Source organism: Peromyscus maniculatus, chromosome 7 (assembly GCF_049852395.1).
Source record: "Peromyscus maniculatus bairdii isolate BWxNUB_F1_BW_parent chromosome 7, HU_Pman_BW_mat_3.1, whole genome shotgun sequence".
Taxonomy (NCBI): Eukaryota; Metazoa; Chordata; class Mammalia; order Rodentia; family Cricetidae; genus Peromyscus; species Peromyscus maniculatus.
Window position 1 is genome coordinate 91746258 of NC_134858.1, and position 61146 is coordinate 91807403.

The 61146-nt window shown below is 38.8% G+C and overlaps 1 non-coding gene across 1 annotated transcript; it reads left to right on the forward strand.

Annotated features, from left to right (window-relative positions):
* The first annotated feature begins 36103 nt into the window (after positions 1–36103).
* On the forward strand, positions 36104–36267 carry LOC121831258 (U1 spliceosomal RNA). The gene has a single exon (XR_006074632.1). It is a non-coding gene; the product is annotated as a U1 spliceosomal RNA (small nuclear RNA).
* Positions 36268–61146: the final 24879 nt, after the last annotated feature.

Genomic DNA, 61146 nt, shown 5'->3' on the forward strand with positions numbered 1-61146 from the left:
GTTGCAATAGTACTATAAAGATTAAGCACAGAGCTGGACCTCAGTGACATCTCATAAAATTGAAAGTTCAGCTACAGAAAACTGCCTTCAAGGCCAACAGCAGCTATAACAGCAACTGTGCCAGTTGGCTATTGGCTCCTGTGATCCAGATTACAAGGTACCACAGAAATCAGTGATTGTTGGAGTGCTATATGGTTTTAAAACATGTTTGATCTCCTAGGGAATTCCAGAAAGATATTCGTGTCCTCAACTTACAATGATTTACCTTGTAACTTTTCAACTTATGATGGAATGAAGGTGACTCTCATCCAGTACAAACTAGACTTCAGGTATTAGTTTTGGTATCCCCTCAGGCTAGGGACAGGTAGCATGATACTGTCTTGCAAGATGAGCAGCAGGGGACCCCCTGCAGCCCTGCTCAGTCACATAGTCATAAGGACAGATCTACATTGTCTACATTGTAGATCTCTACAATGTTCTTTGTGTTCATAGCTACAATGCTCTATAGCTTAGGTGTGTTGAACACAGACCCCACTTGGGATGGGTTTATTAGGAAGTAACTCCATTGAAAGTTGGTAAAAAGCTGTGTATTCTTTTATATCCAGTGTGTAAAGATCTGTGAACACTGGCAGTAACTTTAAAGCATGAGCTACAGTGGAAATTGATGGAAGGCAAAGTGGTTAGCCATAATCTAAGTATTTTAAGCCTACAATGCACACAAGATATTTCTTGTGGTCTGGCTCAAGAGTAAGCTGAAATATGGAGATCATGAGATCATGTAGTTCAAATAATTAGTAGTTTTTAAACTAATATTCATTACTAGTTTGTGTGGGTGTACATCAAAATAGAGAAATTTATTTTAAAAAAAAGCAAATCCCTTAATTTTCCTTCTATCTGTAATTCTAACCCCCCATTATTCCTTTAGAGTTTCTCACACAAATCCATGAGAAGAAGGTGCATCTGCTTTGTTAAGTATCTACACATGATTCTAGCTTCATACTGCCTCTCCTAATTGCTCTCAAAATGCCAGTCGCTTCAGCCTAGATTTTTACTGAAATTTACATATAAATCAGAATCAGAACTGAGCAATGACACCTAAGTTGGCTGGAAATAATAGAAAACTAAATTGAAGGTACTATAAAATCAAAGGATATTAACTTTCAAAAACAGAAACAAATCTGAACCCAGGGATACTCTAAGCCAGCATGTTCAAGAAATGACTCTCCTCCTTCTCCCTGTATATTATCCAAAACCTCATATTTACCATTTCAAGACTGCTGTAAACTGTAGATACCACATGCAGATGTAGTGTTATCTAGAGGAAGAAAACTGTTTCTTCCTGTGAAGTTTTTTTTTAATAAGTCAATTAAGAAAATCTTGCAACAAATTTGTCAAGTTTGCCAGTCAGCATTAGATCACAAGCATGGCCCTGGTTGAAAGTCTCATCCAGTCCTGGCTTCTGCCAGCATCACCAGGAAGCCATCATGACCAAGAGATCCTGATTTAATTACAAGAGCATGGGACCTGACACTAGACATCTTTATGCTCCCTAAAAGTCCCACATTGTAGTGAAGGCTTCAGGAATCATGATTCAACTTGAGAGCAGATTGAAGCTTGCAATACCAGGAACATCTGATCACACAGAAGTCGAATGAAAGCAACAGTGCTAAATAAATGTAGTAGGGAAAGTTGGTATTCAGTGGGCCACACACAAGGACTCTCAGTGCTCTCCTTAAAGAGTACCTATGGTGGAGGTGAGCGGTTACCCTTTTCATCTATAATTCCAGAGAACCTCAAAAGTCTTTTCACTCACATTCTAGTCATATATATTTACCTAAATATTACACACGTATATATGTACATATATATGTATGTAATATATGTAAAACTGGAATATTTTACATAGAATATATATGTGTCTATATATTTCTGATGACTGGAAGGTTAAGAATCTTAAAATGACAAGACTCTACTCCTATTGTCTTTTTCCAGTTAAAAATATTCCAGCTTCCCATTCCTCAAACTAAAATCAGACCTTCAAATATCTAGTGATAAATTTGATATCTCTGAGCAGTATCTGATGACCAGTGGCTGCCATTTTGGTGACCTCTCTGGCGAACTAGTTTCCTCTTCAATCTCCTTGCATTGACCAGGGATGGCTAATGGTTAAAAAATGGTGTGAAATTGGAGGGTGGGTGAAGGGCTTGGAGCTTGTGGTGGGAATGGGAAATGGGAGAACTCTAGACCTATTAGGAGGCAGTTACCATCTGAGCTTTATTCTTTGGACAATAAGACAGAGGTAGATAGGAACAATAGACTATGTTGTAACAAGGATTAATTTCCATCAGTCATTTCCAAACTGAATCCACCTAAGAAATTTCTGGAGAGACTGCTGCAATACTAATGGCTCTGTGTCAGCTCTAGGGGTGCTCAGGTTAGCACTCTCTGGAGAGCTCTAAGTTTGAATCTCTAACAAGCTCCCAGGCAACACTGAGCCTGCTCTAGAAACCACTTTTGGGAACCAATGACTAAGATAATGTAAGAAAGGTACATAGCCAGCTCTGGAAAAGAGTGAGCAGGCAGCCAGTGTGGTTCATAGGGTACACTTTAACTTCTCATTTCACTCATTTCAATGTCCCTCCTCCCCTGCCTCCCCTGGCCTGAGGGTCCTTCATGTTGAACTGTGGTTCAGGGCTCCAACTGGCCTACTTATTTTTAATGACATTTTAGCATCTGTTCTGTCTTCTCTAATTCTGGCAGTTTGTCCAGCCATCATCCAGTTATCATCATAATGTCAAACTCATGTCAAGGTATGTAAGAATTTGGGGACAGGAGTGTTCTACTGCAGTGTGCTTATTCAACACTATGTGGGTGAGTAAGTAAATCACCCCTAGAAGCTCTAACTTGATTCCATCTTCACTCTATTTTTGTGTTAGTAAATCTCCCATTTCACTGAATGCTTAGTCAACACTGACAGCTTGTTAGCACCAGCTCTCTTTACTATTCACCACCCATTAACATCGGCTCCCTTTACTATCTAATAAACATTGATAGCAGATCGTGTCAGAAGAAGCCTAGGAATCAAGGATTATGTATAGAATGAGTTTCAAAACCAGAGTCTTTTAGACTTTTCTTGACTCTTCAATGATAATATATCCTTTTCTTCATCAGGATTAAGTAAATTGTTCTTATAAACACATTCAAAATTGTGCTTGTACTATCGTTTTTTAAAATGTATTTTATAATTTAATTTACTTTTACATATCAGCCATGGATTCCCCTGTCCTCCCTCCTCCAGCACCCCCCTCCGGCCTCCCCCCAACCCACCCCCCATTCCCATCTTCTCTAGGGCAAGGACTCCCTTCGGGATTCAGCTCAGCCTGGTAGATTCCAATGAGGCATGTCCCCTCCTCCACTATCTTCAAATCACTTCCATGTGTATTTTTCTGTGCTACCCATACAGCTTCATAGAGGTAGGTTTGGCATCAAAGTAGCCACCTCACAGATAAGAAAACAAAAATGAAGACTGAACGCAGACAACTATGTAATAGTCACCTTGACCAGTTTATTGTATAGACATTTCTTTCCTAACGGTTAAAATCTACATAGTGTTTACTCAGAAAAAAATGTTGTATGACTTCTAAAAAGTGATCATAATATTTGAGCACATGAGCATTTCACCTGAAGTTCCTTTAATACTGAAAAGTAATAATTGTTGAGTACTGAAAATCAGAATATATAGGAAAAAAAGAAAAATATAAAACAGTGGTTCTCAACCATCCTGATGTTGTAACCCTTAATACAGTTCCTTATGCTGTGCTGACCTCCAACCAAAAAATTATTTTCATTGCTATTTTATAACTGCAATTTTGCTAATGTTATGAATTGTAATATAAATATCTGTGTTTTCCGATGGTCTGACGTGACCCCTGTGAAATCACTTGACTGTCAAAGGGGTCAGGACCCACAGGTTGAGAACACTCATCTAAAACCAGACCCAAAATGACCACCTAAAAAAGAACCAACCACCAAACTCAAACAACCAAGAGATAGAGCAGTATCCAAGCTGCCTCTCACCACTCTCTGTGCAAACCATTCATGAGTTCAAAGCTATTATTTTAACTACCCTATATATAATTGATAATTTCCCATAGTAATAAGTACATTTTTTCCAGCAAGTGCTCTATTGTTAAAACACTCTACACTTTGCTTAACCAATTGGTATTGCTTGTGTTTTTCGGATGAGCACTATCATGGATATTCTTGGAGCACTGCCATGTCTTCCCACATCATTATACAAGTACTCCTTGGAATAATTCTCCCAAATGGGATGGCAGTATTAAAACACACATATATTTTCAATAATTTGTTTTATTTTGCCAAGTTGACCTTCAGCAAGGTTGGTCTAAGTTAGTTGCTGGTTCCAACTCATAAGCATACAACTTCCCCTTTAATCATGCACTTCATCTTCTTGGTTACTTGTAGATCTTTTTCTGGCCGAAGTATCTAGTATCCTTATACTTCACACACACACACACACACACACACACACACACACACACACACACACACACACACACGATGAGAGGACTGTGCAAACAAAATTGATAAAGCTTTTTGAAAAGCCATTGTCTCAAAACTCCGCCAGTATTGTCTACCCCCCATTCCAAACACCACCACTAATTTTCACAATGGGCTGCAGGTTATTCTGCATCATCCCTGTCCATCAAAGTGTCCCCACAAAAGCTCTCTAAGAAGAGGTGCCTGTACTACCTCTTGGGTAAGGATGTGATGGAAACATATCACACAAGAGGTAGCAGAATTGAGATTTGAACTCAGGAATTCCGTTTTTTTTTTTTTTTCAAAGTAAGTGGGAAAATGAGACAGCAAGAGAAAGAAGACAGAAAACAATGGAGGAAATAGTTAATGTATCCAAATGCTGAATGGACAATCCTCTTTGTATCAAATAAGACAAAAATGTAAGCATACTTTACAGCTAGTTTTTCTCCTAAAATATAAAAGAGCCTGAGCTCAAATACTCCAACTTAGAATTGGGAGCACTGCCCAACCACTTCTGGAAGCACCCTGCAAAAGCCCAGAAAGGAAGAAACTTAGACCTACTAGAACTCTGGGTCAGATGAATCATTGCAGAAGCGGCAGCCTGCAAACAAAGTTGTTCAAGCTCTCTTTCCACCAGTTTGAGACTAAAAGTAGGCAAACTGAATCATTAAAGCTTCCAAAGGACTTTCTTGACCATTTATATACTTTCTGAAAATAAAACGAAATCATGTGATTAAAATAAATCAGACAAGGATTATATCTACAGCCAAATTCCACAAGACTGCTCATTAATCCTGGTGTGAAAAGGACATACCATGTGCTGAGCAAAATGTCGCTAACCTTTGGGAAGTTGAGTATATTCCTAACGCAAGTCTTTCCTAGAAATCATAAGTGAGCAGTTATCCCCGTGCTGATATTTAATTGAACTCTATGATGCCTAAGATTTGAAATAAACTAATAACATGAGTCATTAGAACAATTTAGAGTATTATCTAAGTTAAAGGAGACTTCCGTCTAGAAACAACAGATGCTATGTCTTCTTATCATGGTTTGTTCCTCCTGTCCTTTGCACAACTAAACACTGTTCTCCCTGAAGTAGTGTGTGTGTGTGTGTGTGTGTGTGTGTGTGTGTGTGTGTGTGTGTATGTGTGTAACAGAACTAGACTTTATAAATTGGAAATCATGTCTACTACTTCCTGGCATTATGAAATTTCAGCATTTATTTGCTTTGGGAAGGCAATGAGGTCAGATAAGGTAAGGAGATAAAAAGGAAATACATATCATATCACTTTTCTTGTTGATGATGTTTCTCTTTTGTGACTAGTTTAAATATACCTTGGGTTTCTCCAGAACTTCCTTTCTTCTTAGAGTTGATTATAGAAGGACGTGAGCACTTGACCAGAGTCTTTGCCTAGACAGAAGGTGTTTGTCCTTGTGGCTCCATCCTGATGCACGGGGGAAACTACTGTAGATCCCAGTTCCCATGGTCCTTATGGGCTAGTGTATGTATATGAGGGGTGTGTTTTTCTTATCTTCTTTGAAGGAGGTAGGTCATTCTAATTTTTGTTCTTGAAACAACCTTTTTCTTCTTCCTCAGTCTAATTCTTAAACAGATTTTTTTTAAACATTAGTAGTTTAATTTTCCTATCATGTTTTCAAGAGCTAGTAAAATTCTGAAGTACACAGAAAATGCAAACCAGATGTCTGTTTAAGGCCAAAAGCAAAAGCATACAATCACCTACATTTTCAGCTATAAATCCTTCGTTTCTCATTTGTTTGTTTGGATTTCCCTTTTTAGTACCCACAGATAATGAACTAACTTAGCAGCAGTGGAGATGAGGAAACAAAGAATGGGCAGTAGATTCTAACAAAGAATGGGCAGTAGACTCTAACACATGACTTCCTTTTGGATGGACAATTGCTCCAGCTGGTTTTACCATAAAGCTTTGTCCCAAAGGAGTAAACAAGAGCTAAACTTCATGTGAGCCTTTCTGGGGTATTTGGTAAATGGCTAAGAATGAAAAGAAAAAAAAAGGCACACTGAATTTTGTGGTGACTGTGTCCATCATCTACATCCAAAGTACAGCGTAAGCCAATCATTTCCAGGTTCCTATTACTTGTTTGTGGTTCTTGCCACAATTCGCCATGACAATGAAATGCACTGTTATTACTATTCAAGAATGAGTCTCAAAAATAACTCTGTAGTTAATACACCAGTCCCACTGGTGTTAGCTGGATGCCTCAGCCTCGCTGAGCTGTCTAAAAGCTAACTTAAGGAAATATCATAATATTTCACTAGTCTAGACAATGTTGGAGAAAGGATAACCTATTAAAGTCATACAGACATCACCAAAACTTGCTTTTGTAATGATAAGACTATGTGCATGAAACTTACACGTGTGTCCAAGTACCAGCAGCCTTCATAGGGACTATCTTTAATTATGCAATTATTGTGTTTCTTCAGAGTGTGCAAACCTTTTCATGGGTATTATTTTCATACAATGAATAAAAGGCGTATTTTATCCTGAGAAAACAGAGATATGGTTTTGTAAGTTAAAAAAAAAGTGTAAATCAATGTGATGTATCATCATAGCCTCCACCCAAAAGGACCAGCCCATGTATATTCTGTGATGTTACCTCCCCACTTGACACATGGAGGGTATGATTTGAGAACAAAAGCTGATATGATGGTTAGATGACCTATCTCTTCATGAAAAAGCTTTGAGAGTCAACAGGCACAGCCTCATATCACTGACATTATTATTAGACTGAGGGGGGTTGGAGATTGAAAGTATGAAGTTTCAGAATTCCAAAAGGCTGTGGTAGTCTCATGAAATAGTTAAAGGTGAATTCTAGTCAGCAGAATTTTGAGAAGAAGCATAATTATACAAGCCAAACTTAGGTGAAAATGATCACTTCCTTACAAAGCATGTTAAAGGAAGCCATATTATTTCATAGCCAGAGGTAGAGTTATAACTTTCTCACCTATCTTGTAAACTTACATGGCTACTTAAGTTCATTCAGATTGAAAAACAAACAAGACACATGACATTCTTCAGATCAACTCCTATAACACATGACCAGTAATAGAATACATATAGTGTCAATAATGAAATGCGTGTGATTTCTTACAAGCTCAACAAGAAATCCTCCTGGCCCAGGGCTCTTGTGTCCTTCAGCAGTTGTCTTTATATGAAGGTGCTGTATTAGCTGCATGTACTTAGAATTTCGAACTTCTCAGCAGTTTCTGAGCTCCCCGGGTTGGAAAATTGTTTATCAGTATTATTCCAGAGAAGGAAGACTTCATTTAAGACCCCTGGAAAAAGATGATACTATTACAAGGTAGATAGTGTGAGTTCTTCTTTGAACACACATTAAATTTCTATACATTGTTTACAAGGTGATTCTTGGTCAGAGTTTTCTAAAAACGTGTATTTTTGAAAGAGTTGTGTAAATCATAAAGGCATTGATATCTGTGGGGGGCCTAAAAGAAATCATTCCCTTAGCATTGATTAAGTTTTAAGAGAAGTCTTGCTATTCCCATTCCAAAAAGGAGCAGCCAGGTACCAAAGAACCAGATTTATCTATCAGGAAGGCAGCGTGCATTCTGGAACAGCTAAAAAGGAATTATATTCTGAAACCCTTTTATAGCTAAATAAAACTTTTTCAAACCTGATTCATATTATCTTTGCCATATTGCCTTAACTTGGTTTTCCCTTGTCACTGGCCAATCACTTATTGCCTTGAGAAGAATTTGGAACATGTAAGGAGTTCCATATTTGGAATAGAAATTGCATGGGAAAGAAAGTCAAAAGAAAAGTAATAGAGCTTGGCTTCCACCCCCTGGAACCACTTGACTTGTGACTTGGAAACCACAAAGCTATATGGAAAGGACTCACTGGCCCCATTGAAGCACAGCGTACCTTGCCTGGGACACAGCCCAAATCCGTTGTTTCCAAAGTTCTTAGCGCCAGAAAGCAAAACATTTTGAGGGAATGAGTTTACATAAAATCTGTACAAATTTTTGTCCTCCAGGAGATGTATTTTCTTCCATGAACAGCAGCCATGGGGTTTTATAACAAATCCTTATTTACTCAATGTCCAAAGGAAGCCTGCCATGATTCTCATAGGAGAATCCCACTGCAGTGAACACCAAGACTTTCATAGACAATTAAAAGTATTATATGTATTCTAACCTTTATAACACATATTTTGTTTTGTTTTGTTTGTTTCCAAGATTCTTTGCATCATCTTTTGTACAACTGTTATGTTCAAGGCTAATCATGAGTATAGTGTATATAGTATAGAGTATAGAGTATCATACACACTACCTGTCCTTGGAATGCCAGGTCACTGTTTCAAGGATGTGTGGCTGTATTTTAAGTCTTTTCCTCATCTTGTTTATCCAGGTTGGAATGTCTCCCTTGATATCTGAGTTCCTCCCTTGTTTCTGTTAGGCACTAAGGGAACTACCTATGTTCTAACCTGCTACTTCTGATGTGCTGTGGTCTCAGAAACAAGATTCCTACACACACCTGGGAACTCTTTTTTTTTTTAATTATTCACAATTATTTTCTACATCAACCAACATCCAACAGAGAAATGGTACATCTTTGTCATTTTAACTTGTATACAATGGGAAAACCCGCTCTCTGTCTCTGTCTCTGTCTCTCTGTCTCTCTGTCTCTCTCTGTCTCTGTCTCTCTCTCTGTCTCTCTCTGTCTCTGTCTCTCTCTCTCTCTCTCTCTCTCTCTCTCTCTCTCTCTGTGTGTGTGTGGTATTGTATTCCCCCAAATATTGTGCATGCTAATAAACTTATCTGGGATCAGAGACAGAACAGCCACAATATTAAACATAAAGGATAGGCAGTGGTAGCACACGCTTTTAATCCTAGCATTCCAGAGGCAGAATCCATGTGTTCAAGGACACAGACAGGCATGGTGACTCATCACGCCTTTAATCCCAGAAAGCAAGTCTTAAATCCCAGGGAGTGGTGGTAGAAAGCAGAAAGGTATATAAGGCGTGAGGACCAGAAACTAGAAGCATTTGGCTGGTTAAACATTTTGGATGGTTAAGCTTTCAGGCTTCTAGCAGCAGTTCAGCTGAGAGCCATTTGGATATGAGGACTCAGAGGCTTCCAGTCTGAGGTAACAAGACAAACTGAGGATCCTGTGAGGTGAGGTAGCTGTGGCTTGTTCTGCATCTGATCTTCCAGCTTCACCCCAATACCTGACTCACAGGTTTGATTTTATTGATAAGACTCTTTAAGATTTATGCTACGTGTGTGTGTGTGTGTGTGTGTGTGTGTGTGTGTGTGTGTGTGTGTTCACAAAATTGCACTAGTTGACATGCCAGAACAAGAGTTTAATTCTATAGATGAGAACATATATAATAATAAAATTAATCAGCATCTGCCAATGTGTTAGCCATTAATCTGATTAATTAAATTTGTTGCTGATCATGCTTCTGGTATAATTTCATATAACTATTCAAACTATAGCTTTGTTCCCATTTTAGCTCTTCACCACTGACACAGGAAACTATTGAACCTGGATATCCAGGTACAGACTGAGCTACATCTCTCCCTCAACTCTGATTCTTTCCTCCTTTCTAGAGATCTTTGGTACTCCCATTATGTACTGACACTACCTTGCTACCAAAGACATTCCAGAAATGCAGAGATTAGATGGATTAAAAGGGAGATGGGAAGCAATGCAAGGAATCCTGACAAGGAGAAAGGTAAAAGCAGTTGAAAACTAAAAAGAAACATTGAAGGCAAAAGATGGGGTGCTCCAATTGCTGGGGAACATATTTCAGTCTAAGGAAATGAATATTGGATAAAAGCTTTAAGAAAGAACTATCTGAGAGTTCCCTAAGAGATTTTGGTGAAGAGTAGGTGAATGTGCAGAATCACAGTGAGGAAATGAGGTAAGAACAAAGGAGTAGGAGAGCAAATTTAATACTTTTCCTGAAGGCAGCCCTAGCTCCTCACTCTACTGCTGAGTGTACAGCATCGTCAGGCAATTTCTTGGGTTTGTGTGCTTTATACTTAGTCAATGTTTGATGAGTGAGTGGAGCATTAGAGAAATTTGATATTCTCTAAATTTGGGGGTTAAACCTAATCTCTTAAGTTTAGTGTCTAAATCTTAGTCAAATGAGTAAATGAATGAAAGGATGGAGGGGAGGAGAGAGGGGTGAGTGAGGTAGCAATTACCCAGCATCTCAGTATCTGTATGAGGATGGCAGGTCTGTGCGGGCACACTACCAGCTCAAATCCACAGTAACGTCTAAATGACTCCCTGGGTTGGCTCTAAGTGCTACTCTATAAGTGTTCTAGAGTTTCAAAACACCCCCTCACCCCAGGTTCCTCAACCCCAGTGGAGATAACACTGCTTTCCTCAACTCAGGAAAAGTGACTATATGAAGTAAATGGGTGTCTCTTTCCAGTGGACAACAAACATGAGAGAGACAATGTCTTTACCCTGTGTGCCGAGAGAGTTGCTGATTAGACACAATATCCAGAAAACAGAACAAAGGTACATGTTTAATATATACTTGAAGGCCAATGGATGGGAGGGGCCCTGCTTGGACAGCAATTGCATTACAGTGAATGTTATTGGGAAACTCAGCCGTTAATGAAAGTATGTTTTCCCATTTTCTGGCTTAATGACAATGAGGAGTGTAAGCCTTCCAAGTTTCCTCAGAAGGATGTTGTCTAAAGTCACCCCTCTGCCTGAAACTGCTGCCAGCACTGGGGGGAAGCAAGGTTCCCTGACAGTTCACAAGATTAAAAACTAAATAACATAGGCTGAGGGTAGATCTCGATGGGTAGAGAGTTTGCCTATGATGCTAGCACTCAGAAGGTGGAGGGAGGAGAGTCAGAAGTTCAAGGTCACCCTCTGTAGCTAGAGTTTTCCTGCCTGGCCCACAGTTAGGACAAATCTCTCTCACCCACCAGTCCTACAGCCACTCAGACCCAACCAAGTAAACACACAGAGACTTTTATATTGCTTACAAACTGTACGGCCATGGCAGGCTTCTTGTTATCTACTTTTTCTATCTTAAATTAACCCATTTTTATTAATCTATAAGTTGCCACGTGACTCATGGCTTACCGGTACCTTACATCTTGCTTCTCATGGCGGTGGCTGGCAGGTCTCTCTGCCCCAGCCTTCTACTTCCCTCAATTCTCTTCTCTTTGTCCTGCCTATACTTCCTGCCTGGATACTGCCAATCAGTGTTTTATTTATTACCCAATCAAGCAACACACGTAACATACAGAACATCCCACAGCAATCCTCTGCTATATAGAATGTTCAAAGGGGTACAGTTTTAAACTATAAACATAATGCAAAAATTTCATGATAGATGGGAGAGAAAGAAGTTCAGGAAAACAGTCATTTATAAGAATAGAAGGGAAATGATGGTCAGAAATAGCACTTGATTTTTCTTAAAGCACATGCACACACACACACACACACACACACACACACACAGAGATTCTTATGTCTAAAACACTATTTTGCCAAAATGCTTTAGTGTCATTGACTTTTTTTTTTTTTGAGACAGGGTTTCTCTGTGTAGCTCTGGCTGTCCTGGTCTAACCAAGTTGGCCTTGAACTCACTGAGATCCACCTGCCTCTGCCTCCCTGAGTGCTGGGATTAAATGCATGTGCCAACATGCCTGGCAACATTGACTATTTTTTTAGTACCAGAAATCTTTTGCTTTTTCTAGAAACATTGAAGAAGAAGGCACACAGGATGTGGGGAGGGAAGAGAGTGGAACTTGAGAGTTTACTCAGGGTAGAAGAGAGAACTGGATTTGGTCACTAGAACAACAAACCCCACAGACTTCCATGCACTCACCTTGTACAAGAATGCCCACATTGGCTCTGATACAACCTGAACCAACACCTACTTTGGCTTGTCCTGTATGGGTGATGTCATTATTCCCTCCACGCTACACATGTTCTGTCTCAGATTCACTTAGTTATAATAAGTCACTGAGGTCAGAAACACTTGTGTGGCATAGTTAGAAAGGTCCGCTGATGAATTTACTCCCAACTAAAAATTATTAGCCTGATGGGATTCATTTTGAACAACAACAAAACCCAAAAACAGGTCACACATCTCACAGAAGCTTCCTTAGATGAAAGTTATTCAGGGCACATCTGCTCACCAATGGTAAAGAAGTGCACACAAACTTCCAAGCATCCCAAACACAGTGTCTGTGGCTGTGGCTGCCACATTCCTTACCGGGCATCTCCTTGTTCTTAGTTTCAGCTTATTTTAACATTTTGTCCCTTACAGTTTGCAAGTGGGAACTGCATTTTCCAACTCACCTCTAACACAAACACTGTTCGATTCTCAGTCCCTCCAGTGTATATAAGAATACCTCTTGAATATATGCAGGGAATAGGCAAATTAAGTTCTGGTGATTTCTTTTTTTTTTTTTTTTTTTTTTTTTTGGTTTTTCGAGACAGGGTTTCTCTGTGTAGCTTTGCGCCTTTCCTGGAGCTCACTTGGTAGCCCAGGCTGGCCTCGAACTCACAGAGATCCGCCTGCCTCTGCCTCCCAAGTGCTGGGATTAAAGGCGTGCGCCACCACGCCCGGCAAGTTCTGGTGATTTCTTAATGGCTTGAAAATCCATTGCTTGGGAAGAAATTTTGTCACATGTATTCATGCTTATTATAAAGAAGATAAAAGGCATGCTTCTAGTACTCATTTTGTAAATAGAAATCTAGAATGAAAGGAAACCGAACCCTCAGCCAGGGATTTTGATTGGTCTTCGGGGGTTCTATTTACATGAGACCACCACTCATTGTGTTATTGAATTCTTTATATTCCAACTCATTTGTAGTGACTACATTCCCTATTGCTATTTGTGTGTGTGGGGGGGGAGTAATTCTTGGAGTCTATTTTTGAGGGACACAGTTTCCTACCCTGAACCCAAATATGCATCAAATCAGGTCCTGCCTAGGCAGCCTTGGCCTCATGGTGATGGAGTTTTATTGATTGATGTTATTTCCCATCTCTAGCTTCCATTTCCTCAGATTGTAGAATTGTCCTGAGCCAGGAAGTTGCTGATGCAGCTAGCTCTCTTAAATCTCTCTAGAAACATGGAAATCAGAACCTTAAAAATAGAAGTGGTCAGGACTTGACATAATTTTGTACAGCTAACAGTCACCACAATGTCTATAAAGGACATTACCAGCAGACTCTTTAGCTCACCAGCCTTTTATTTCTCTAGGATGTTACCTCAGAACCTCAGGGAATGCTACATTGTGACATTTCCCTACTTCACATCTAAACACTTCTTCTTGGATGACATTGAGAAGAATCCTGCAAAAGAGCAAAGGTTATCTTGCCTCAACAAAACATTTGGGCCCCAGAAATAAATCTCTGAATATGACATTAAAGAAACTAAAGGTGTCAGCTCAGTGTAGCTGCAGAGTTTTCTCTCCGGGTCCCGCCGAGCCCCAGTAGTCCAACAACCCACTTATAAAATAAACACACAGACACTTATACTATCTACAAACTGTATGGCCGTGGCAGGCTTCTTGCTAACTGTTCTTATAGCTTAAATTAACCCATTTCTCTAAATCTATACCTTGCCACGTAGCTGGTGGCTTACCGGCATCTTCACATGCTACTTGTCATTGTGGTGGCTGGCAGTGTCTCCTTGACTCAGCCTTCCACTTCCCAGAATTCTCTTCTCTGCTTGTTATGCCTATACTTTCTGCCTGGCCATTGGCCAATCAGCATTTTATTTATACAGAGTGATATCCACAGCAGCTCAGTGTTTTAGGGGAATTGTCATCTTAATCTCCTGGAAAACTAGTTAACAGAAACATCTAGGCAGCCAGTGCACTGGCTCTCTGGGAACAGTACCAGTGAGAATTCATTCTACTGAATCCCAGGTCACTCTGCTTTATCAAAGTAAAGAGAGGGCAAAGCTACTTCCTTCTTCCTTCCCCTAAAATAAATAAACAAAATAATAAAAAAAATCACAAGTCCAAATATGAGGTCTTGACTTATCACTGAAGTCTGACATCATTTTCTCTCCCATGATTATTGATTCCAGGCACACATTAATGATATTTTTTCATTGATTACTAAAGAGGAAGAAATTTGGTCTCTTAAATTTCCCACATTATAAAATACTGCAGGAGAGTTTTAAGTGTTTCTTTAGTTCTAAAATCAGAAATCATTCTAATTTGAATGCAATGGCTGTTTCCTTCCACAGTAATTCCTTCTGTTTAAGTCTGCTTCTTCGTTCAGTATCATCATAAACATGACTAGGAATGCACTACTTCCGTTCCGTTGCTGCGGTAGAACGCTCTGACCAAAAGCAACCTGGGGAGGAAGGGGTTTGGCTTATACCGTCAGTATAATTATGGTGGACATCATCATAATCCATCAGTGAGAAAGTCAGAGCAGGAGGCGGGAAGAATGGAGGAACACAGCTTGCTTGCTTGCTTGCTTGCTCACTGGCTCATGTTCTGCTCTCTTTCTTATGCGGTCCAGGCCCACCTGCCAAAAGATGGTGCTGCCCGCCATGGGCTAGGGCCGCTCGCATCAGTCATCAAGGAAGACAGTCTATGGGAAATTCCTCAGTTGAGGTTTCATCTTCTCAAGTGACTGCAGGTTGTTATCAACTTGACAGTAAAAAATAAAACAAACAAAACAGCAAAAGGAATATCAGACAAAATAGATCCTAATCCTTCAGATAGGAAGCACACACCGAAGAGGGCAATATCCTCACTCTGCTACAGCTCTGAGTACCGCAGAGACATTCATTGCCAGAGAAGGAGAGTGAATTGATATGGCTAAATGAGCCCAGTCATACACCTCAGAGTATTTAATCAGCTGGATATTTAAGTATATTAATAATGAAAAGGAATCTGTAACAGCAAAGCTAAAGAAAAAAAATATTATCAGTAATGAATCAGAGTTTTGGAAGAATTTTTGGAAAATCAAAGTAAAGAGGATTCAAGACACTGGTGAGCTGGGACTTCTGTAGAGATGAGGGTGGCTGGAGAGGACATCTCAGACTGTGAAATCCTGTATTCAGGGACTATGAGAGGTGCCCTTGAGCAAATGCTGGAAATAAGAAGTGTTTTCAGAAGCAAATGTGGTGCCTGGCGACTCTCTCCTTCCGTGTTTGTTTTAAACAACTGCCAGCAAGGGCACTTACCCAGGAAAGCAGCAAGGGAGGGCGGGCCCCATGTCTGCCTAACACCCGCAAACAAACTTTGGGTGCACCCCACACTACCGCTTTGATTCACCGAAGACAGTCTCTGTCAACCAGTCACCTCCAGGGACAGTGGCGTGTGCGTGTGTCTGTCTGTGTGTGCGTGCGTGCATGCGTATGTGTGTGTGTGTGTGTGTGTGTCTGTGTCTGTGTGTGTCTGTGTCTGTGTCTATGTCTGTGTCTATGTGTGTGTCTGTGCACATGCTAAGTTTTCAAAAACTAAGAGGTACACAGAGCTAAGAATTATCATGTGTCTCAGAAAAACCATGATGAAAGGATAGGAAAACCAAACAAGAAGTAATAAACTCTTTCATACACACAAAATAATAATAATAATAACAATAATAATAATAATAATAATAATAATAATTGAGATTTTATAGCAACTACAAGAAACTTTTTAAATGGATACTTTCTTTCTAAGAAAATGACTGGTAAACCTTTAAAATATCAAAGGGAAACTTAGCAAGCATTCTGAATAGACTTGAGAGAACATGAACCAGGAGGCAAAGAAAGGGTAAGACTGAAAGCTGTGGATGAAATGAGAAAAGAGAGCAGCTGGATCGTTGTGGAGAGTAAAATCAGCAGACTCCAAAGGTGAACACAACATCCACTCTCTTAGGAAGAATCTAGATTTAAAAAAAAAAATCCCCCAAATAGGAGTGGGGTTATTTGGGGGAGAGAAAGGAGACTAAGTGGTTGGTGGTGGTAGGGGGGAAGTGGACAGGACAGGGCAGTGGGAGGATTATAATCAAAACACACAGTACATATGCATCAAGTAAGGAAACACAATAGTGGGTACAATTAGTATATGCTTATGAAATTTACAATACAGAAAGAGATGTGAGATTTAAAAATGTTTAACATTTTTGTTAAATGTCTGAAAGTAGAAGAGAAATAGAAATCTTTAGTTTTGAGTGGTCTGTAAAGTACAAATAGGATATTCTCCATGTAGCTGGCTTCCAGAGAGGAGGGGCAGTGCAGGGCAATGAGGAGAACTTGCTTCTCTGCTAATCTAAGCCAACGTGTTGTGCAGGCATAGCTTTACACTAACAAGATAGACAAGCTCAGCCAAATGGAGGTAGATAAAAATCTATCTTAGATATAAAGAAAAATATATTCTAAGGCAAAGAAGAAATCAATAGTTTAATTTGTATTCCAGGATTTTCAGTAATTGCTAATAATCTATTGTTATGTACATCAATGTCAGAAACCACAAATTACAATATATAAGTAAGTTAAATGTGAAAAAAAACTTATGATATATTCAGAGAATGTGGAACAACAAAGTAAACTATTGAAAACCCTGAACTGTTTATGGTTCTGCAATGGAAGAAAAAATATGCATAGAGAGAAAATTTACCCTTTCCAATCATCCCTGACAGGATGGTGCTCCATGCACCATGCTTTTGTTTCCTCCACCAAGATGGAACAATGCCACAGCACAAAACAAAGCTACACAGAAAGGGAATATCTGTGATGATGGAAGCCATTTAGAAAATTGCTAGGAAGCAGAGAGGCCCCGGGGAATGACAAATTCATCAGACAAGTGGGATCTGCAGTCACACAAGCAGCACCACCACTGCTCTAGATTCTTCCCCTGAGGCAGGATTGGAAGTGGTGAGATCTTATCAAAGTCCTAACTGTGAGAGTTTCGAACTGAAGCCAAAGGATATTAAAGGAGAAACTCACCAAAGCAGACTGGAACAAAGACCAAGACCCCAGCCTCCTTCTTGAGGCCACCTAGGAAGACACTGCATGGGGGTATGAGAGAAGCTCTTCTCTCTGGTGAGGTCTCCTCACACAACACATGTGTTAGTTGTAGATGAGGGAAGGTCTAAGCCTCAGTAAGTTAAAATAGAGATTATAGAAAGCATTCTAAAAATTTTTAATTTATTTTAATTTGTGATTTATATTTTTTAGCAATCATATTTGTTCATGACACATATACAAGTCTTGTTATATGATAGATACAGAGCACGCCATATAGAAATATTATATACACAACTTGTTTCAATTAACCTATAGAAATAACACGTAAGGGCCTGTTCACAAGTTCACGAGAAGCAACTCTAAAATGTGAAGTTTCATGAAGTGACTACAAGAATGTAGTCAGAAAAGAGAATGGGTGTGGAAAAGCCTTATCTTTGTGGGTGTAGTCTCTAAAGATATATCACGTAAGTTTAAGTATCAATCAGAAAGCAAGGAGAAAATGCCAATAAATACTAATAATGATGTGTTTTAAAAACAATTAAGCCCTTTAAGTGGAATCACCATAAAGCTCTTAGAATATTGTCAGAATTTCAAGCAAGAATTAAATACACATGCATAAAGGATCCTTAGTGGTGATTTCATCTACTTAAATTACAATAGAAAACATTACAAGTTTATGCTATGAGAAACATAAAGAATTCTAATTAATTTAGAGATCCATTGAAAAGAGAAACCACACAAAACACAGATTATGGAAAAGCATACAAGCTCCAAACTAAGTTTCCAAGAAGTCACAAAAACCAAACCTATTTCAACAAAAATAAACCCATAAGACAGAGGAATAATTGATGAGTCAGCATAGTAATACAATGAGAAATGACAGAAGCGAGTGACAAAATAACCAAAAATTAAGATGAGGCAAATAATAGATGCCTGGAGCTTAGCTATTAAAACTCAGTAGCGGGCCTGTTCTGGAATGCAGGATCAAGAGAATGATACTGCTGCACTGGGGAGGAGAGCCTGAGACAAAACAGATTGCTGTTGTAATTACAAGGTGAGATGCTGTCAGGAGAAGCATCTCAACGTCTGTTTCCAGCATGTGTCTTTCTCTTTCTTTCTTCCTGCAGCCATCTCAGTTCCACTTTTAAAACCCAGTGATGTATCATGACCTTCAATGACAGCTTTACCAGCAAGAAAAATCACTATCGTGTGTCCAGCCCTACAACTGGAGTCATTACTCTGGCCCACAACTAGAACAGAGCACACAGGCTGAGTGTGACCATTCTATAAGCAGTGTCCCTTCTCCCAAGTACATTATGTTCCTGTCTTCTTTCAATAAAAAATCAATTCTGTACGTAGACTGTCACCCATGGCCCTATCACAGGCAGCTAGATGATTCTCCTTACCCAACTTCACTTGTTCCTGGGATATATTCTAATCCCTATGACATGTTTGACAGATGATGTGCACACGTGTGTGTGTGTGTGTGTGTGTGTGTGTGTGTGTGTCCTGGAAAGTACAGCACACTTCTTGTCAGGCTTCCCACATTACTCCAAGTATAAGATTAGAACAATCAGCCGGGCGTTGGTGGCGCACGCCTTTAATCCCAGCACTCGGGAGGCAGAGCCAGGCGGATCTCTGTGAGTTCGAGGCCAGCCTGGGCTACCAAGTGAGCTCCAGGAAAGGCGCAAAGCTACACAGAGAAACCCTGTCTCGAAAAACCAAAAAAAAAAAAAAAGATTAGAACAATCAAATTTCCTTTTAAAAAGATATGAGCTAGGAATCGAATAGGAAGCAATGACCACAAAAACCTGTACTGTCCTCCTAGGAATCATACATCCCATTTCAGGAAACTCCACGCACTGATCACACAATCATGTCCACATGTAAGAATCTGAAGTTTGAGCACCCCAAACCAGCAAGCTAAATGCAAAAGGATGTAGTTTATTTATCAGAGTTGGAGTGTTTTGCTGTCTTTCCAAAGAAATTATCCACAATCATGGCAGTTGTCTTTCTTTTATTGCAGGGATAAGTCCTGAGATTTGAAATAAAACAAGAAGAAATGCTATGCCAAAGGGAAAAGAAGAAAGGAAACTGCAGAGGATAGTTACACATGGCAACCTCCCACTCAGCTTACACGGTTCCTCTTGTTTTCACCCAAACCCATTCATGTCTACAGAGCATGAGCGTGGCCTGGAGAAAAGAGATTATTAGTCAGGAATAACCTATCAAAATGTGGTGTTCTGCTTTCTCCAGGGGCCTTTGTTTCCAGGATGATCACCTGAGGTCAGGGGTCAGAAAGGACCCTCTCCCAAATCAGCTTCACCTGTGCCCAAAACACAGACAGATCAGCCACATTCTATTTTACTTGTATTTAGAAGAGAGATTCCCTTTGGAGCATCTCTTCACAAAAATGAACACATTTATCTCAAAGATGGCATGTGACATTTCTACACAATTCAAGAGATTTGAATATTATTTAAAGTAGAATTCATAATTAGAAGCCAGATTAATAAACCTGATCTTCAAATATTTCAGAAATCAGAGGGACAGAGACAGAGAATAAATATGGTTGATATTTGAGGGATATCAGCCTACAGCAACCTTTCTTTTTTTTCTCTGAGAACTATTTCATTCACATTAGAAAGGTCTCCCCTGGCTGCTTCTATAATGCCATGGATATATCTGAATATATACCACAGATAACTGAAATAAAGCAAGTTTTTTTTTTTTTTTTTTTTTTTTAATCTAAAGTGAATCAGTTAAGATACCTCTTCCCCTTGCCGGGCGGTGGTGGCGCACGCCTTTAATCCCAGCACTCGGGAGGCAGAGCCAGGCGGATCTCTGTGAGTTCGAGGCCAGCCTGGGCTACCAAGTGAGCTCCAGGAAAGGCACAAAGCTATGCAGAGAAACCCTGTCTCGAAAAACCAAAAAAAAAAAAAAAAAAAAGATACCTCTTCCCCAAGAATATGAACAGAGGTGACAGAAACTTAAAAATAGGCCAGTCACTTTTGTTCAATAAGCCACACTGAAGAAAAAAAGCAATCTGGATCCTAAGAAAGAATAAAGAAGACAAAGAGACCAAAGCAGACACTTGAAAAAGGGGTTGGAGAGATGGCTCAGTAGTTAAGAGCATTTGATACTCTTGCAAAGGACCTGGGTTCGGTTCCCAGCACCTACATGATAGTTCACATCTATAACTCTGATTCCAAAGCATCTGATGCCCTCTTCTAGCCTTCAGGCATGGATGTATATGCATACATATATGTAGGAGGCATGAAGGTCTTCGTGCTCACAGATAAGAACTAGGGGAACCTGGAATGTTAAACACACAGGGTTGTTCCTTCAAAGGAAGATGTGTATAACCTGTTATCTGACCAGAAGGCTGGAAGTAGACATGGTGAATATCCTGGTGACCTATGTGCTATCTGTGGAACTGGGACCACATGAGATCCTTCCCCAAACCTTTATCATAAGCTTTTTGTCCCCCTCAGTAAACCTAGAGAAACTATCTTTATGGAAGGTGCCACATATACTTTTGATGTAGTCACGTCTGATCTTTATTTAGCTTACTTTGTTTCTCAAGAAGATTTATATTTGCTTTTTTATTGTGCACCTGGGAATGAGTTAATTATCACCAGGAAAGTTTTCACCAAATTGTGTGGTACTTAAATATGCCTAAAATAAACTACTCAGGGTCAGACTCCCAAAGTTTTAACCAATACCAGCTGCTTAGTCATGTTAAACCAAATTGCAATCTTGCTTCACATGGATAGTTACTCTGCTGGCTGTGGTGGTTGCAGAGACCTCTGAGCATATATGCAAATACTCACACAAATAAAATAAATATGTAAATAAACACATACTTGAAAGAAATGTGCAGAGAATAAAGATCGTTGTTTAGATTCCTGCAGCACCCCATACATGAGCTTCAGACCCTAAATTATCTACCTGTGTTTGAATTCAGTAAAATGCCTCAATCCATTAGAATGCTTTAGATCAGAAATGATTTAAGCATGGTTCAAATTGGTTTAAGAAAACAAAGGTCTAGTTCATTTATTTAAAGGAAGCACATGATTGCCGTGTTATAGATCTGGAATGTTCAGCAATGTCCCTTGAGTTAAGAAGTTTGGTCTCAGCTAAGGGAAAGTGATAGAAACTTAAGAGCTAGGGCCTAGAGGTAGTTTTTCAGGGGACAGATGTGGGCTACCAAAGAAATCGTGAAGCTGTAACCCTCTCTTCTTTCACTGTGGCCATGGAGTGTGAACTATTTTTCCGGTATGTTTCTGTCATGTTGCACTACCTCACCACAATCTAAAGGGGAAGGGACCAATTGATTAACATAAAAACCTTTGAAACCGTGAGCCAAATAACATTTCATCTTTATAGGCTACTTGTCTCTGCTATTTTTTGTAGTAACTTATTAAATGGATGGCTATAGAGACAAAGGACTTGGAAGATTGAAATTTAGCACTCAGATATGGCAAAGATACCTTCTCTGTTTCTGTATTTATATCTTCCTGTTGACTGGTTCCTTTTAAATGATGGGTAAAACTGATGTTGGCTGGTTTATAAGGACATCCTCCTCACTGAGCAATCCCAGTGCTAAAGGAACCTCTTTCAACCTCTAAATTATCAGTCATGATGAGGATTGTGATTGACTTGTCAAGATCATTTGGCTCATATGAACTATTCATTATGGCCATGGGAAAAGCAGAGATTGAACGCTACTGAACTTCTTCACACCCAATGCTGTAAGCTGAGTGAGAGAGTGAGAAAGAGAGCCTTCAGTGAATGTCATGATGAAGAATAGAGCATGTCCAGTAGTCAGCCTAACACTACATCAACTATAGGACAATACTTCGACTTTCTTAGCAATTATAAGCTGGTCTTATTTAGGTCACCTCAGGTTAGTTTTGCTCACAGCCAAAAGGATTTTAATTAAAACATTTCTGGAAATCAAATGTCTTGAGTCATTGAAAATGAAACTTAGTAACAACTGGTCCTACTGTTTTTCAGTGGAAAAGTTGAAGGTGGATTTGCAGTCACATTGTCTTGGGCTTATTTATGAAATGTGGACATGGTTTATTAGGGAGCCTTCAGTCTTTCTTGGGAAAGTCAAGGCTGCTTATCCTCACATATATAAAATGAAAAATGGGAGCTGCTAGTTGGCTGCTATGTTCATGTCTAGTCTCACCTTTCTCTGAGTCTATAATTCTAAGAGCCTGTCCCTCCAGCCCAAATAAAGCATGATTATTTTTTTAAAATGCCATTAAATCTGTTGATTTCAAATCCTACTCTGATTTTTCAGTGCAGCATTTTACTTAGCAACAAATGAGAACTATAAAAGTAAGGAAATGACTTATTTAATTATGCCACATATTTATAAGATATTGTGAAGCTATTTTAAAATCAGGTCATGGCTTATAATAAAGTCAGAATTTAAAAGTCATGAATAAATTGAAATTCTCTGTATTCAGTTCATTTTTGTGTTTATCAGATTCTAAGTGCTTATCATGTGCTTGGCGCTATTCTTAAGAGTTAGAACACAATGATGCCCTCATTCCTAATTTGGAAATTAAACAGCAAGTAAGCAAAAAAGCATAGAAATAAATATATTATGAAGGAAATTAAGGAACTGTGTAACAAAAAGTAGAGGCTACTCACTGGTTCACTCAACAAATTATTTTAAGCATTGACTAACAGCTAGGTACCATTCCAAACACCATTGTAATTGGATCTCTTTGTAAAAGATCAATGGCCACAGGCAAGATAGGTCATTGATAATACCACCTTAACAAGGAATAAACTACCTACCATGACAGTTAAATACATTGTAGTCCAAATAGAAGCTATTGTGAAAGACATTTCCCCCCCTGAGGGGATAGAGCACCTTTTTGTCCTCAGACATTCATTTGGTGTGAAGGTTTCTTTATGTTGCTATCAGAAAGGAAGATCAGAAGCATGTATACGAAAGGGCAATAATATTTATTTCCTTTGGTATTGCAGACAATAGATTAATAACACTTGGGCCATTGTAATATCATAAACAACATTTTATTAATCCATTCTGTTGATGGAGTCATATTACTTGGAGTAATAGAAGTAGCAAGTAAGTTGGAGCCATTGGGAAGATAGCATTCTCTTAAAATACTGAAGATAATCTGCCTTATCCGTAAAATTTCTAACTCTCCTATGGCCTGGAATAGTTCAAGGAAAAATAAACATTATAACATTATTTTGTCCCTAAATTTTCACTCCGAATCAGTATCCAGAGTTTAAAATATCAGTACATTGATGTGTCATGAGCAATTGTGTTATGCTATCCAGAGCCCCCAATTCAGAACTGAAGGGCTCATTTCCCAGCTTCTGTGAGAGACAACAAAAGATTGCTCACAACCGCGTCTTTTTCTGAGTAGCGTCGTCGCAGACCAGTCGTGGGTCTATTCTGCAGGCGAATGCGGGGGGATAGCAGTAGAAGCAACATCAAGGAGTCTCTTACACCAATTGGAAGTTGGCAAACTGATGGAGTGCCAAACCCTCCCTGAAGGTCATAAGCTACAAAGATGGAATGGTGTCCTCCAAGTAAGAGTGGCCCTGGATGGCTGTCATCGGGCCATGTAACTTTAGTTTCTGTAGTTCTAGAATGTCTGTTCCACAGAAGTGGTGCTGTTTTAACCAGGCACACATTAAAGACATTAAAGCTTAAGTTATGGTTTTTGCTCCTGTTGCTCCAATTCGTTTCTTGTGGGGTGGTGGGGGAGAAATCATAAAAAAAAGGTAGGAAGAGAAAGCTGGAGCCGAGAAGGAGTAATTAACCCTGATAATTAAAAAGAGATAAAACAGCTACAAGTGGACCATAAAAACTAAACTTGGCTCACTGTGATTCACGGGGGAGTTTTGGGAAATAGAGATGTCTAACAACCATGTCCTGAAAGAAACGTACAGAGGCGAGGTTCTGCATTATCTCCACCAGTAAGAACCCACAAAGCAGCAGTGCTCACTCATAGTAGAAAAGGCAGGCAATGTGCCTGAAGCTCAATTCAACCTTTGCATAGGTTTTGTAGATTAAAAGAACAGTTGTACTCAGAACCTTTGCCATGTCGTCAGACCTAATGACCTGCAGAAAGAGTGTAACAGACAGACAAGTATGCTGCATTTTTTAAGCCCCACCCCAGAGCAGAAGGACAGACTCCCCAGCTAGTGGCAACCAGCAATAGAGTATAGCTAGCATCTCCTTTAGAGTTTCACTATGGCAGATGCCAGCCACTTTGTTAGCCATCATAGCCTCACCCCTCTGTCTATAGTCTGTACCTTGTGGATGTCAGGGTACAAAGGACTCAGTCCCATTATTCTAATTCAAGTAACCCTATAGGAAAACTCCCTCACATCCCTCCTGGCAAATAGAGCTTGTACTTGTACAGATGGCATTTGCTCACTGAAAGTTCTGCTTCCTTTATCTTCCACAGAGGTTGTACCAAATTTATTTCCCATTAAACATTCTGTCCATAATTCTCCACCTCAAAGCAGGTTGCTGTTTTTATATTCTTTATTTTGTGCTGGAGACTGAACACAGGCAAATGCTCTCCCAGTAAACTTATGATAAGAACGTATCTGGTGTAAATTCAAATATGGAATTCCAGACCTCCAGGTTTTTCTTAACCCACTGCTTACTGCAAAAAAAAAAAGAAAAAAAAAAAAAAAAAAAAAAAAAAACACAACCAAACAGGGATACTGAATATGACATATACCCTACATATATCAACTTAAAAGGGTATGTTTTCAAAGAGCAATAATCTTGATGCACTGGCATGCTGAAAATTATTCTAAATTGTTCAGAGTTCTATTCTACTGTGAATTGAAACCAGAACATTAATGAGAAGTGATGCTACATCAGATCTTCACTATCTGGTTAGCTTGGCCACATGATAAACACATTAGTGCTGTAAGAATGGCATCTAATGAACATTTCCCCCAACACTAGTCATGTATCTGTGAAAACATCCCATGAGAAAATATGAAATTCTTCCTGATTTCATAAACTATGAAAAAAAACAGCTTCCACTTTTTAAGGACGTTTTCTTTGTTCTCTTGGCAATCAGTCTTATCTGAATTCTAAGAGCTTAGAGAATTAACATATTTTTAATCCAAACTTTGAAAGCATCCATCTCAGTGATTATTGTGGCAGGAAATTCTTCTCTCCTTTCAAACACCCTTTGAACAACAGAAAAGAATCATTTAGGGGTGTACCAATCCCCATGCTGCTCAGCAAAATTAACACTCCTCATTTTATTACTAATAAGCTATCTTTAATAAGCCCTGAAGTGGACTAAGGATAGAAAGATCATTGGTCTCTTTGTAACTTCTTTCTTCTTGGGAGTGTAAAGAACTTTGAGCAGAATTAAATAAAACATTTGCTAAGCTACTAAAGCAGGTTTCCTTTCCTTCAGAGACAAAATGTATTTTAATATGCAATGCCTTGATATTGTTGATACCTTTGATAAGTGGCATTATGCTAGCAACCAGAAATAGCCTTTAAATGTTTTATTTTCTCTCTAGAACTTCATAGGAGCCAAGATATCTAACTGCCTTTAAAGTGATTATTCAACTATAGAAACTTAATTATTGTCTACTTTAAACAAACTTACCTCTAATGGCAGATCATTGGTCAACACATTTGTTTTCTTTAACAGCTGTGCAAAAACAACAGAATGCCCGCCGGGACAATATTGATGAGAATTTAATAGGGGTCATTACTTCAGTTCCTTGTATTTGAAATTGGTTGAAGCTAGGTATTATGAAAACACAAGTTGTAGATTACTCTGACATCTTAAAAGCCATTCTGTTTGGAAAAGATATTAATAAATAGGGCTCAATAATTGAAACACTGATGCATTTTTTGGCTTTTTAGCTGAAAGCCAAGCAATCATTGGTAGTGAAAGCTTTATCTCAGTGTCACCACTTTCTGGCCTCTGAGACTGGCTCTCTATAGATTTCAGAATAGGGGTCATTTCCATAGCTGCAGGCCCTTTAAACATCACTTTGGCAATCGGGGTCACCGCCACTGGCTCCCAGGCTGCCCTGTTCCTGTCTTCTCTCTCTTGTCTTTCTTTTCCCTAACATGCAGACATCTTCAAACCATTGACCTAGATCTTTGCTGTGGTTAAGGGAAGCACTGTTGTGTGCCAGATCAGGATGCTTTTCTGAGAATTCTTGCCACTATATGCCTGTTCCATCTGGCTTACTTATCCTAGGACTGAGCTTATATGTCAGTCTTTACCCTGATACTGCTTTGACCTGTACTTGATATCAGGCAGGAGCTTATAGTGATGATCAGGGCAGATAATATAAGGGATTCCCTCTGATCTGCACTGGCTATCCTTCAGCTCCCATAAGAGGAAGTCCCCTCTATATGACAAATCCCTAACATCACCCTGCAGATACACTTGCATGAATGAGGACACATCTCAAGGGAACTGACATTTGAACTCTTCCTTATGCATGCAAGTACCATGGCAACCCAGTTCATTTGAATCATAAGAATCATCTCCATTGCTCTAATGAAACACCAAAAGTCTAGCATAGCTTTCTTCCATTGAAACCACTTCTGAATTCTTTTTTGAGCAGAATGTTTTCATATCTGAAAAGTTATTGTTATATAAAAAGTATTCAAATTATTTTTACTGTAACTAGGCCATAATACAAAATGTCATTTAAATTTTCCCCATAAGATTACATAGAATAGCAGCTATTCGTTTTGATTTTACTCTCCCAAAGAGATTCCCAGACGTGCACACACATATACAAACACACACACATGAAAAAGCCAAAGAAAAGGGCATTTCATTCTTGCACATAACAAGATAAGATGGTGGGGATCAAACTGAAGGGGCCAAGTCCCACTCATGGGGCACTCGACTCAGGAAGCACTCTATTACTGGGTTACTTCCCCAGCCCCCATCACCAGCTTTGCTGATGTTTGTACCAAGCTGTAAATATTCTACTAAAAATTCAACTTTTCAAGCTCTACTTTTCTAAAAGAAAATTCTTCTTTTTCAGCTGTCACTGATCTTTACAATCTTAGAAATTGTCAACAACATTTAATTCAATTGAACACAGAAATTGTACCAGATTGTCGCTGATAAGAGGAACCAAACTGGCAAACTCTTCAGGAGTCCTGCAGACTCACACACAGACATTACAGGAAGCTTTGGACATTCCTTGGTTGTGTGGGTTGATTCTCTTCAAGGAAAGCAAAGGAAATGGTGTCTGCCAGAAGGAACTTCTTCCCTGTGGACCGAGAGAACAACACACTGCTTCTCTGTTTATCTATAATTTCACATTTCATTTCTTAGGTCAGATTCTCTCTCTTTTCTAATAGTTTTATTGACAATGGGTTTCAAACAATATTAAATGAGATAGAAAATATTTATGGTTCATATTTAAATTAAAATGCATGATAAGTCGTGTTTTAATTACATCATTTCTCCCTTCTCTTTCCTCCTTGCAAACATTCCCAAATCCCTCTTCCTGCCCTCCTTCAAATTCATGCTCCTTTTCTCATCCATTGTCAATACACACACACACACACACACACACATATATATATATATATATATATATATATTATATGTATATTATATATATATATATTATATGTATATTCCTAACTATAACCTATTGAGATTGAGTCCATACAATGCTACTTTTATGTATATTTTCAGGGCTTATCATTTGGCACTGAACAGACAATTGATGTGCTCTTCCAGCTTTTCTCGGTTGCCTGCAGTTTTCCGTGAAGGGTTGAAGCCTCATGGGCTTCCCTACAAGCAGTTTGGAATGTTCATTGATGTCCTCCTTGTTCAGCTCATGGGCAGTTATGTTTGGGAGACTTTACAGGTGTAGCTTCTGATGTTACTAGGAGACACAATCTCATGACAAAGTATCTGAGCCAATGGATCTTACAATATTTTTGCCCTCTGTTCTTCAATGTTCCCTGAGTCTCAGGTGCTAGAGTGTTTGTAATTTATCCACTGGGACTGGGCTCCATAGGCTCTGCATATTTATTGGTTATGATTTTCCATACTGGTCTCTATCTGTGGCAAAGAGAAGTTTCCTTGATGAGGGGTGAAGACTACACTTATTACTGGTATAAAGACAAGTGTTTACTAATTGTTATTAGGGTTATGCTGATTTAGTAAATTAGTAGTAATAGATTCTCCTACAACAACCATGATTTCACTAGCACTGATTAGCTCACTAAATTTCTTGTTCTAGGTACTATGACCCCCTTGTTGAGCGGGTCTTAAGTCCAATTAGAGAACCATTGGTTACTGTGAATCTATGTGTACTACTACTGCACCTTCAGGGTTATCATGTCATGCTGGTCATTGATGTAGTTCTTAGGCATCATACCCGAGTAAGGATTTTGGTCACCTCTCTCCCTTGGCACCTTGCTTGGCACCTTCTTGTACCATGAAAGTTAGTCCTCATAGAGGGGACATTCAGATCAATTCTGGCTCAGGAGGCTCTGGGCCCTGCTCCGGAAGTTCATGGTGTCTTCACCAATAGGAACCTACCTTCTACCTCTTGGGGATAGCAAAGGCACCATCAATAGGTTATATGTTTTAGCAGTTTCTTAGACAGTCCTGAGTAACAACTCACAATAGGGCTCCTCATGTCTGCTACTGGGGTTTTTGTAAGGTAGCCTTTGACTCTTGGAGGGAGTGTCAGTAGCTCAGATGATTAAAGTTTATTAAAACTATTTATGGATATTTATACACTGACTTACATGTGTTATAGTTTTTTTAGGTTAATAGTCGTAGTTTAATTCTTTGTGGATTTTAAAGCCACCTGTATTGTTATTTTAGCTACCTACCTCCTTGTCCTCTGTGTACTACCCCTCATCCGTAAGGAGTCCCCCTTTTAACATTTCTCCAATCAGATCAATTGTATCCTACTTTGTATTCCTCTTTACCCTCCTTGTACCCTCTACAGAACTAACCCCTCCCTTTTCCTAAGGAGCTTCCTTTTTTCCCATTTCCATAATCAGATTCTTGAACCCTGATATTGTGCTTCCTGTTGTTACCCAACCCCTACCCTGGCATTGGTCCCATTTTACTTTCCTGGTTTCTATAGTTACTACAGGCTGTGTACTCACATCTGAAGATTTAGAGCTAGGAGCCTCCAATAAAAAAGAACATGCAGTGTTTATCTTTCTGAGTCTGGGTTACTTCACTCAATGTGATCTTTTCCACTTTTAGCCATTTACCTGCAAAGTTTATGATTTCATCTTTCTTTATTGCTGAATAGTATTTCATGGTGTATATGTACCATATTTTCAATATTTATTTGTAGGTTGTAGGACATTTAAGTTGTTTCCATTTCCTAGCTATTGTGAACAGAGCAATAATGAGCATGACTGAACAAGTATCTACACAGTAGGATATTAAGTTCTTTGGAGATATGCCAAGTAGTGATATATCTGGGTCATATGTTAGATTTATCATTTTGATAATTTTCTACACTGATTTCAATCATGGCTGTACCAGTTTGCAATCTCAGTAATAGAGAATGAGGGTTCCCTTTTCCCCACATCCTTTCCAACATTCGTTGTTGGTTGTTCCATTCTGACTAGGGTAAGACGAAACCTCAAATTTGTTTTAACTTATATTTCCCTCATTGCTAGGAATGGTGATATATATATATATGCACATATATATAACATAATATATATATATATATATATTCCCATTATTTTTTCTTCTTTTTCAGTATTTAGTCATTTTTTGAATGGGCCATTTGTTTTGGTTTTTGGTTTTCTTTGTTGTTTTGATTCTTTGCTTTTTGAGTTCTTTGTTTACCCTGGATTTTAAACCTCTGTAGGATGGATACTATAAGTTTTGAGAATCCTTGATAATCCCCTTCTAAAGTGAATTACCTACGCACAGTACATCAGCTAGATGAGTTATACCAAATTCACTGGATTATCCATCAGAATTTGCATAAAATTAAAGCGTCAAGTGCAGGGGGATACTGTGGAGTTTGAGAAAGAAGAAAGAAAAAAGAATGTACAACAAGAAGATTGGACGCCATAGCCATCTGGATGAAGCTGGTGGAGTAAGCAGAGGTTAGGAATGTTCAAAAGGCATTTGGAAGAGTGATTAATTAATTGCTCTTGAATAACTTTCAAAACACAAAGGAAAAGCTGCTCATAAGTCTTGTGAGGATCATTATTTGAAGGTGGAACATTCTTGGCAGGATACAGTGTGGAGCAATGTTAAGCAACAAACAAACAAAATAAAACAACAAAAAAACAGAATGCCCTGAAGTTAAGATCACACACACACACACACACACACACACACACACACACGAAAGAAAGACTGATACTTTCAAGTCACCAAGGATCCTGTGAAATACAGAGATGCAAAAATAGTTTCTAGACATTTTCTAATGTCTCTTCGGGATATTTGCAAGCATTTTATTCAAGTCTAAATGACCACAGTCATCCCAGCAGTTGAGAGGACTTAGAACATGAGAGCAGCTAGCAACTGCAAGATGCAAATAAGAGGACCAGCTACTGCAAGGGGACAGATAAGGCTGTCAGCCTTTCCTTAACTGAGTGGATGAAATCAAAGCCTGGAAGTAGTTCCCAAGACTAAATAGATTATGATCATGTTATTAATAAGAGCTATAGGTAACAACACCACTCATGGTCTTGAAAACTGCTCTCCTGGGTAAATGTGTTACAAAATGAATGCCTTCAGTAACTTTATGTATTGCTCTGTTTATTAGTCCTATGTTCAAATTTATTCTGATGTTCCTGATTCATTTTTGTCTAATGGACAGTAATATTATCTGAAGAAAGTTTTATATGTTATATATTAAAATAATACCTGTACCTTTAAAATATCCACAAATAGCCTAAAAAGGACACATGTCTACTTAGTCTCCTTAGCTCAGATTGCTGTAACAAAAGCCATACACTAAATGGCTGAAACCAACAATCATTTAATTTACTTCTCCAGTTCTAGAGTCTGGAATCAAGAGGTCAATATGGTTGGATTCTGGTAAAGCATCTCTTGGTGACATATAAAGAGCTGCCTCCTCAATTTCATCACATAGTGCAAAGAATGAACTCTTGCCACTTCCAACTCTTATAAAGCACTAGTGCCATCAAGGGGGCAGCACCTTCATGACCTTATCTATCTGTGACTACTGCCCAGAGCTCACACACCTCATCTGCACAACCACTAGATGTATTGTCATGGGGCTTCAACACAAAAGTCTGAAGGTGTGGGGTCAAATATTTAATCAACGTATATAACACATTTAAATATAGAGTTAGATTTTTTAAACCAAAAATCAAAACAATAATATGCTATACAAATACTTCAAAAGTAAAAAAAAAATTAACTTTAAAAGTAGGACATGAGGCATCTTTCCATGTCCTAAAAACATGGAAGAAATGCCTAAAATTTCTGCAAATACTGGACAGAATGAAAAAAGGAGAGCCAAGTTACCATTTAGGTCTTCAGTTAAAGACATGTAGCAGAGCACATACTCACTCAATTACACACATTTCAGAGAACCAGAAACAGAGGAGTGGCTCTCAAGGAGAAAATGTCCATCTCCTGCTGCATAATATGAAGAAAATATTAGCATGAAGAAATGTCTGCCACCACCACGATGAAATACTGATGCATGTTACATCTTAGGGTAACTCACTCTCCAGGTAGTGTAACATGGATCTGTGCACAGAAGCTCTGAGTATCTGTGCCCATCTTAGCTGCTTGTTGAGAACCCTTAGCCCAGACCTGTGAATCACTGGAATAAATGCAGCCATTGCCAAAAGAACCCCTGAGAAGCAGATGGTTCAGAAAGCTTCTGTCCAGATGCCAGAACCCCATATGCTTGCCAGTCTGTGTTTCCAGCATGCATCATTATACTTAAAATCATATTTTTCCTTTTGCTGCCATGTTCACTCTAGCATAATTAACAAGGTTCTAATATTTTTCCAGAAAACAAGAAACACCACAGTCTGTTTTCTTGTTTTTATAAAAAGATAAGTGAAAAGTAAGTGTCAGACACCTCCAGACCTCCAACATAACCAGCAGCTTGAGACTATTTTGGGGCTATCATTGTGAAGTGTTTTTGTGAATTTTTATTTTGACAGTGCCATTGTCCCCTCTGGGCTTCCGAGGCTGCTTAGTACAGGGAAGGATGCTCCCTGGTTCCTTTATGAATCCACCAGTAAATAAAATAAAGTTGTTTGTGAAAAGAAACTCATTTTAAATACTTCATTTCCAAAAGCCAGAAAAGTGTATGATTAAGAAGTATATTCTTTACTTGGGAACAATGGCTAGTTTTCTTGAGCCAACAATATTCAAGCTCCAAGGCAATGAAATGTTTGCTCCCATGTCAAAGGCTGAACTTCCATATGTTAACAGTATATGCACCTCCAGTGATCAGCATCATTGGGAGAAATGAACTATTTCCCAAGACCAAGTTGACTGACTACTTTGCAGCTTAGAGACACTATTGCCCAGAACTCAGTCTTTATAAGGGCTCATTTCTCTTATTGACTTGTTTTCTTGCTCCAGGCCCAGGTTGCTTACCTGCTCTAGGCTCTAATAAACACTATTGGATGTTAAATGCCCCAAAATTCACAATGCTGTATAAATACATAATGCTCCAGCATATGATTCTGAAGCTGCTAATATTATAAATAAAATTGTCACATTCCTTTTATACTCTCAGGAATTTGAGAATCATATCTGTGTTGATTCACAGTAGAAGGGAAGCACCCATAAACACTCAACTACTTAACAAAAAAGAAACTAATATTGAATATTTTGCAATTATAGAATGATGTGTTGATTATAATAGTAAATCAGAAACAGCATTGTTGGATTTTTTTTGTTTGATGTAGGGAGGCAGGATGTTTAGAAAAAAAGCACTAGACTGAGATATGTGAATTTGACTCTGCAATTCAAAAGTCAGCATTATAACATTTTAATTACAATTTAATCATCAAATCTAGGAAATATTATTTCAGTCTAAATAAATTTTGAAACTGCTTTTTCTTTTTTCTTTTTTTATGTTTTTGTTTTTTGTTGTTGCCTGCAGCTATCTCAAAAATTGACTGGGGAGAAAGGAAAAGAAATAAGGAGCTTTTGACACAATGGGGTAGATTTGGAAATTTTTTCTCTTTTGAGTAGATAAGATTTTGAGGCAATCCAGTCACTGGGTAACATTTAAACATGTTTAGTATGTAGAGAACTATTTCTATCTGTCTAACATAGGGGCAACATTGGGTATGAAAATCAATGACAAAGATGAGAGCACGGGATTTCTCTTCACACGTGTGTCCTGCCTCCCACTCTCATGTTTACATTCTACTTGGATTATTAAAAAACAGATAAATTCATAAAGAATTTTCATGCTATAAAACTGAAGCTGAAATTCAGTAATATTAGCCATACACACTTAAATCCCTAAGCACTCTGTCCCATGGTATTTCTTCCCATGGAAGAAGTTGGAAATTTGGAAATACAGATGACAAAAAATGAAATGTTTACTTTGAAGAGTTAGCATTAAAAAGACAACCTCAATAACTGAAAAGTGAGATTGCCTCAGAGTGAAAAGTTTCTCCAAAACAAAGAAAAATCAACACACAGAAAAAGCAGCCTATGGGAGAAAATCTTTGCCAACTATATTGATTACAGAAGATTATAAAGTCAATGTATGTAGGTCTATATATTCAGAAGTCTATGAAATACTGTAAACACAAAACACCAATAAAGCAAATTGACCATTATTAACACATGTGCTGCTTAACTGAATAGACAGTTCCCAAAGAAAGAAATACATATGGATAATAAATATTTGGAAAACAATTGAATAATATTAGGGAAATGGAAATACAAACTGTTTCCAGACTCCACTTTTTCCTAGTCAAAATGGCTACCATCACCAAGAGATCAAATAAGAAATGCTAGTGAGGATGCAAAGAAAGGGGTAGTGCTGGTGGGAATATAGCTGTTGTAGCCACTCTCAAAGCCAGAAGGGAGTTTCCCCCAAAGACTGAAGACAGGCCGGCTATACTACTTCTCCTACAGACCCAATATAACAAACCAGGCACCACAGAGATCCTTGCACATCCATATCTATTAGTATGCTATTCACAATATGGAAGGTATGGAAGTAGCCTAGATGTCTATCAAAAGATAAATCGATTAAAAAAATCCATAGTAGAATTTAATTTAGCTGTAAAGAAGAATAAAAGTATGATATTCACAAGAAAATAGATGGAATTGATGATTATTGTATTAAGTGAAAAAAATTAGACTCAAAAAAGAAAAAGATCATGTTTTCTCTCACATGTGGAATCTGGATTTTGTATATGTATTTTTTTCATGTCATGCAAATGTCATGAAAGCATAAAGTGATCTATGTGAGGAAGGGATAAGTCTAAAGCAAAGAGGAGGAAGAACAGAAGAGGAAAATAGGATATAATAAAAGGGGGGATTCCTTAGGGTTAGAAAAAGGATCAGTAAGGTCTTTGTTTACTTACCAAAATATTCCTTTGAGAAGGTTTTTCAGTAGGCATAAGGTAGATCTTCAGTAATATACATTGTTTTGCCACACCCCAAGACCACAATAAAAAAATCAACAAAGACAATCTTTCAATGAATACTTGGAGCCTCTTTTGAAACAATAATATATATATATCACCATGGTATGCCCAGAGCCATGGCATGCCCCAATCCACTGAGAGCAGACATTCAGCTCCCTAAGAGGAGCTTATTTCCCTTGATAGGAAGTATAGCATTTACCATGGTTTCTCCTATTTAAATCACTAATCAAATGCAGGCATGTGGAAACCAGAAAAAGAGAAAGTGTGAACCTTTGTGCATGCTTCAGTAACCCACAGCAAGGACCCATAGACCACTGACACAGATGTTCCACAGCTATTTCGTGAACATCTGCTCCTACTATGTGGTTGCTGGGCAGAGCTTTCCAGACATGTGGACTGTACCCTTTGACAATCAGTTTGAAGCTTTGCTTAAAGACTGATATAAAAATACATACATGTTCTTTGTAAAAGTGGAACTAGGGTTGAGGATGTAGAAAAGTTGTATAACATTTGCCTGGCATACATAGATAGGGCCTGGGTTCAATCCCCATTACTGTAAAACTGGAAAATGAAAAGGAGTACAAATACACAGCTAAGTCAAGAGTCAAATGAAGCAACTAGTTACATCTAGCTACAGATATACACAAGATTCATATTTTTAACATCTGTCTCAGTGATTAAAACATTTCAGTGCTGAAGTACTTCAATAAGAGGATAGAATTGTTCAAGATATCTGATGTCTTCAAGATTTCCTATGACTTTTTCTTAGCAGTTATCTCAGGAGAGCCAGTGATGTATTACCTTCACTTACCACAAGAAACTTGCAGAAAACCCTTGGAGATATTCTTCCTACATGCAACACTTCATCAAAAACTGAATCCAACCTAAACTTCAAAAAAGATTTAGATATGCAAATCACAAATATCCACCATAAAATACTTACCTGGCAGGGGAGATACCATGGTCATGAAGGTGGTTTTCTTAGGGTTAGGCTCATCTCTTGCACTCCAGAGGTGCTGACCTCTGAGATGTCCCAAAATGCAGGAAATAGAACTGTGTAATTTGTGGTAATAAAGGACTACATTCACACTCTCCCCTGTTTTAAAAAAAAATCCATCATAAAGTTGTATCTTCATAGATAACAGTCATAGACATTTAATTAGATTATAGATAGGTAGATGGACACACATGGATCACATACATCCCTTTAACCTTATGTCTTGGACACGAGTTGTAAATGATTGTTGATACATGTACATAACATGTCTAATATGAAAGTGACTGCAAACACATCTCACTGTAACTTGATGAAATGTTCCTGCTACCTTTTTAGATGGGCTCAACAACAACAATTCAGAAATCCTAACCGAACAGAGAGCTAAAGTACGGTAAAGCAATACTTCCTTAAATTCCCATAGGCATCTTCTAATACCATGGTTCTCAATATGGGACCCCAGAGAGAAGTCGCAGCAGTGGCTGGGAATGTGTTAGGAACTCTAAGGGCGGTGTACAGACCATGAATTTAATGAGCCCCCCAGGTGGTTGCAATGTACACGCAAGTGTGAAAAACCACTGTTCTCAATTGAGCTACAGTTTTGTGTATAGGCTAACTTTTTTTTTTAACTTTTACTTTTGAAGTTCTGGGGCCTGAACTCAAGATCTTGCATATGTTGAGTAAAGTCTGTGCCATTAAGTGACAACCCTAGCCCTCATATATATTTTAAATAGACAACTATTTGCATGTGAACCAAGACAGTAGAATCTGTAGTTTGTTTTATCTGACTCAGAAATGTTTATACATATATTTTTTTTTAAACTATGAGAAAAAAATCGGTTGGCCCTATCCCTATACATCCAATATCCATTTCTATATGAAAATCTAAAGCATACTAGATATTTATTATGATGTCTCTTCCTTGACTTCAACTTTTTCTTTACCACTTTTCTTTAGTTATTTCTCTTGCTGCTATGATAAAACATTGACCAAAAGCAACTTAAGAAAGAAAGGGTTTTGTTTTGTTTTGTTTTTGTTTTTCGTCACAGGTTACAATACATTATGGCTAGAAATTAAAGCAGAACTCAAGGCAAAAATTGAAATGGAGCCGTAGAGGAATGCTTCATACTAGCTTGTTCCCCTGGCTTTCTCTGCTATCATTCTAAACAGCCAAGCCCACTTGCCTAGCAATGACACCTCTCACAATGGGCTGGACAATTCTGCATTAATTAGCAATTAAGAAAGTGCTCCATAGACATGTACACTAGCCAATCTGAATAAGACAGTTCTTCAACTGAGGTTGCCTGTTCCCATATCTGTCAAGTTGACAAACAAGATTATCCCTCATACTACATTTTTCTGTCTACCATGATAAACAGATTCCTGATGCCTTAGAGTTAGTACCATCCCTTGTGAAATGGGCATTGAGTTTGTGATGTAGCTTAAATTCCTTACCATTTTACCCCAGGGCTATCACAGAATAAGTCTTCCATCTCCTATCACAGGAGAGTGTAAATTTTCTCTCTAAACATTCTACGCCTTAGATGACATTTACATCAAAACACAGAATGATGTCAATATTCACATGTCATCCTCAAACAGTTCCAACACAGTTAATTAATAAGATGAAAGATAAATATGTATATGTAAATCATAATCATTTGCCATTGCAACTAACTGAATTTGAATTCACAAATAACCCAAATAGCCATCTTCTCCCGGAAGCCCAGCAATCTTAATTATGAAAGAATGTATTTTATTCTATTATCCCCAACTCTTTCAATAGAAAAACTAATTACATTGTGACAATTGAAATGGGTCAAAAGTTCAGATTACAGAGGGGAGAAGCAAATCAATGAGCGTACATTTTCCACTCAAGCATCTGTAGAGTCATTACATTCTTCTTGTTTCTGATTTAAATCCCCCATTGATATTCCTAAGATTAAAGCCTAGTAATGGAAAATAGACACAGTTCTATATTTTTACTTGCTGTTGACTAAGGCTCTAAAGTTTGGCCTTATTAACATGTCATACATAAAACAAGTCATAAATATGATTAACTGGAGCTAAATCCCCCATGAATCCCTACACAACAGAAGACTTAAAGATTCCATTAATCACAATTTTTACTTTCAAAATGAAATAATTTAGCTGACATGATCAACAGTGTTGCACCACCAAAGAGAAGTACATATCTCTACTTAAAACGTCAGAAATATGGGAAAGGTAGCATATATCCTAGTGTTTTTGCAACAGTGAAGATTATATAGATATTTGAATTCCTGAAGGACAAAATTGGAACATAAGACAAATTAATGGAATACTAACCAAAAAGTTCATCTTATATCTATGAGTAGCCATCTCAGTTCTTTCCCTCCTGGGTAAAGAATTGTAAAATATAAGGTAATGTCTTGCCCATCATCCTTAGTGTCCTCTTCCTCTTTCTCCTTTTGCACCACTCATGCTGGGGGCCTGGTACTAGCAGCAAAGAAAATGCTGCCTTTGCAATTAGTTTCTCCTTCTGGTTCCTCCAGGCCTGCATTCTATCTCCCTGCCCTCAAACAGAAGCTTGGGTACTGGTCAAGGCCCTCTGCTGCCGAGAAACTGTGCCAAGAGCCTCGGATGTTCAGTGAGGCGGATGCAGAAGTGTGCCTGAAACCACCATCACAGCACCAACTGGGAAGAAAAGCCTCTGCTATGACTCATACTAATGATCTTTATATTTTAATTAGAAATCCTTGAGTTAAGATTACTCACTGAAGCCCTAATGAGCAAGAGGAAGTTCCCCTCCTCTTACTCTGCTTTTGGAGTATGAGAAAAAAGCAATAAGCTGACCTGAATCGGGTCAAAGTAAATATCAAGGAAACTCATTAGAACTTTCTGATTTGCTCCAAGCTGAAAATATCAGAAAGTTCTACTTCAAAGCCAAGAAGCATAAGGTTAGCAATGAAAATAAGCTATGGAATAAATGTGAAGAACTCTTTCATGTCTCTGTATGTGTCTGTATCCCCAACACACACACACACACACACACACACTTTCTTTACATTCCCTATGCCTAAGCACCTACCCTTTCAAAATGCCCAGTACTTTCAAAATGCAGAAATCCAAATCTATAAGGTTGGTTCAAAGTCTGAAGATTTTTTTTTTTTTTTTTTTTTTTGAGACAGGGTTTCTCTGTGTAGTTTTGGTGCCTGTCCTGGAACTCGCTCTGTAGACCAGGCTGGCCTTGAACTCATAGAGATCTGTCTGGCTCTACCTCCTGAGTGCTGGGATTAAAGGTGTGAGCCACCACTGCTGGGCTAGAGTCTGAATATTTTTGAAAGCTTTGTTTGCTTTCTTCACCTTAAAACACCAAATATATTTCTAGATGAACTTAGCTTTCTGTCTTGACCATTGTAACAACCAAGATCAAAAGTAGAAATTAGAAAACATTGGGAATTTTTTTTTCTTAAACTAAGGATTCCTTTTGGAAACAAAGAATTTGAGATAAGTACTAGGTAGTTAAAAAATTATGATTTTATTGGGAAAAAGGCTTCTGTGGGATTCTGCTCTCCCACTCACAATGACATCTAAATGAGCATCATCATTAAACTTTAAGCACAAATTAAAAGTCATCTAACATAGTAACATCAACATCAAGTCCAGGCTCACACTAGGAAATTACTTTGAGTTCCTCCTCAGATAGAAATAAATGCCCAAAGACAAGAAAGAAGTAAGTAGCTTCTCAAATTTTTCAAATCATTATCACTTTTTTTCTTGTATTTATCTGGGGACAAGGTCACATGTAAGCCCAGGTTGGCACTTAACTCACTAAGTATACGTAGGCATGTGTTGTATGACTTTTCTTGGTGAGGCATGTACAAACGTCTATTTACCCCAAATAGGGCACCAACAAAAGATAAAAGAAATTATCTCATCAAAGTATTACTTGGTGAACCAGTTTCCTGGACTTACTTACAGAATATGAGTGAAGAGCAACTGACAGGAGCATGTATGACTCTAACATAGTTACATCATCAAAAACCCACCCCAGCATTGTCCAAGTCCCTGGAGCTATCTGAACAGCTGGTAGGGATCTCAACTGATCAGAATCTCTACTCCCCATCAGGTTGTAAATGCTAATAATTGGAGGGGGTGTATAAATCTTCTACATTTCAGGAACTTTCTGAGACTAGTGAATTGCTTGGTTCCTGAGCTCTGTAAGGTTTGTTTACTTCCTAAATTGAGAAGCTTAAATGCTTAAATTTGGAGGTAATTGTTACAAAGCAGGAAGACTGGTTCTGAAATGTTTATACTCCTGCTTCTAAGTGCTAGAACACTGGTATAGGCCACTATACCTGGCCACTTTGGTGTCATTTCAACCCACATGTTTTCTTATTTAAATCTGTAGAACAAAGATTCCTGAAGTAAGGTGTTCAGACCTCTGTGGTCCATAGTGGTCAACCAAGAGATCTACAGATAACATGAATGTTTTGGAAGAAAAATCAGTGGAAAATTATGTTAACAAGAATTCCAGAAAGCTATGAAATATAATAATTTTCCTTGATACATATATGGTTAATGATCACCAACTGGAAAGTTGTGGGCCTTACAAAAGTGTGCTGATCAGTTCTGGCTAGGGTTGCTTTGAATAGCAGAATGTCCTTTTTGTTTCTGATGGTGAATTTTCCACCATTTCTATTTTTATAATTGGGAGTTTAGTATTTTCTGTTATAAGTTTCATGCAGAGAAAATGTTCCTATTTGGAAATTTGGATCAATGACTCAAAAGAGGGTCAATGATGCATGAAGGTAATGTTGACAATAATAATAATTTTGAAGACTCAGAACGTCAGGCAAATAAAAGGGAATGGAACTTCATTGCAAATGTAGAATGTTAATTTGTATGTGTTTGAATAGTGAATATTCTGGTGTGATGATTTTGCATAAACAAATGAAAAGGGAAGAGAATATCTGAAAGTGGGTATCTAGAGGAACAGCAAACCTATTAGCTCCCTGCCCACTTCTTTTTTGTGTTATGAAACTCCTTTGAAAAAAAAGTCATAAACTCATAGAAGCTTTATTTTCAAAGATAATAAAGTGACTTCTTATGAAAACAGCTTTATCTGATCTACTAAAAATATATGATCATGCTTTTTAATGAGAAATTAATTTTGTCACCTGGACAAGAAAGGAACGTTACAGAACCAGATCACACAGTAACCTGTCTCATTGGCCTCATTCAGTTCTAAGTCACTTTAGAATACTTTACTGTTAAATTCTGGCCTCATCATGACCTCACGTCATCTTCAGCTAAAGACAACCCTATCTTTTTTACACCAATTCTTTCTGTTTTATCTGGCTTATTGTTTAGGCTTAGTCTTCAGGTATACTAAAAAAAGGTTGCAGCAATAATTAGCAACTTTTGTCCTGACTGATAATATTTCTAAATTCCCACAATTCCTTAAGATGTTTGCTGTGAATAGCTGGAGCCTGTTAATACATTAAGGACCTTCCCTTCTGGTCCAAGTCAAGAGTTTTTAACATCAGTTGGTATCTTTATGAAATGCTCTAAAGGCATCACTTGAGATAATTAAATGGCATTTCCTCCCTTTAATCTGTTTCCATGGAGAATTGCATTAGATTTTCTGATGATGAAATGCCTAACATTCCTGAGATAGTACTACCTTTAAATCACACCTCTCAAACCTGGCACTTTCTTTGCCCATGACTCACTGTGATTGCTTCAGCTGTGTTTAGCTATCCTCCTTATCTGCAGCTCTCTCCATCTTTTGTGTTGCTCACCATAATTGCGGCTCCAAAATATTAAACAAAAAATACCAGAAATAAAAGTGTTGTGAGTCTTAAAGTGCTTGCCATTCTGAGTAGAGTGATGAATTCTTGCAATATCTTACTCCCTACCCAGAGCAGAAGTCATTCCTTTGCGCAGAGTATCCATCAGTTTAAGCAACCAGACACTTATCACTTAGAAGCTATCTCACTCATTAGACGGACTGTCTCAGTATTGTAGAACTGCATGCTGGGTTCGTATAACCTTGAATTATTTAATAATGGCCCCAACACTTAAGAACAGTGATGCTGTCAATTCAGATATTCCAATGAAAAGCTAAGAGGGCTTCTTTTATGTGAAAAGGTGAAAAAAAAATAAGGAAAGAAAAAAAAAAGGAAGCAGCTAGTATGGCTGCTGCAATCTATGTAAATAATCTATCTGTGGGATTATCAAAGAAAATAAAGTGTGTGTTAATTGTACCTATATTCCAAACTAAAAGTTATGATCCAATGTTTATGGAAGGGAGAAAGGCATCAAAATCCAGAGCCCACTTGGACTCAGACATGCAATCACATGTACTTACTTACACTCTTCAGCTGTGAAGATTGTTTTGTTTTAGTTTTTTGTTGTTGTCCTAGAATTGTAATGGTTGTCTTGGACTCCTTATAACCTATCTTATAAAATTAATTAAATAGCCTTGTACCATTTGGTCACCTAGAAGAACTGCTAAGCCATGACAACTCATTTCAACTCATTTCTTTTCTTTTCTTCTTCTTCTTCTTCTTCTTTTTTTTTTTTTTTTTTTTTTTTTTTTTTTTTTAGCTGAGGATCAAACCCAGGGCCTTGTGCTTGCTAAGCAAGCACTCTACCACTGAGCTAAATCCCCAACCCTGTTTTTGGTTTTTGGTTGTTTTTTTTGTTTTGGTTTTTGGTTTTTCGAGACAGAGTTTCTCTGTGTAGCTTTGGTGCCTTTCCTGAAACTCACTCTGTAGACCAGGCTGGCCTCAAACTCACAATGATCTGCCTGCCTCTGCCTCCCGAGTGCTGGGATTAAAGGCGTGCGCCACCACTGCCCAGCTGACAACTCATTTCTTTAGCTGTTGATGAGACAGTAAACTACCCAGCACTAAGAGAAATTACTGACTACATTTTCAGTTTTATCTATGGTTATACATGGTTCTAAGTGGTTTGGGTTTCATTCTGATATTGTTGATTTAGATTTTACTAGATAAATATATTTTACTCTTAGAGCATAAAAATTTATTGGTTCAAATCTGGAAACAGTAGTTTTTCAAGCGTGTTCACTTCCTCATCATTGCTTATAGCCCCTTCCTTATTTTTGATGCCATTTCATTATTTATATTACCAACACCGTGTATAGATCTAGCAAATGTTTGCCAGTATTGCCAGCTATCTCCCTGACTGATCCATAAGATTTTATTCTATGTATATTTCACATTTTATCCTTAGGAATTCCTTCTTCTTAGTTTGTTAACCACTTATTTAGTCATCTAACATGCTTCTCATGACAGCTCAGCTCCAGCCCTGTGTTCTCTGGGCCCTCCCTTCCTCCTCTCTAGTGGTTGGCAGAAGGATTAACACCATCCATCTCTAAGAGCACTGTTTTCACAAGCTCCCCCACAGCACTAGGGACAGTCATCAGCCTATTCTCTTCTCTATCATCCTCAGCAAACTCCATACTCATCCTAATAGAACCCACTACAACTTTTAAAATGAAGAGAGGGGGAAGCAGAGAGGGAGGGAAGGGGAAGAGAACTAGAAGGAAAGGAGGAAAAAATTGAGAAATTTTAGGATGATGTACTAAGTAACAAATGTTTCATACACCTACACATAGCCTGCAGGTACTTCTTATTATAGGAACACAGAAAAATAATATTTAAAAGGAATAATTTGACCAATCAAGCATGAGATTGTAGGCATGGTGGTGTATACTCCCAGACCGCATATTCATAAGACAGATGGATCTTATGAATATGAATCCAGCCTTGTCTATATAGTGAGTTCCAAGCTAGCCAAGGCTACACAGTGGGACCCTATCTCGAAAAGAAAACTAAAAGAGTGAGATTAAACTAATTAGGAAATTCCTGCAGAAAAAGGAGAAAGTAAAGTGTAAGTATCTGTGTGCAAACTATTATCCTAGTATTTGTGGGGCTGAAGAGTTCAAGGCCAGCCTGGGCTACATAGGGAGTTCCAGGATAGACCTTGCAGCACAGTGATATTGTCTCAAAATAAATAAATAGATACTATGTAACACAAACACAAGGATGTGCTTCCAAAGAAATCTCAAAAGGCATAGTTGGTAGTTGACTACTTCAAAAGATATTCCTGCCATTTTAAACTGTTCTTTTGAGATTGTACATGAGAGAAACTCTTTTTTTAAAAAGTTATGATGATAGCACTTGTGGGGAGATCTTTACATGCAATGAGAATAGCTTCTTTATTTTATAAGTTTATGTTTTTCCTACAATGAACTCAGAAGTTTTGAGAGGTTTTGTCTTGTTCTGTTTTGTTTTCTGAGGTTTATTCTTGGAGGCAACCACAAGCTTACAGAAACCTTGGAAAGTCAGTTACAACATTCCTTTCCTGAGCCATTTGAGAAGCTACTGGCATCATGTCCTGTCACTGACAGATCATGATTATATACAAATTGACAAGAACACACTTTTCTATAACCACACTGTAAGCATCAGCACCAGAAAGGGAACACTAATCTGAATTTATCTACCCTCTAGAGACCACCCAGGTTTTTGCAGCCGTCATAGTAATACCCTTATTCACTTGTCAGGGACCTAGGATCCTTATGATGCAAGTCTCTTTTTCTCAACTTTAAGAATCTTAACACTTTGACCATTACAGGTCAGCTATTTTAGAGAATGCCCTTCAGTTTGCATTTACATGACTTAACAATTAGGACAGCATTTTAGTTTGTCCCACTAATCATATTCATGTTGATCTTATGATTAATATATAGGGTCTTCCGTATTTTTCTAAAAATTTCCTGGTAGCTATTTTTATGAAATAGAAGCTTGAAGTATTTAAATATTCTGTGTTGTAGTTTATTAATTTATATAATTATATCATCATGCATGCATGGCTTCCTATTTCATCAGTGGGTTATCTATTAAAATTATTATTTTGATGTATACATTTAACTTGATTTGGGGAAGGGTTTGGATAGAATCACCCTAAGATTTGAATTCCCTTTACAAATTTAAGATGACCATGCTTATTAGACATGGTCTAATTTTTAGAGCCTGTTTAGGCTCTAAAATCAACATTTCTCACTTTTTATAAACACTGTATTTATGTGTACAACTTTCTATCAGCCTGCAGCATTTGTTTGCTCCAGTAGCACTTAATCCAGTCTACAGAGTTTATTCTAACTTTCTTTCTTGCTATTCTTTTTTAAAAGACTATTTATTCTATTAATTTTTTAAATTTTATTTATTTATTTCACATTCCTGCCACAGTTTTACTCCCTCCTCTCCTTCCAGTTCCTCCCCAAGCCTCCTACTCCGTTCCCACCCCCTAATCCACCCCTCCTCCATTTCTGCTTAGGAAAGGTCAGGTCTCTCATGAGTATCAACAAAACATGACGGATCAAGTTGCAGTGAGACTAAGTACCTGCCCCCCACATTTTAAGGCTGGACAAGGTGACCCAGTATGAGAAGTAGGGTACCAAAGCCAGTAAAAGAGCCAGAGAGAGCCCCTGCTCCCACTGTTAGGAGTACCACAAGGACCAAGTTAACAACCGCATATATGTTACAGTTGTGTAACTTTCTCGCTATTCTTACAGCCCCTGTCTAACTGTAAGGTACTGACTCCCATTTCTTTATCATGTGTATTTACATCATCAACTCCTCTGGCTCTAGCCAGTATCCAATCTGAGCCATCACCCACTTCACATCCAAGGACCCAAGAGTTAGCTGAGAGTCTGCCTCATTGCTGCTTTGCTATTTTCACTTATCCATCCATCAAGACCCACAAGGACAACCTCCTCATCCCATTCAGGCTCCAGCATCCTGCACAAGGCCACCTGTCTCTGAGTAATTCCCTTCTCCCTGACCCTGTACAGGTTTCTGGCTTAGCTTGACTGCCCTCTCAACCTGGTGGATTTTTGACTGCTAGCCCACACTGTCTGCCTGTGCTACTCAAAGCACTTAGAAGGGGAAGGGAACAGGAAGAAAGAAATTGCATCCTATGAAGTCTGCATGACATTGAGTATCAATAGGCATGATTAAAAACCCAGTAACATTTCTTACAAGTATCAGTATTTATTTGTTCAGATCAAGCAAACCATGGGGCCTTTATTGAACACCTGCTATGTGTTCAGCTAAGGGGATTTGAGAAAACCATGAGAAGGTTCCTGACATGTAGTTGCTTGGAAGATATGAAATTAAGAAGGAAATAAAACAGTAAAAGGCAGTTTTATTTCCCATAACAATAGAAATACAAAAAGGAAAATATATAACTATTAGGTTCTCAGGTGGACATAATACCCAGTTTGTTTTGAGGCAAACTTTTTATGCCTGGTGTCTATGCCTTCCCTTCCAGCTCTATTGAAGCTCACTTGGTACCAAGCCTTTCATTAATGACTCAGAGTACATGGCGGTAAGCTTCACTTTGTATAATTGTTAGAGCATGTACCACCATTATTACATTGATATGCCTGTCATAAGAACCAAAGTATAATAAAGTCATAGTATATTAATTTTTTAAATCATTTAAAAAGCATAGAATAGAAGAAAGGAACATTTTATAGAGTAAAACCTAAAAGTGCTTCCCATTGGATGGCCTAACAATTCATATTAAACATGGCCCATAAAGGTTTACGTTTCCTAAGTAGAAAGTAACTAAGAAGGTAGCTCAGTGGTAGAAAGCACATGTCCAGCATGTTTGGACCCTTTTGTAATCCCCAGTATGAGAGAGAGAGAGGGAGAGAGAGAGAGAGAGAGAGAGAGAGAGAGAGAGAGAGAGAGAGAGAGAGAGAGATAGAAGAGGATTACCTCTGTTCTGATTGGGAGTCCGGGTGTTACGACATCAGAGACTAGAATTCTGCAGTATCCTGCAAGAATATTGAAAAGGCTGAACAAGTGTCTCCACCCCAACCTTCTGCCAGCTTTCCCACCCTGTGGGAAGAGCAAAAGGAAGGAGCCAGTCTAGTAAAAGAAGGCGGGAGTCCGTTCTGCCCAGCAGCCTTACAGAGACTCATACTAAAAAGACGGGCTGGAGAGATGGCTCAGCCATTAAAGGCTAGTCTCACAACCAAAAAAGAAGTTCCTGTCGTTGTTTTCTACTTCTACAGCTGTCCTCATGCTTGATAACTGAAAGATGGTTGGTTTCTTCTGTGTCTTCTACTAGATGGATTAAACAAAGATGGTGCTAGTGTCAGAGCTGGAGGACAAATACTAACTCAAGTCCACCACAACCAGTGGTGACTATTAATAGAACCACTAATTATTATCCCCAGACACTACTGTTGTCATGATGAAAATGATTACAAGGGCGATGACTTGTGTTTTTTTCCTGCTACATAGATGTCTGAACTCTATTACCTTTATAAGACTGACTGAGCCTCATTCCTTCCAGGTACTTATGATCAAGCATAACCTTATGGAAGTGTGAAGTATCTCCTTCAAAAGCAGAACAGGAAATAGGAGCTGACTGTTGAATGTTCCCATTATGTTCCAGCTACTACATGGTCTCCCCTTACCAAAACTTTGTGGCTATTGTCTTCAGACTGACCATTTGCCCTTTAAAACCCTGTCCATCATTGAACTGCTAGAAGCCACCCGCTTTACCAGTGTTAGTTCCATCAGGGTATATACACTGACACAAGGTGGACTAATTTGACCCTCTCTCCAGTGAGGCCAGAGCTAATGAAAGACCCCAGAGATGACTCTGGATGTCTGAGAACATCTAAATGGAACGACCGTGCTATGCTTCCCATTGAAATAAATGGCACCTGCAAGAAAAGGTAGTAGGCAGAGAGATGATACCTTGACATACTCAAGCAAGAGAGAAAAGAAGGCACCTCTGAGTCTGACCTTCTATTCTGGGTCCACTATATCCACTTCATCCTGCCTCTTAATTAAACTCATTAGGACTAAACAGAGGTAAGGAAATCTGGTTTCTATAAACAATCAGCTGTCATGGCTTTACTCAGTAACCTGCTCCTTTGCTGGTACAATATTTACATGGAAACAAAGGGGAAATGCACCCCATTAGAGGTGACCACTCACATATTATTAAGCTCCCAAAAGTTATAGACTTTTGCTAAGTGATAGATTCCTTTCCACCAAAATGCAATACTATCAGCCCTAGACCAAGCAGCCACCTAGAAGGAACCTTACTTTATACCAGCTGCTCAGAACAGCTCTAATGGAACTACTTAGTGGAGATCTCAATATTTGTTTCTGTACAGGTCCTATAAAAATGGAACTGATCCTATTAGTGTTTATGTGGTATGCTAATGAATTTATCTGTTCCCCCAATGCATTGCTTTAATAACCTCTAGTTTAATTATATCAGAGGCACAGGACACAAAGGTTTCCAATGTGCCCTTACAATAAATGCATGGGATTGCTTCAAATAAGCTAATAGTGGGCTGGAGCGATGACATAGTTGTTAAAGACTAGGCTCACACCAGGAAGAAAATAAGGTCATCATCCTGACTTCATTTTCTCTTTGTTCACTTTATTGTTTTGTTTTTATTGATTCATTTCTATGTTAATGTTTTTTTATTTTTCCATTTATAATATGTATGCAATTTATAGTGGAAATACTCAAATTCCTCTTGAATAAATTCTAAAAGCCTAGTAACAAAGTTAATCATTAAAGAGAAAATTTGTTTTCAGGCTCAGCTCCTTCAGATGTATCAGCCAGAAATGCCAAGTCACTAGGAGATGCCTCATTCAGACCCAAGGCTGTCAGACTCCTCACTGTAAGGGGACCATGCCTGGTGCTCCATGAAGGACCTCAAGAGCTCCAGGTACTGAGGCCTCTCTAAGCATCTTTAATTCATGCTTTCAGTTACTGAACACTTACCACATTCAAACAGGAGAATAGAAGAAGCGTCACTCAAGGAATTCGGTCATTGGAAGAGACAGTCAACTGGCTAGAATACAAGAAAAAAAGAAAGGAAACACTAGGGTCATAAGAGCTCTATGCATTAAGAGATAAGACAGGTAGTTGTCTATTGGATGGGGCAAATGTAAGTATGACATCTGAATTGATCCTTGAAGGATAGGATTGTTGAAAAGACCCAAGATATCGTAAGACATCCCAGGCCAAAGGGAACACCAGAGAAAATGGCCATGTGCTTCTCCCCAAAAAGCTCTATCTCCCAAATATCTACCTTAGTCTCCCCAAACAGCACCTCCAGCTAGAGACCAAGTATTCAAATACATGAGCCTAAGGGGATATTTTTCATTCAAGCCACCATAGCTTCTGTCTGTTCAAATGTTTGATCAAATAAAAAATTAATCTAAACAGAAAATATAAAACAGAGACTTATGAGAACTGAAATAGAGAAACTGTAGTGTGAACTTACATGCTGAAACTTGTTGTTCCTGTTGGGAACTAGCATAGATTCAAAGGACATTGAAGAGTTGCACACTCCACCAGCTGAGCTGGCCAGCAGAGACCTATTTATTTTTAAACAGTTTGTTGTATCCCTTTAAGTCTGTGCTGGAGCTCAGATGTCTCCAAGGGAGCTTATTATTTTAGTGTGTAGAAGAATGCCTATACTGGCATCTCAGTCAACCTTTTCAAGTCACAGACTCCAGGGGAGCATACATAGTCACACACAGAGTCCTTTTGATAAAGCAGAACCTATGTAACTCCAATTGCTGTAAGTTTGGTGTTGATGACATGGTGAGATAGGGCCAGGCATATAGTACTGTGAGCCATAAGAAAGTTAACTCTGGGACTCGGTAACAAGGGAAGTTCATCCCATCTACTGCCAAGACCATCCCAAAGACTGTACAAACTGAGCTGAGGACATGGCGCAATGGGTAGAACACTTGCCAAGCAAGTGTGAGGACCTGAGTTGAGATCCCCAGAACTCGGGTCAAGCTTAACACAGTAGCATGTGTCTGTGATGACAGCACTCCTATGATAAAATGGGAAGTGGAGACAGGAGAATGCTTGCAAACTCACTGGCCAATTAGCCTGATATACATACACAGCAATGAACAATGAGATGCACTGTCTCCAAGCAAGGTAAATGAGGACAACACCTAAGGTTTTCCTGAACTGCAAAATGCATCATTCTCTCTCTCTCTCTCTCTCTCTCTCTCTCTCTCTCTCTCTCTCTCTCTCTCTCTCTCTCTCTTTCACACACACACACACACACACACATACACACACACACACACACACACACACACACACACACACACACACAGTGGGGGGGTATTATACAACTCCATCTAACCATCAAAGAAAGTAGTCAGTCAAGAGAAGTCACCACTTTGACGGATGCCCTCCCTCCCTTCTATGAAGAAAAAGCAGGATTGGTGAACTAGGGCTATAGAGCTGCATGCTGGCCCCTACCCACTTCCATACTATGGAGTGAATGGTTTGCCTCTACTTTGGTTCATTTTTAGTATTCCTTTTATTTTTTTGAGATTATAATATAATTACATTTTCTACTTCCCCTTCTCTGCAAGACCTCTATGTACCCCTTATTCACTTTCAGTGAATCTATACTTTCACTGCTGCCCCTCTCTTTCTTGCTCAACTATCTGTCAAGACACAAAGAACCTACACTTCCCATCACCAACACCACCCCCCACCCCCATATCCCCTCAATAACACTGATATATTCTTTTCTCTCCCAATAACTAAACAAAATTAATGGACTTGCATTTGATAAACTAAAATTATCCATCTGTCTATGGTTTAAAAAATATTAAAATATTTTTATCATGTATGAAACCAACTGACATGACTTAACATGAAACAAATTAATACAAAAACACTTGATAGCTTTTGCCCAGGAGCTAGTTCTCTCCTTATCCAGGAGGATTTATATTTAGCAAACTACATTTCTTCTTTCCAGTGTGTGTGACAATATGCTACAAGGAGAACAACTAAAACTGTCAAAAAACCAAGCTCCTGATAGCACATTCATGTGACAGAGCAAATCCCGGTTGACATACTGTAACAACAAAAGCAGAGCTGTCAAAGGGCCTCAGAACAGCCACTCTGACACCTAAAAGGACAGGCTCTTGCCACAGTGTAGGCAGATGTTGTGTGGGAGAATGCCCCTGAAATGCTCGAGAACTTTCTGTGATGATGTTCTTACATCGATGTTTTCCAGGTGCACTTACAGGACACCTCTAATTGTTTGTGTAAAGAGGTGGGGGGACAGAGGGAGGTGAGGAGAGCAGAAATGCACACTAAGCCACCAGAAGGAGCAGAGATTGAGTTCCACACAAAAGCAATTGCTTGCCAGTCATCAGCACGCCTCAGTCTGCAGGGGAAACTAGCTCACAGGCAAGTGAGCTCTTTGTGCAGGAGTTCTGTGTTGAGCCCTTATCATTTATTTTGCTTTGGAAACCATGGTGAAACAACACTTCCAGTCTTATCGGCTGGGACTCAGTGCCATTTTCCCTCTTTTCAGCATTGTCAAATTGAGCAGTTGCCTTTGATCTTTTCTCTTAAGGCTAAAAAGAAAAAAAAACTAAGAAGGAAATTTGAGGAAGATTGATTAGTAAAGTGTTTGAAAGTAGATATAAAGAATTCCGCCCTTCTGAAGAAGTGATGTTGTAATACACTTATGGCATGTACTCAGCAAGAGAGGAACTCCTGTCCAGCCATGCAAAGGTTGGAAAAGGATGAAAACAACCTCACAACAAAGTCCTGCCAGATTTACTGCTCTCCTGCCAGCTGGTCCACTCCCTGCTCCCTCTAGGAAGCAAAGGACTGGAGGCAGTAACTTCCTAGAAGCCTGTCTGCGACCTGTCTGAAAGATCTGGGAATAAAGTGGTCTGCTACTGTGAAATCTGCTGTGACTGTCACTAAGCTACCCGGGATCCCCCACCTTTACCTAGAAACTCTTCCTATATAAATAAAAAGAACAACTACAGTCTATTGTTTATAGGCCTGGAGACTCCCTTTCTTTACCATTGGAGGCACCAGATACACAATAGAACCTCTCATTTCTGAGTTCCTCCAAAGACAAGTGAATGGTTGACTAGTGAAAAGCATGAAGAACATAGTCACTTTAGCAATATATGATATTTAGACTTTCAGCTCTGCAGTTATTGAAAAAAAGCCATTTACCTGTGTGAAACCATGAGGTCTCTAACTGACAAGAGAAGATATTTCCTTTCTATACATGAAGACCAAAAGAATTATAAACATGCCTTTGAAGCTGTTGATTTAACATTGTACATAAAATGATATTGATTCCATAAGTTAAATTATATTTGTTCTAAGCATCCCCATTCTATGCAAATAAAAAGATGAACACACATTAAAGACAATGAAGGGAACACAAATGATAAGACTTTGTGGTTACAGCCTAGCTATTTATGAATCAAACAAGGTGTTTCTCTGTGCTTCAGTATATTTGGCCATAAAATAAGTAGAACTGGGCCTCAGTGTATCCATATCCCATTGTGTAGATGTCTCATTTGATTATTCTGAATGAGTTTAAATGACAATATCTATGACTAACGCAGTACCACATTTGGCATATAGTAAACCCTTAGTCATTACTAGCCATTAACAAAAGCTAGGACAAGGCAGTGGGTAAGAGTATTTGAACAAAAGTAAATGACCCTGTATGTTACAATAGGCCTTGACAGGGATTATTTAGTTATGGTCTGAGAAATAATAGACAATTTCTACAATTAATAATATACAATTTTCCTGAATTTGTCTGTTGTAGGAGGAGAAACAAGGAAGGAGGAGAAGGAGAACAAGGTGGGGCATAAGAGTGGAGAGTAGGAGAAAAGATATATCAAACTTCAGACAGGATTGTGTGTAATCTTTTGTAACCTGCTTTGATCATTAAATATTCAGGGAATGTTTTCCTACAAAACATAATAATCTCCAATATTTTCTGTCAGAATTCATATTACAATATATTTAACGATTTTTTTTTTAGTTTTCTATTAATAGATGTAGTAAAAAGAAAGTGCATCAGTATTGAAAACAAAGAAACAAAAATTAGCAGTTGCCTTTCTACAGTTGTAGAAGAGACAACTCTTTTTTGAGCAGAATGCCTGGAAATTCTCTTTAGATATGAAAGTAATTCAAAGTGAAACTAGATGAAAAGAGAAAGGTGAGCTCCTCTATCTAGTAAGGTAAATAGAACTAATTTCCTCCAGGCTGCCCTGCATGTAATGGGGACATGGGAGTGGGGAGGAAAAAATGGGAGGTTCATAGTAACCTTGGCATGTGTGTGCTGGGGCTCTATAAAGAATTTGCCAGTGAAAAGCCCCCCAGAGAGGGGAATGCTAATTACTTCCGCCATGCTGAAATTTGAAATCAATCATAGAGCCTTGTCTACCAGTCTCATACCAACTTCCTAATTTTCATTCTTACATGTCACTATCTTCAAAGGATCTATTAAAATCAATGATAACTAAGAAGCTACCAGAGAATAGGTATCTAGTGTGAAGTAAGACATGTCACCAAGAATGAACAACAGAGAGTAGAGCCAAAGATGATCATGTCTATATAGAGAAGACAGAAGAAGGAAAGAGCAAGATTGGGGCCACAGCAATAGCTCAGTGGTTAATTGTGTGGCCTGCTCGTCCAGAGGACCTGAGTTTGATTCTTAGCATCCACGCTGGACAGTTGCCAACCACCTGTAACTCCAGTCCCAGGGGGAATCCAACTCCCCTTGCTTGCTTCAACATCACTGGCCTCTGCCACCTGTGCCACATATACATGATTAGAAACAAAATAATAAAATATTTAAAGAGGACGCAAAGGTCATACTCCTCTTCTATCACCAGTGTTACCAAACTAGTCTGCCTCATTGGTCATATATGAAATGTTGACATGCAGCAAGCACTTCACACAGTTGCAGTGGTGACTGTACAAGTGAACTAATGTGAAAGAGTGTGGGGCAGCTGCCAGCGCTGTGCCCAGCAAACATTTACTACTTAGGTCCTAAATCTGTGACTGATGCTGTCCCTTAAAAGGATATGGAAATATTTCAAGTCTGAGCACAATTGGTACATACTGTTCTGCAAACACAGGCCGAGTGGAAGAGTGGAATATTAAAGCTAGCATGTTAATACCAGACTAACTGTGCAGGTCCTTAACAAGTGACATTGCCTTTCCAACAATGTGTCCCTGGAACAATATCCATGCAAGAGAAACATTGTAGAATGGAGGAAACAGAGGATGTTGCCGTGGCCCTTTCCTGTATAGACCCCTCTCCATTATACACATGACTTTCACAGCCTGATCAAAAATTACTCAAAGGGAGCCCCTGAAATGTCTAGATCTACATGTCATTTTAATTGTTTTGTAAGATGCTGTTTTATTATTAAGTATTGAAGACCATGTTAAATTACTTGCAGTCTACTCAATGTAACAAACTGAAAAGGTAAAATACCACTTTTAAGAAGAATTTACGCAAAGGTTAACAGATGCTTCAAAGTTTCTCCTGTCCAGGAAATTTGATACTCTAGAAAAACTCATTCCCTAAAAGTTTCATCAAATTTAATTGTAGTTATTATTTTCTGTTCTTTATTGGCTCTTCAGTCTATTAAACAGAAAAATAACTGTGAATGTTTTCCCAGCTGTCTCTTCTTTCACCAGCTTTGAATCTTTGTCTACACATTCACCATGGTGTCTACTGCCATTGACTGTGTAGTGCTGTGGGCTAGGCACTGTGTACAAAAATGGGTTTGTTATCGGTTTTTAACTGAACATGAGAATTCCTGTGCTCATAGCAGCTGTGCCCCAGGTTACCACAGAAAGTTTGAGAATATTCACAATTTTATAGCATATATCCTGAGGAATGTATAAACCAAATCTAGGATTCTTTGACAACACAGGGCCCTGATCTTGTCAGACACCCTAAGACTGGGACATAATGGTGACGATTTCAGGGACGGGTAAGTAATCAAAGTGTGAAGTGTGTGTGTGAAGTGTGTGTGTGTGTGTGTGTGTGTGTGTGTGTCATGTGATATGTGGTGTGTGTCTGTATGTGTGACATATGTGTGTGTGGTGGGTGTGTATATGGGGGTGTATGTGTGTGATGTGTAATATGTGTCTGTATGTGGTGTCTGTGTGTGTATGTGTAGTGTGGTAGCTGTGTGGTATATGTGTGTGTGTGTGTGTGTGTGTGTGTGTGTGTGTGTGTGTGTGTGCTGTGTGTGTATGTGGGGGGTGATATTGTGTTCCTCAGTATATTGTGAACACTAATAAACTTATCTGGGGTCAGAGAACAGAACAGCCACTAGATATAGAGGCCAGAAAATGGTGGCACACACACCTTTAATGCATTCCAAAGGCAGAGATCCGTCTGGATCTCTGTGAGTTCAAAGCCACACTGAAAATAGCCAGGCATGGTGACACATGCCTTTAATCCCAGGAAGTGATGGCAGAAAGCAGAAAGGTATATAAGACATGAGGACTAGGAACTAGAGCCTGTTAAGCTTTTTAGGCTTTTAGCAGAAGTTCAGCTGAGATCCATTTGGATGAGGACTCAGAGGCTTCCAGTTTGAGGAAACAAAATCAGCTGAAGAACTGGCAAGGTGAGGTGGCTGTGGCTGTGGCTTGTTCTGCTTCTCTGATCTTCTAGCACTCACCCCAATACCTGGCTCCAGGTTTGTTTTTATTAATAAGACCTTTTAAGATTCATGCTACAGGGGTGTATGTGTGTGATATGTAATGTGTGCCTGTATGTGGTCTCTGTGTGTGGTGTGGTTTGTGTATGGTGGAAAAAGCAATAGGAATTGAATAAAGAATTATTGGCAATTGTAGTGGGTAGCCATTCCAGCTTTGATCTGGAAGTTCCAACCCCCATTGAGGCTTCGGCAACTGTCCCACCTACAAGGCGGGGCCAAGGGAGGCGCTGAGAGACCCGAAATCTGGATGGGCCAGCATACTTTCTGTTCCTATACCCTAGACGGTAGAGGTTGACCAAGCAGAGCTCCAGAGAACACCACTGGACTGGGACTGTGATATACCTTCCCCAGACCCCGCAACCTACCTATCCCTTCATTTGTAAGTTACCCACTAAATAAATCTTCCTTTTAACTACATGGAGTGGCCTTAATAATTTCACCAATAGGCAATTATGAAGATTGTTGATAATAGAGAGAACTGATTAATCATGCAGAGAAGGGTTGATTCTAGGTTTCTGCAGTAATCTGGGAGAGCAGATCACCCAATCTTAGCTGCTCTTGGGAAGTTTGGTTGACTGCTAGGGAGGGAAGTCCCTCTGTGTGAGATGCAGACCTTTGATGCAGGCACTCCTCAAGTACTAGGAGTATTCTTCTCTCTATTTGATACTTTTTCCAAGTAACAAAAAATGCATTCGGGGCAGTTTTCACATGATTTAGATCTCCTTTTCATGTGCTAGACATTACACTATATAACAAGGATCTCAGCATGCTAATTGGATAAACGTTCCTGCTGCAGCAGGTGGGAATTATAGACTAGCACAACTAAAGCTACTGTGGTCAGCTTCTCCTGTGCATAGCAACATTGTTCGCAATGTTTGAGGGATCATTCTACATTTATTTTAATGTGTAATAAAAATATAACTGATGCATTGAGGTTTTACACATATTGCTTTAGATAGAGTTCAAGGTGTGTGCATTTGAAGAAATGGGGGAATCAATGGTTAAAACATGCTAAGTTAATAATCAAAATATAGAACATTAGAATCCCTGATGAGTTGGGCTCAAAAAGTTAAGCACTTGCCATAAAAGCCTAAGTATCTGCCTGAGTTCAAATCCCCAGAACCCATGTGAAATCTGAGCATCATGGTACACATCTGTAGTCCTAGTGTACCTACATTAAGATGGAAGGGAGAGACAGGTGAATCCTGGGAAGCTCTCTGGCCACCCAGACACATCTATGCCTTGATAAATACCAAAAGAAAAAAAGAAGAAGACAGACTCCATATCAAACAAGGTAGGAAATGAAAACAGGCTGACACTCCACCCATGCACCAGGGCGCACACACACATACACACACACACACACACACACACACACACACACACACACACACACACACGAATACCACACATTTTGTTTAATCCCAGATTTTGTGTGCATAACTATAGTTCATAAAATAAAATCCTCCCCCAAACACTGCATCATGAATCTAACTGTACAACACTATAAGGAAATTGACTCAGAGAGCTTTAGAACATTCTTCAGTCCTGGGAGTTGAAGGATGGACTGCTCAGTGGCAACTCCACTGTCCCTTCCACTTGCACCAACCTGGGAACACCAAAAATTCTACGTCATTTTGGGTTTTCCAAACCTAGCCGAATCTGTGTTGTATAGCAAGCTGTGGGTATGGTTCTGGAGATCAGGAAAGGACTTGCAAAGGCAAATACCCTCTTCCCTTTCCCAGGGCTTTTATGAGCTAGTTTAGTGGCTTTGGTTCTTCCTGTGCCTTTGCAGACCAGAAAGTTTAAGGCAGTTACCTCAAAAGTCAAGAAAACATCTCCTGATAATAGGTTGCCCTGTGGAGAGGTTTCCCACCAGAAGGAAAATCAAAGAGAAAGGAGCACTAAAGACAGAGTGAGGCTAAACTGCTGAGCTGGCCTCCGCCATGGAAGTCATTAACCACGTTGAATTAGTAAGCGCTTCCAAAGCCACATCTGCCCTGTTAAAGCTTTAAGGGCCACACGCCAAAGTGAAAATTAAATAAAGCAACAAAAAGAGTGAGCCCAAATGAATTTGGTTTTATTTTTATTGCAGAGTGAAGCTCCACACTATAAAACAACCACAAAGAGACTTTGCCAAGTGGTAGTTTCCCAGAATGCATTAAATGTTCAGGCCTCTGCCACTGTCCCCACTAACGATCCCTGCTAGTGCGTCACAAAATGACTTCTATTCTGACTTTTACAGAAAAGGCCATTTGGTGAAAATTTCATCAAGCAGTGTAAAATTTTCACATCAATCTCAGTACAGCCTGGTAGACAACAGCTTGAAATTCTGCGACAATAAAGGTGTTGAAATGCCTGCTGTAATCAAAAACCCTGATTCCAGTCTTAATCACCCTTTTCCTCTTCCAATATCACTAAGTATTTCACCCTATATCAAAGAGACATCTGGGCTCTGGATTCAGCAAAGGACAAAGGATTTTGCCTTTGGAGTTCAATGCTATTTCAAACACTTCGTTGACGACAGACCTTTCCCTATTTTGCAGGTTGCTAGCAGAAGATGCTTGACATAAACAAGTTAGGTCTGGGCAGCTTATTACTGACACACAGCTTCAAGCACTGAAGTTTAAGTTGTTTTTAAAAGTATTTTCTCACTATATATAGAACTTAGTAAATCTTCATCGATTTGAGGCTGTGGTAACATTGGATTATGAAGCACTTGTCTTGCTTGCTTTGTTTCTTAAATCATTGCATCATTTTTTTCCTTCTTCACATATATCCTTAAACTCAAACCAAACAGAAAATAAACCTAACAATCTATTTTATCAAATGCAAACAATAAAATAGCTCCTAATTTGTATGTAAAGTATGCTTCTTCTCAAGTCTCTAAAGCTGTTAGTTTGCTGGTTTACAGCAACTTTATAAAGAGAATTTTCCTTCTTGTCTTTCTTTTTTTAATAACAAATAGAAAAGGCAAAGTACAAAATTACATTTAAAAGGCTTCTATTTATAAAAGATGGGAAAATGAAACATTATTATCCACACATGGCTTAACTTGAAGGTGGAATGGGGGCACTCCTTAGGTTATAAACATCAAGAGGGCATAAAAATCAATATTGTATGTGTGTGAAATGAGACAGAAGATGTCAGGGGGAGAGCAGAAGTACCATCCTCCGGAAAGCAGGGTTTTAACGTTCATGTGGATACTGAAATGGGCACCCAGAACACTCTACTTAGTGTCATGCCAAAATGACATAGTGTCTCTGGGATCTCACTCAGGTCTCCCCTTTGCTCCCAAGTCCATGCACTCTCTGTCAAGAGAATTCAGGCACCCAGAGCAACAATGTAGGAGATAGGTGGAGTGCATTAGAAGGTAAGTCAGACTTTCAAGGCTGAGAGCAGGCAACAACCAAAGAGACCATTGTTTCAACTTACATGCTAAGTGGGCTTTGTGCTATTTCTTAAAGTCCCTAGAATAGACGGCTTTCCTAATCGGGTACATTCCTGCCCAGGTAACTGGCAAGCCCATTTTTGATTGATGGAGAAAGGGTATTGGTATGTCTTTCTTCTCTGTGTATAAACATTGGCTGCACATCAATTTCATGACATCTGGGTGGTTCAGAATGTCATGTTTCTACTCTGCCAGAGATCCCTGTCTATTGAGCAGTGATCACATAACAGATCAGATTAAACATAATTAAAGAGAGAATTAAAATGTATTCTAAAAATAGCCATGCTTTAACAGGAGGAAATCGCCTCCCCTGCTTTGAAGTCCACCATCCTCCTGTATCTTATCTGTAGTTATCTTTCACATGACATTCTAAACTTAAGGAACAAGTGACTATGATATTCCCCTCTTCTTTTACACATCACTATTTTTTCCAAAATTAGTGTGAGGTACATAGGATGTGGGACCAAAGCTGATTTCCAAGAACACACAGAACAAGTGTCTGCCTACAGATCTGCTTATAAAAGAAAACCTCAAGGTAGCCTGGAGACAAAGAACTCTTGCCAGCCACTGAAGTCTTCAACTTAATGCTCAAAAACACCCACAAGACACTTCTCTTTTAGAAAATGGAGAATTCTTTCTTCTGAGATGGGCAGTGGTCACCCATTCTCCTACAAGGAGATAAATCCTAAGCTTTTTACTGCAACACTGCTAGTAACAGTGATAGTGAGGACTACTATGCTTCTTGGTTAGAAGAAGATAGACGACTATTACTTATTCGTGTAATGTAATACTATAGTCTAGCTATAATGAGTGAACTAAACCTCTGGAGGAAAAGAAGGGAATAGTTTCATTTGTTCATAGTTATGACAAGCCATTTGAGCGAAGAAGAGGGAACAAGCTTGGAGCTCCAGGCACATATCTGTGAAGTATGTGCATTTTCAAGGAGACATTGCATATGTGCTCTCTGTAGGATATAATACAAAACCCTATGGTTACGACTGACTTAGAAGATGCTGCCTCAAAGACTATAGGAAGGGCCTTAGGGTGTGTGCACTGTTTTTTGTTTGTTTGTTTGTTTGTTTTTAAATCATTAGCAAGGCATTCAGCTCTTTCATCTTGACTAAAGTTCATGAATATTTGTCCTACTGTTTCTCTACTTTTCTTCACTTTTACATAATTCATATAATTAATAGTATGCTTTTATGAACTCTATTCTGTTTCTAAACCATCATAGTGCTGAAATGAAAGAAATTAAATGGAAGTGGGTAGTGACACAAAGGCTGTACTAACCATATGCATATTCATGAATAATTCATAAAACTGAAGATCCTGCAGTCGTTAGAAAACAGTCCTAAGTATTGAGTTCACAGAGCTGGATGAGCTCATGTGAAGTTACAAGATTATGCTAATTTTGCAAAAATTTTTATTAACAATGGAGATCAAATATTTTATCCAACAGAGCTTTATAGCCACCACAAATTAGTAATTTCACTATAACAGTTTGGAAGCTTACCTGCTTTTCTGCCATCTTCATCCTTTATAATGAGTGGGTTTCAGCAGAAAGCCACTTGCATGCTCTCTCTCTCTCTCTCTCTCTCTCTCTCTCTCTCTCTCTCTCTCTCTCTCTCTCTCTCTCCCTCTCTCCCTCCCTCCCTCCCTTCCTCCTTCACTCCCCTCTCCCTCCCTCCCTCCCTCCTTCTCTCCCCCTCCCTCCCTTCCTCCCTCCCTCCCTCTCTTCCATTTTATCAATTTTCTCCTGAGATTTTATTTACATAATTTATTTGTCTATGACTAAAACTCTGAAGAAGAACTTATTGGAAAAAATAATTACAGAAATACCAACCAAATCCCTTGCCATAGTCAACTTGGATCTCATAACGCTAGCCAGGAACACAGTTAAGGTTGTTATACATGTTG